This window comes from Tachysurus fulvidraco, chromosome 21 (genome assembly GCF_022655615.1).
Source record: "Tachysurus fulvidraco isolate hzauxx_2018 chromosome 21, HZAU_PFXX_2.0, whole genome shotgun sequence".
NCBI lineage: Eukaryota > Metazoa > Chordata > Actinopteri > Siluriformes > Bagridae > Tachysurus > Tachysurus fulvidraco.
The window spans coordinates 10,758,179-10,829,458 of NC_062538.1; the positions used below are offsets into that span (position 1 = coordinate 10,758,179).

Genomic DNA, 71,280 nt, shown 5'->3' on the forward strand with positions numbered 1-71,280 from the left:
CAAGTTGGTTGTTATACAAAGCCAGATCTCAAGTTTAACAGCAGTTCTTACAAGAAGCTCTTAGCTGAAAGCCTTATAATACAGTATACAGTGACTAGGGAGTGGTAGAAATGAAAAAAAAATTAAGATAATCGTAGTAAAGTAAATAATAGGATCGTTGAGAGTCCCTCAAATGCTTCCCACTGAAACTCAGCAGAAACCTTCAGCCGTCCTTCTGGTAACCAAAGCTTTCGTTTAATTACTTAACCCGATCACTGGACTTTACAAGGACTTTTCTTTTTACTGGATATCAGTATGAACCTGCTATGATCAGAAGCACTTATGATCTTTCTGCTATGATGTTTACAGCCACTCGATGCTGGTGAGCTGATCAGCACTTTCCAAAACATACAGTTCCTCTCTGCAAACACCTCCATCTCCCAGTCTGAGGTATTCTACAGTGTAGCAGCTATGATACAAACACTCTTCTTTACAAGTTCTAATGTTTAGTTTTGTTTCTCTATTACTAGTCAGTGAACACAAACCACAACCACAAAGACACAATCCTTGAATCACATGGTAATCGCAGACCTATGTACTGACCTTGACCTTGATGATTATTAGATGTGAACCTTTGTGAAATAGATCTTGAGTTTCAGCTATTTGTCATTTGCAGGGATTCCCTTATCATACCAGCATAGAGGACTGTTTCACTGGCATACAGGTAAGGGATTATTCATTGTGGCATCACAAAACTTTTGTTAATTGCAGTGATTAAATGTGTTCATTTTAAATTGTTCCTTTCAGGTTGAATCTGGGAGGGTTATAAAATTTATTTATCAATATATATTATATTATTTAATCATGTTGGTTGTAACACAAAGCCAGAGCTCAAGTTCAACAGCAGTTCTTACAAGAAGCTCTTAGCTGAAAGCCTTACAATACAGTATACAGTGACTAGGGTGTGGTTTAAATGAAAAATAATGAGACAATCATAGTAATGTAAATAATAGGATAAGACTTTGAAACCTCCATCTCTTAGTCCCAAGCTGTTCCCCAAACCCTTCTACATGCATCATGCTGACAAGAGAAAGGGACAGTCATGATTTTTGAGTCAGCAGTAAACACAAGTCAGTGTCATAGGAAGTCCCTTTCTGTTCGCACCCTCTGCTGTGTTCTCTACAGAAATGGTAACTGAATGTGCTTTCTCTCTCTATCTCTCTATCTCTCGCTCTCTCTCTCTCGCTCTCTCTCTTTCTCTCCTTCTTACACATTCCCTCATTTTTCAGCAAAACTATATATTTATTCAAGTTTTACACATGATTTGGTGTTTTTAAATGTTTTACATTGATGATCACAGATTTAGTTGATAGTGGAGCTGCTCCCACTACCCCCTCTGCCCCCGCTGACACCCCAACTGCCTGCCACCCCAACTTCCTGGCCTGCCCTATAGATATACCACTACTGAGTAATTTGTGTAATACTTTATTATCTGTGTAATACTCTGTAATCTGTGCAGATTGATTAGTTTGCTTGTAAGGCTAAGAAGGATTTCAAGATCCTAGAGATATCTTAACACTAATCATTTCTCTGTCATTGCAGGCTGCTTTATTCCATGTTTTTTAATTCATTCATGTCTTTAATTTTCTGTCCTTTTGAATAATGAACCAGAATTTTATTTTACTGTATTTTGCTTACTTTATTTTAAAATGTTCTGTTAGATACATTAACAGTACACGTCTGACCAATAACCACAAAGAAATAAAAGGTGACATTCTTTACTTTTGCTTCGTTCTTTACTGTTTTTGCAGGTCTAAGCTGTTTGATAAAACAACAGAAAAATTATTTTTATATTGACAGTTTAAATACCTTCAGAGGATGTTGTATTATAAAAGGCTGCTGCTCATTTCTTCCGTCATTTGCCCTCCACAAATCCATGCCATTTTCTTTTAACTTTCTTGTCCATTCTCTAAGATGCTAAAGTAAATAAATAAGTAGCTATGCATAATGTAATCATACAGCAATTCCTGCTCATTCCAATTAAAACAGAATACCGAGTGGGTGAAATAATAAACCCATTTGCTCAAGTCCAGATTTCTCAAATCACATCCATAACCAGACCAATAATTCCATCTAAAAATATATATATATACAGAACAGCACACATAAAGAGACACTGGGCCTTGGGTTTTTATAAATTTAACGCAGTTATAGAACAGTGGTTACAAGTTATGTTTTTACTGGACTGGTGCAGCTGTATGTGCCGACATGGAAGTAATTGTGGCTGATGGTCACTGATAGCAGGCTGTAATAGAGTGGGTTCTATCCATGAAGATATTGTGTGTTCTCCTGGTAACTCCTGCTGTTCTAAATGTCTTTTAGTGATGGAAAACAAACACAACACACAAAGAAAGAAAGAAAGAAAGAAAGAAAGAAAGAAAGAAAGAAAGAAAGAAAGAAAGAAAGAAAGAAAGAAACACATAAATAAATAAATAAATAAATAAATAAATAAATAAATAAATAAAACCAAAACAAATAAAGCAAATTGTAACTTAACTAAAGTAAATTTCAGAGTATTTTTTAATATTGTCTATTGAGAGATAGTGGTATTTAAATCATTTTTAAAATCATTTTTAATTTCAGATTTAAGGATTGATATTACATTTTAAAATCATTTAAATTTAAATACCACAAACTCTCAATAGATAATAGCAAAAAAAAACAACAATCAAATCTAGCCCTGTCCAATATGGCTGGCGGGTGACGTTTAAACGTGTTAGTTTCGGTCACGTGTATCAACCTCTGACTCAGGATTGGTCGGTTTTCTGACCAATCCTTTTGAAACAGTCTTGTCCAAAGCGTCACTATATTGATGACAGCGATTCGTCGTGTTTGTACATAGATATCTATGGTGTTTGTTGTAGAAGCTCATCCTGGCCTAGTCATGTGCTTAGGTAGCTATTACCATGATGCAAATTAGTCATAACTATCTGTATCCGTTATAACTGAAAATGGAAAATTACTGAAAATGGAAAATGAAAATTAACTCTGCAGCCCCCTTCTGTTATTTGAGTGATGAAGCGATGGCAGTTAGCCTGAAGTTAGCTAGCGGCTTAACCGAACAGATATGAGTCGACACGCAGAGGTTCAAAGTGAAATAGTTATAAAACGCAGCTCATGGTCCAAAAAGAGATCCAGAGATACAGGAATGCGGAGCGATTTAACTCCGGCTAAGAAGCGGCTCAGTGCAGAACATTGTAAACCAGCCGAAGATAGAAATAAAGAACTACAGATCAAGATAGAAGACAGAGTCCCAGAGCAGGTAAATTACGTTTATACTGTTACTTTTAACTACGCAGCAGAATATTTCATCCACAATGTTTCATACAGAATAGAAGCCAAAGCTGTAAATGTGAATGGCTTTTCTGATTTTACTACTGCTATGTATGGAGACGACTCTTTTTGTTCTGCACAATACAGTGTCGACTCCTTGATGATCTGAGCCGAGTTCTGTTCATTCATATCGTTACTCACAATATAAACTATTATAAGAGTTAGTAGATAGTTAAATAGTTTATATTGTGAGTTAACGATATGAATGAACAGAACAAGGCTAAGCTCTTCGAAAAGAGTCGACTCTTTTTGTACTGCACAATACAGTGTCGACTCTTATCGTTGAGCTGAGCCGAGTTGTTGTTGTAGCTGTTATAAGCTTCTGAAATGGACTGCTGTGACAGCAATTGTACACTTTATAAAATCCACTCTGTCCAGTGGGACACTTTATAAGTGTAAAAGCTGTATAATTTTAACCCCCAAATTGTTTTTTAGTTAATAAAAAACATGTATAGTTACAATTATTGGTAACTTTAATGCAGGTCTGCACACAAATGGAATGTATCATTATGCAGTTTTTTGTTCTCTAATCATTTTTTCAGTGCTGCAGTGACAGTGAAGATCTCTTTGATGGCTATGACAGCATTATCGCTGACACCTCCTTCCTCGCCAAGCTGGAAGATTTTGAACAGGATCAAGCACCACAAACCAGCAAAAGCTCACAGAACATCGATCATCTCACAGACGTCGTGGACAATTTCCATGATTCATCACTGAGAGATTTACCGAGCTCTCAACTTGCATTTCAGCAAGATGAGCAAAATAAATCTCCCCCAGCCCACACAGGAGGAACCGGGAACACGCCTGTTCCCAAAAAGAGATGCTTCGATCCAATCTCCACTGATCAGAACAAACCCACAGGCAAGGCCAGGAGAAGCATGGCTGACCAGCTGAAAAGGGCCATGCTGGAAAACGCTACTTCTTCCAACACCATTTCAAAGGCTGTTCTGCAGAAAGAGGCAGCAGTGAGCGAAGAAATTAGTGCAGCCGTGCAGACTATCAAATATGCGCCCCAAGAAGGAGATTTGGGTCCTTTCTTTGGGCTTCCATCCAAAGTTAAGGATTTAATCAAGAGATTGAAGAGGATTGAGGACTTGTATGGTGAATAATTCACAGCTACATATATAAATTTAAACTAATACCTCAGACAGAGCACATTCATTTTTCTGGCATTTCCTATCAGGTGTCATTTTAACAGCATTTAGTGAAGCAGAATCTATATTTTCTTTTATCATCATAATGACACAATGCACACAAACATGAATTGGTTGAGGGTCACTGTGGACTGGAATGGCACTTATATAGTTGTGCTCAAAATTTGGCATATCTTGGGAGAATTTGCCAGATGTGTTTTTTTTTTTTAAGAAAACATGAGAAGGCAAAAAAAATAGATTTTATTTCTTATAGGACTCAAATTAACATGTAAGGCATAACAGAATGGCACAATCCTCAAACAAATCATAACCAAAAAGAAAATAAGGAATAATCCCTGTTCAAATGTTTTCATACCTTTAGTCCTTAGTATTCTGTATTGCCCCCTTTAGCATCAGTAATAGCATGCAGTCATCATTAATTAATCAGTAATTGTGCATGAGGTCCTTAGTTCTCTCAAGTGGTACAGCTGCCCATTCTTTTTATTAAATTGTCTCCAGTTCCTGTAAATGCTTTGGTTGTCTTGCACAAACTGCACGTTTGAGATCTCCCAAAGTGGCTCAATAATATTGAGGTCAGGAGACTGTTATGGCCTCCAGAACCTTCACCTTTTTCTGCTGTAGCCATTAGAGCATCAAACTTGCCTTGTGCTTTAGATCATAGTCATGTTAGAACGTCCAAGAGTGTTCCATGCGCAGCTTTTGTGCTGTAGAATGAAAATTGTCTGCCAGTATTTGCTGATAATATGCTGCATTCATCTTGAAATCAATTTTTACTAACTTCCCTGTGTTACTGGAGCTCACACAGCCCCAAATCATGAGATCCACCACCATGATTTACTTTGGGGATGGTGTACTTTTCACCATATGCCTTGTTGACTCCTCACCAAACATGCCGTTTATGGTTTAAGTTCAATTTTGGTCTCTTGGTGCAGTCTGGTGTACTAAAGGCAGGTTTTTTTATGGCATGGGCGCAGTGATGGCTTTCTCCTGGCTACTCGACCATGCAGGCCATTTGTATTCAAGTACCTCCTTACTGAGCTCCTTGAAACACCACCACTTTTTTCCAGGGCAGCCTGCATTTCTCTTGGAGTTGTTTGTGGGATTTTCTTTGCGTTCCGAAAAAGTCTTCTGGCGGTAGGGGGTGAAATCTTTCTTGGTCTAACTAACCATGGCTTAGTATCAACAGATCCTCTTATATTCCACCTCTTTATCAGAGTTTGAACAGTACTGACTGGCATAGTGTTAAGAGATCTTTTTATATACTTTTCCTTCTTTATAAAGTTCCACTACCGTATTACGCAGGTCCATTGGCAGTTCTTTTGTCTTCCCCATGGTGCAGTATGCAACCAAGTCAGTGCATCACCTCATGAGCTGAGAAACTCTCTGGTTATTTATACACAGACACTAATTAAAATTACAATGAATCACAGGTTTGGAAACTTCCCTTTAATAGCCATTTAAACTCAAGTGTGTCAACCTGTGTGTTTATAATGTTGCCAAACATTTAAGATTATGTAAACTTTTGATCAGAGTTGTTTAGGTGATTTCAGTTATCATTAGGCTTTAAAAATGACTTAACATGACCACTATCCTTGTTTATATATCCACTATATGTTTATTCTTTCAGGGTGTTCAAACTTGTGAGAAAAACTGTATGTGAAAGTAGAAAGAGGATTATCTCTTGTGGGGATTAGTGACAGACACAAGTAGTGCAGTAATACATGACTTATTTTAATGTTATAACATAGTACGTAACACTGTTGTATACTTCCCTCAAAGGCTGAAATATAGACCATGAGAAAAGGCAAGCTTGTATTTAATGTCATTGAGAAACAACAACTAGTTTGCATGTCACAAATTTTCAGCACCAGAATGAAAATATTTTCACATGGATCACAGGAAATGACATAAAACGTCAGCGACGAGAAAACATTCACAAAGCCGAAACTATTAAATAGTATGATCCTTATCCTAATCTTATAGCATTCTTAGAAAAGAGAGAGAAACTTCAGCAGATATTCACTACACTCCAGAAGCTCACTGTGTTGTTTTGCATGGAGATATTGTTTTGACCAATCAGTAATCCACATTATTTCTAACCCCTCCCACGTGATTTTTTTTTAAATTTACTTTTTAATTACATTATGTAACTTGTACAAATTGAGTCTTTAATATAATTGTTTTTGCCTTTTTGTTCACTTCTACAATATTTTCACTACTATCTGTGCAAAATGTGTAATGAGTCCTGGTACTAATGAAGCCTAATGGAGTCTGTCTCTGTTCCAGAGTGGCAGAAGGTGTGCCTGAATTTGGACTCAGTGATCCACAGAAAGAATTTGATCTACTCTCTTCCGACGAGTGGAGGGAAGACATTGGTGGCTGAGATTCTTATTTTCAAAGAGATTCTCTGTAGGAAGAAAGACGCTCTGCTGATATTACCATATGTATCCTTGGTGCAAGAAAAGGTAAATAAAACAGTGTTTTATTGTTCAGCAGCATGAAAAATCTAATATAGTTTCTGTGGTTAGTGTGGTTGCCTTGTTCCCAGAGAGACTGACATTTTATCTCTCTTTTTGTTTAATACTGAGCAATTAAGTGTTAAGGGTCTTGCTCAGGGGCACAGCAGTGGTAGCTTGGTGTAACCTGGGATTTAAATGAGCACAACCTTCTGATTGGTTGTACAACACATTAACCACTAGGCTACAGTTTGCATGTTCTCCACATGCTTCAGGGGTTTCCTTTGGGTTCTCCAGTTTCCTCCTTCATTCTAAAGACAGACTGTAGTCTGAAAGGCATCTCAAAATTGTCCACAGTGTGAATTGCTGTGTCTACGTGAATGTACCATGTGATGGTTTGGCACCCTGTCCAGGGGCCCTGCATTGTATAGTAACCTGGAATAGACTTTGGGCTCTCTGCAACCCTGTGTGTGATTAGAAGTACAGTAAATGAATAGAAGCCTGTTTCCAGGGCTGAATTTTTTTTTACCTTCATCAGGCAATCCAGATGTGGAAATGAAAAAAAAATTAACTACTACATATTCTGTTCCTTTTTTCTGAACAGCTTTGCTGGATTGAATTTTACATAATGGAAAATATTTCGCTACGATCTTTAATTATATACAACACCACCATTTATTATGATTCTCCCTGCTAATTAATATAACTTCTTCTAATTTGGTCAGAAGGTTTTGATTCATTTTGTACACCAGTAAAACTCACAAGGATGATCAGCTACAAGGGAAATTACAGCTTTCTGTTAATGTGCTCGTTCTAATATGTTCTTGTTTTCTAGTAGCATTGAATTGAATGGAAGTGCGCTACATGAAGAGTGTAAAAATCATGTGGAATGAATGATGTACACTATAAATTTTCTGTAAAGAGATTAAGGTTTCATGTTCATGGAAGGAGTCTCCCCGGTGTCAGAGCTTTGTTACAGACAGAAGTAACGCTGTAACTTTTTCATGACAGAAACGTCTTTGTAACATATAAAAAAGATGTTTTTGAGTCTTATTAACTGCATGACAGAGCAACCACATTTGGCATAAAAACCCGCAACCACATTTGGCATAAAAAGGAAATGCACAGGAAGTTGAATATGAACTTCTAACTAACCAGTAATGCGTTTCAATACAAGTGTTTATGTGTGTTTTTTCAGATACAGGATACATGAAATGCCCCCAAGTAAGCAGGTTTTTTTTTCTTGTAGGTACGTGGATTGTCAAGTTTTGGTATTGAGCTGGACTTCTTGGTAGAGGAGTATGCTGGGAGTAAAGGGAAATTCCCTCCTGTGAAAAGACGAAGCAGGAATTCACTTTACATTGCTACAATAGAGAAAGGTCACAGCCTAGTGAACTCGCTCATTGAGACAAGCAGACTGGACAACATCGGCTTAGTGGTGGTGGATGAGGTTGGTTCTGGTGCGTCGCTTGTTTGTTTGTCTGTTTGTTTGTTTATTTGTTTATTTATTTGCAAAATTTAAGTTTTATTTTTGTTTCTTCTCCACTTTACTCAGCTCCACATGCTTGGAGACGGCAGCAGAGGAGCGATTCTCGAGATGACTCTGGCCAAATTACTCTACATCAGCAGTAAGTCGATCGCAAAACGTTGACTTCTCTGTCTCTTAACACATTACTTCACAAAGCTTAATGTGAACGTTTTAACAGAAAGCACACAAATCATTGGAATGAGTGCAACTCTGGGCAACGTAGCAGATCTCCTGAGTTTCCTGAAGGCTGAGAACTACACCAATGACTTCAGGCCTGTAAATATTCCTTTAATCACTTTAACACTTTACTGAACGACTCGATCAGGGATGCTGTATATGAAGTGATGTCTCGGTGCTGTTTTGCAGGTCCAGCTTAAGGAGTATGTGAAACTGAGGGACAGTATATATGAAATCGATCCTAAAGAGGAGCACTGCTTCTGCTTCTCACGTGTGCTGAATTTTAAGGTAGGTAGTGAGGGTTCTTGTTTCTGTAAAACATCCTGAAACATCCAGGTGTCTCCTCCTATTTGGTCATGTCCCCATTCCGACCTAATATCTAGCTTTTCCCTGAAGGAAAACACATGCCTCCTATAAGACACATGAAGCTGATGCATATTTATGCGCTGCTGTTCTTGTTGCTCCCAGGGCAGCTAAACCTCATAGCAAAGCACTAACTGCCCCCTTTTCCCCACATGGCTTCACAGATGGCCATGATTAGCTAGTGTCTCTGTTCTTGGCTGCCATTCCTACCACCAGCCTGGCTAATTATGATCTCTTTAACCCATGCCTCATTGTCAAGATTCAAACTGTGCTACACTGTACAATGCGTTTGGTGGATTCTGATTGGTCAGAAGGTTTATGCGTAACAGAAGCTTTGCTGATACCACAACGTCTAATCACACATTTATATTTATTCATTTAAAGTAATTAGGTCTCCATACAGGAGAATTTTAAATTCATAAAGCAACAATTTGATATTTCATGATGAGTAACCAGCTTTAGTTCAGTATCTGAGGTAAGCCTGCCGTTAATTTGTGTATGATTACATAAAGACGAACTTCACTGTTATAGACAAATATCTTTTCTAGCCTTTTCTATTCAGTTTAATAGTTTAATTCATTATCTGTATTGTACTTTTAACAATGGGCATAAAAGCAGCTTTATATATTATATAAAAAGCCGATTGTGATTATAAAATAATTTTGTTGAGGTTTGATGGAGACCTGATGGAGAACCTGTTCGTATCAACTGCAGTCTAAAGCCATCTTCATGGCTTCCACCTGATACCATTCACAGTCATTTCTAGGCTGTATCTAGAATCTGAGAGATGTTGTAACTAAGTGGTTAAGTAACACTGATCAGGTCTTGAGCTCAAATCCCAGGTCCACCAAGTGTCCACTGCTGGGCCCCTGAGCAAGGCCCTCCATCCTCAATTGCTCAGCTGTATAAAAATGTAAACATGTAAGTTGCTCTGGATAAGGGTGTCTGCCAAATGCTGTAAATGTATCTTGAGGATGTGTGTGAAGCCATCCTCACATCACTTCATGCATTTTTACACAGTAATTGGATAATAATATTTTTAATAATATAAAATTAATATTAATGCTAATTAAGAATACTTGATTTCTAATGAATTATAATTGAAAATGACTGAGTAATGATTTCACTTTTTAAATCAGAACATCAGGCCAAATCATCTGATTGTTTCACCGTTAAGAGTAATGTGTTTGTTCTATGTGTTACATACAGAGTAATTTGTAAGATGTGTTGCACTTACACATCTAAAGCTAATAAACAGATTGTTTTAAAAATGTTGTTATATAACAGAGAAAAATATATAATTAAAAAAATTGCACTTTATTGATGCTGCATTATTATATACCAGTCCAAAAGATGCTCTTTTTCGGTTAAGTGTGAAATAAACAAAAACCTGCTGACTTTATGTGTGTATTGTTGTTTTCTCTTTGTTTGTTTGTAAAAGTACTCCAGCGGGATGCAGAAGCTGGATCCGGACCACATTATTGCTCTGGTTACTGAAGTGATCCCTCAACAGTCCTGTTTAATATTCTGTGCCACCAAGAAGAACTGCGAAAACATAGCTGGTATGATCTGCAAGTATCTGAATAAGTAAGTACACCCTTTAATAATATATATAAGATACAAATATATTCACAAATACAGTATATTATTATATATAATATAAGAAATATAATAGACTTTTGCAGAAGTTGTATTTTTGTCATGTTTTTGTCTGCTATCTCCTCCACAGAGACTTCCTCAAGCACAGAGAGGAGGAGAAAGCGACTCTGCTCTCCGAGCTGAGGAACAGTGGGAATGGTGCGTTGTGTCCCGTGCTGCAGAAGACCGTGCCCTTCGGCCTGGCGTACCACCACAGCGGTCTGACCAGTGATGAAAGGAAGCTGCTGGAGGAGGCCTACTCATCCGGAGTGCTCTGTCTCCTCGCCTGCACCTCCACCCTGGCTGCGGGCATCAATCTCCCTGCTCGCAGGTCCGCCACAGTTAATCTATTAATTCAGCACCTTACAATGACACAAAGTCACCTGGAATAATCAGCACAGACACCTGCAGTGTGGTGCTTACTGAGCCTGTTGAAGAGGTTTTACATTATTTAGAATAATAGCTTTTGGTGTGTTTCTTTTATACTGCCTGTGCCTGACCCACATTACAGCACAATCAGACCAAAATTAATTCAAGATTATTTTTAATTAATATTAATATTGTGGAAATTAACCTATGGAATTAATGCTGCACCAAAATGAAAACTATTTTTTATCATAATTCTAACAGAATTTTTTTTATACGTATTTAGCTTGCACCACAAGACCCAATCATCTCAGTCTGGGCTTTATCTCTGTATTTTTATTAATATGATCTGTTTAGCCACTATTTTTGTTTTGATTTATCTTTAAATCCTGTGTATTCAGGGTGATCCTGCGCTCCCCATACGTGGGAGCAGACTTCTTAAAGAGGAGTCAGTACAAGCAGATGGTGGGAAGAGCAGGTCGTGCTGGGATTGATTCAATGGGTGAGAGCATCGTCATCCTGCAGGACAAAGACAAGGAGAGGGTGAGCGTTTTAGCCTCCTCTCATCTTCCAACGTTCAGCTCAGGTACTGATTAACACTCATTTGTTTTATTTTGTTGTTAGGTCAAAGAGCTAGTGTGTGCACCAGTGGAAAACTGTTACAGCAACCTGTTACATGATGGGAGTCACGGCCTTCTAAGTCTCATTCTCTCCCTCATTGGCCTTGAAGTGAGTGACCATTTTTGATCTCAGTGGTCAGAGAAGTCTGAGTTGTTAATAAAGTCTTTTAGTAAATAAAGTTTTTTGATCTAGATCACATGCACTGTGGAGCAGGTCCTGGAGTTCATGTCCAGGACTTTACTCAGCATCCAGGAAACTCGGCTTTGTCTGCAGAAGAGTCTTAGTAAGCTTACAGTGGAGTCTATAGAGATACTGAATCAAAAGGGGCTCATCACCATGGCTTCTCACGAGCAATCGGTGCTGCGTGTCACCAAACTTGGAAGAGCAACATATAAAGGTGAAATTATTTAATACCATGGATATTGTATGACCTGCTGGGATTGAACAATGAAACTGAAAACCTGGTTTTAGATTAAAACTTAATATAGACTAGAACCTTCTTTTGCAGCCAATACAGCACCATTTCATCTTGGGAATGAAGGATACAAGTCTTAACAGTGGCCAGAGTGTTTTTGAGCCATTCGTCTTGCAGAACAGTGGCCAGATTTCTGCATGAGGATGAAAATAGTGGCTCAATTATATTCAGAACTGGTGACTGTGCAGTTCATGGGAGATGCTCAAATTCACTTTCAAGATCATTAAACCACCTTCAGGGAACAGCGTTTGAACCACTGGGTGAACATGGACATCCAGATATGATATGTGTTGTGTAGACTGTAATAATTGATCTACTGCTCTGCTAATTCAACCTTCACATTTTGTTCTTACTTATGAAGTGTGAAATCAGTGAAGACTGGCCACCAGGAGGCCTAGACACATGTGAAAACCTCCAAAGCAAATTGGCTAGAGTTTCAGTTTCATTGTCTAACCTGTACATTAAGAGAGAAGCTTTGTTATATTTTTAAGAAATATTAAATATTGATGCTGCAAATAATCCATCTGTATCCACACAATAAAAAATGGCAATGATATATTTTCATGATATAATGTGAATTCTGGTCGGTCAGAGGGTGATTAGTAATTGTCCACTAAATTGTTGAATAAACACAAGCTAAATAAGGTAATTAAAATGTTTATAATAGCTTCATGACCCAGTATGCAACTCTAACTGTATGTTATTATGGTTATAGTTGTTTATAGGCAGCCAATCAGAATCAGGTATTCAGACAGACTGTGGTATAACTTGCTAGAATTAAATTGATCTTATATCATGAGCAGATGAAACATTAGTTAACGAAGGTATATTTAACATCTTAACAGATGCTAATACATAACAATAAAGCCCATCACTTTGCATAGTGTGTCTCACTTCCGCTCTGTGCTTTGTCCTCTATTCAGGCTCAGTAGATCTGAGATACTCGGACATCCTCTACAGAGACTTGTCTAAAGGTCTGGAGGGTCTGCTGCTGAACAGTTTTCTGCATTTGGTGTATCTGGTCACTCCATATGACATGGTTTCCCAGATCAAACCAGAATGGATGATCTACTTCAGCCAGGTCAGTTGCATACAAATCAGACTTCGCAATGACATATTAACAAGCGCTTCAACTGACACCAGTCCATCGTTGTGCAACCTGTTATCCTAACATGGAGAAGCAAACACAAATGTAATTGTTATTCACTGTCTCACTGTCTCGTGGTACATTTTTGGGTGTCCAGTCATGTATTCACAGCTGGCAGATCTTTGTAGACAGTTAATAAAGGGCTTATTAATAAAAACTCCAGAACAAACAGCACTTACATTGTAAAAAAAAAAATCTTGTAAAGTATAACAATGTCTTCAATATAGTCAATTGTATCCAGTATTTCTCGAAATTAGATATATTTCTTAGTTATCTAAGATTATTTAAACCCATTTCTAGATTATTTTCCTTGTAAGATTTTGTTCATATCAAGATTAAATTCCAGATTTTCCATTTAGGCTTAATATCTTTTTTGCTATTTTTTTCTTTTTTTTGCTATTAAACCTTATCATTCACATCACAAGGAGTTTATTTGTTTATTCACTGTAAATACCATCATTCTAATGTGCATGTCAGTGTATACTAGACATTGTAAATCATACCTCTTTAGAACCACCAGAGGAGCATCATCTTGAAATGCTCTGATAAGCAGTCATGTCTTATGCTAATGCAGACAATATATCTTCCTGACTGTGCTGTATCTTGTGGTGCTACAGAAAAACCTCAGAGTTGTAGTGTGAAAACATAAAAACAATAAAAGTGTAAGGAGGAGGCATACGGCTGTGGATCCATTTGCAGCTTAGTTTAATGATAATCAGAAGAGAGGTCAGGCAGGCAATGATCAGGACGGGCAGAGGTACAAATATCAGGGTATAAGCGAAAATCAGAGTTGAGAACAGGCAAAAGGTCGGGGCAGGTAGAAAGCAGAAAGAAGAGCCAGAAACAGGAAACAGAGTAATACCAGGAAATCAGAACACAGGAAAACGCTCAGAATGACAGTACGGAGACTAGTCGAGACCTCACACAGATGTCAAGTTCATGTGTGGTTTTAAAGGGAGCGGAGATGAGAAGGTGGCTGTGATAATGAGCTGGGCTGGTGGTGGATGGGAGGTGTAGTCCAGAAGCGCGCTAGTACTCCGGAGACGCGTCTCTATGGAGACGCTCAGGCGGCGGCTCGTAGTTCGTGACAAAAAGATATCACTACAATATCTGACATACCTTACAACTTCTATTACATTAGAAGTGAAGGTCACAACATGCAAAACTGCTAACTAACAAACTATCACAATGCGGTATCAAACTGAAAGGAAAATCCGTAGACCTGATAGCTTGTGCATCATACATATCATTAAAAGTGCATACAATGCACTTAAATGGTAAACATAAAGTAGATTTCTGTTAAGAAAGGCACTTACCAATTTTCAAGTCTTTAAAGTTAGCTAGTAACAAAATTTGACAATTGCACTTTCTTGCTAGCTAACTAGAGAAGTTAGCTAACTTTAGCCAGTTAAATTATAGCAAATTCAAACTCAAATATTACGTTAATTCTTTAAGCCCATTGCTTGCCAGCTAAATTAACACCATGGAAGTTGTTGTTGGCACAAATTTTTTTAAACACAGAAAGAATGACTTTATGGTCCACTTCATACATGAAATATCTCAAAACGTTTGAAGAACTTCCCATGTTGCTTCTAGCACTTCAGTATCCAACTAAGCATGTGAACTTCTTCCAAAGTCAAGCGTAGCATTCCAGTTGTGATGATTAATGAAAAATAACTCCTAGATTAGCTCTCTTCAAACTTTGTATGTCAAGTTTCCCAATGTTACTTTAATCTCACAGAGCTGTGCTTTTTGTTTTCCTTTTCTCAAGTATATACTATAACTATTTGGCAATTTTTTTTGTAATTTATTTATTTATTTGTTTTTTACAGTGAAGGCTACCCTTTATTTGCAAGTTGACGGAAAAAAGTATTATTTATTTATTTATTTATTTATTTATTTATGTATTTATTTATTTATTAATAGTTAACAAAGCTGTCTGCCGCTGAACAGAAGATGGCAGCCACTATTGGTGTGCCTGAGAGCTTCCTCGTTCGGAAAGCAGCTGGACAGAGTGTGAGGAAGGTGGGGTGTAGGTTTCTATTTCAGGATTTTTGCTATGAATGTGCTGTGCTCTGGGGAATTACATTAGTTCAGCTAGTTATGCGTGTGTGTGTGTGTGTGTGTGTGTGTGTGTGTGTGTGTGTGTGTGTGTGTGTGTGTGTGTGTGTGTGTGTGTGTGTGTGTGTGTGTGTGTGTGTGTGTATGCATGTGTGTGTGTTAGAGTATAGACCCTGCAGTGGTGAACAGACTGTACCTGGCTCTGGTGCTTTATTCTCTGCTGAATGAGACGAATGTGTGGAACGTCTCAGACAGATTTCAGCTGACGCGAGGCCTCATTCAGACCCTCGTCAGTTCCGCCTCAGCCTTCTGCTCCTGTGTGCTGCATTTCACTGAGGTCAGATCAGGGATTCAGTCCCATGATGTTGGAAGACTTGATCTGTAATTTCAGGACTATACCTGAATTTGTCTCTGTTCTTCCAGGAGCTGGAGGAGTTTTGGGCCTATAAAGCTCTTCTCACTGAGCTGACCCGCAGACTGACCTACTGTGTACAGGCTGAGCTCATTCCACTGATGGAGGTCACTGGAGTCATGGAGGTGTGTTTGCTTGTGAAATCTGTTCACTTTGCATGATTTCAGTATCTTCGATTTTATGGTTTATCTTGGTCAAGGTATGGACCCGAGTATCCACAGAACATATCCAAGGGTGTGAAAGTAGAATTCATCCAGCTTAATATTGTATGAAACCTCTACATTTACGGCATTCGGCAGACACCCTTATCCAGAGCTACGTCCTAAATTGATTTGAAGTCTCTGTCAATGAATACATTAACACTGGTAGTAAACAGACTTGGGATACCATCAACCTAAATCTCTGTTGGGAGCTTGCTGCTTTTGTTATCTTTATTTTTTTGTTTGTGTGCAAATACATAAACAAAAAGGGAAATTATGTGCTAGTTTAAGTGTAGCAGAAAATGTTAGGTCTTCACCAGTTGTTTGAAGATAGTCACTGACCAGGGGTCAAAGGGGGAGAGTTAATTGCCAAAATAAACAATTAAGGCAGAAGGCAATATGAAACATTTCGTGCCGGGGGTGTAAACTTTTGAACAGGATGATTAGTGTAAATTATTATTTTATCTTATGGTAAACATATTTTAAATATCTTATAATATCTTCTTATACATCTTATATAGCTTCTGGACAAAATAACATCATTAAACAAAATAATAATGTACACTGTTAATCCTGTTCAAAAGTTTACACCCCCGGCTGTTAACGTGTTGTGTTGCCTTCTGGACTAGTGAATGTTTGTAGGTTCTGTAATGGTTATGTTCAAGTCTCAGTGTGAAAAGATGGATTTTAGAATCATATGGTAACTCTGTTCAGTTTAACTGCTCAGGACAAATAAGGGACTTGTGGCTATGAGGTGAGACATACTCTACGTTCCTTTAGGCACTCGTCAACATGGACAACATTAAGGAACACACAAGTGAAATTGTACTCCTTATTTAATAATATAAATTAAAAGATTAATTAAAGTATAGACCCATAGCATCACTTTTGCTTGATACTGTCAGGACTCAGCCCGGACTTTGGCCACGTACATGTGTTTATGTTCTTCGTCACGTGTCTGCCCCGCCCTTGTCTGCTCCTCCCGTTTCCACACACCTGTTTCCATTGTGATTACCCTGTCTATTTAACTGCCTTGTGCAGCACGGAATCTACTGTTGTCTTGTCCTGTCTTTAGTCCGTGTCATGTTTAGTGTTCTTTTGTTATTAAACCCTGTTTATTTCGCCATCCTGCATTTGGGTCTGTTTTATCCCGCGTTCCTGACAGATACACTGTCCGAATAATGGTTTGTTTTTGTTTTTTTTATGCTTCACACTTATCTTCCTCATATTACACCGTAGCATGAGATAAAGAATAAACAAATTGTGTATCTCGTTTTATCTCTTTTCCCAGTTCCGTGCCAAGCAGCTGTATAATGCTGGGTATAAATCTCTGGCTCATCTGGCCAACGCTGACCCGAACGTGCTGGTGAAAACTGTGGAGAATCTTTTTAAGAGGCAAGCGAATCAGATTGTGGCCTCAGCAAAAGTTAGTATATTTGAATCATGTTATCATCATATGCTTGCTTTTACTGTTGCCACATAGCTCAAGATTTTGAAGAATCACTAAACACATGAATTCACCCAGTAAACGGAAGGTCAACAGTGTCGAAGAAAGCTCATCCTTCATTTCTTGCTACAGTACAGTATGATGATTTCAGTAACTAAATAAATTTATTTCTATGTAGATTTCAATGATTTCAGTTTACATACCGTCCCACAGGATTTTTTTGATGATTGTTTTGACCAAAAATGCTTGATTTATTTATTTTTTATTTTATTTTATTTGTTTGTTTGTTTGTTTTTGTGTTTCAAAATGTGTGATGCAACTTATGAAGTGGTTTTGTGTTTTTGTGGAAATCTCCTTGATTTGGTTTGCTGTTTTTTTTTTGTTTTCCTTTTCTCAAGTATATATATATATTTAAATTTTATGTTGCTTGATTCCATAAAATGGCAAATTACTGGCGGGAGTATAAAATACAGTCCCTAACAGTCACCTTATCACATTGCATTTGGCCATATTCAGGTCATAAGAAATAGAAGACAATAATGCATTGCAAACAATGTAACTGAATCAAATTCTGCACTTGGGGATTTTTTTCAGTGGTTACCACTTGTGTATATATTTCAGTACTTTGGAATTATTGTGTATCTTGAAGTTTTTGTTTTGTTTTACAAACTTTTGTGTTAGTTTTACATGTGCATTCGTAACAGCAGGGATAATTTATTCATCACAGAAGGAATTCTGTGACCAAGACACTAGGCAGTAAAGTAAAGAAGTTAAATATTATTAATTATATGTTATAAATTATTTATTTATTTGTTTATTTATTACTGTGAACAACCACCTTGGAGTCATGAGCTGAACTCAAAATTTAAGGTCATTTCTTTGTTTTTCTTTGTTTGAGGCTGGATGTTTCAAGATGAATCTATGAGCCATAACTTTTGCACTTATGAGAATAGCTGTGAGGATACAGAGGTCTGGACAAGAGTAGTTTTTTAAGGCTTTTCTCGTGGCAGTGAAATATAGTATACTATGCTCAAAAAAACCTTTGTTCCAAGACGCAGTCAGCCGTGATTATTCTTCATTCTTCGTTTCTTATCAGGAGTGGCTTCGCCGTCGTCTGAACGGCTTAGGAGGACACTTTAGCCATAACATTTAATGGCCTTTTAATGAGCCTTTAGTGCTCATGTGACACTGCGATTAGTGGTTTCTACTAATGATGTTTGTTTTTAGCCAAATCATTATGTACTGCATAAGTTTAGCTAATCATACTAATAATCATATTAATGTTAGTTAGTAGCTCATGTTAAATAGCATTTTTTATGTATGCTTTTTCTGAAAAGTGTGATGATTACATTATCAATGAGACTGTTATATTATCTGTATAACAGAATAATGGCGTTAAATTAAACGATTAGTTAAGTTAAATAACAGTTAATGGTGTTATTCTGACTTTCCTTTCTCTTACCCTGATGTTATTATTATCCTTAAACAAACGAATCATATTCATGAGATGAACTTGGCATCTACACACACATTTTCTAACAAGAGGACTAGGAAACACACAGCAAAGAGAGAGATATAAGTGTAAACGCAAATATTATGTTTAACTTTAAGGAGATTAAATATGGCCAAAATTCCCCTGAAAGTGAGATCATTGTTCTTTAGTTACACTGGGATTTTCAGATATAAACAGAACTGATGAATTATGGTTAGTTTTGGTTCCTGTGTAAGGTTCATTCCTCTTCCACAACATTGCCGCTCTCAGGAAATGATCTTAAAATGATCTCGATTTGGATGCAGTGAGTCTAACATTTGAAGGTTTCACAAGTATAATTTTTCAAATAAATGATTTTACTAAAACATTTGTTAAAATGTAATATATGAAGAGTGGCCGAGGGGTCTGTTTACATTTGTATGTATTTGATTAGATGGTTTAAATAACATAGTTAATAAATAAGGTTTAAGATCATAGAAGATTGAATTGGTAGCTGGGCAAAAGAAAAAAAAAGCTTTCTTTCATTCTTCCATCCATCCATCCAGCTGACTATAATATAATTTGATTTCAATCTATTGCCTTTCTTTCTGGAAAAGTCTAAATCTGGATTTCTGTAAAACTTCTATGTAACAATGTCCATTGTTAAAAGTTTTGTATAAATAAAGCTTGGTAAAATATTTGGTATAATATGTATTTAACCTCTTAATACCTGTGTTGATATTGTCGTAGATGCTGTTACAGGAGAAGGCAGAAGCTCTGCAGGAGGAGGTTGACGAGCTGCTGATGTTCCCTCCTGACCTCCCGTCTGCCTAAACGTTTACTATTTTATGTAATTCAATTTAACATTTATGCTATTTATATTTATCTTTGATGGCTAGCCCAACTGTCTAAAATGAGATGTTTAATATCTCTTTTTTTTTTGTATATGTTTTTTTTATCATGAAAGCCATCTGGTCAATAAATGAATGCAAACATATATAATATAACTAATTTATTTTTTTTTATTTCTGTTCATTTTAATTGCACAGTCCTTATAAGACACATTCATAGCATGTAAACGTTTGTGATTAAATTCCAAAAAATGGTGGCTTAGTGGTTAGCATGTTCGCCTCACACCTCCAGGGTTGGGGGTTCGATTCCCGCCTCCGCCTTATGTGTGTGGCGTTTGCATGTTCTCCCCGTGCCTCGGGGGTTTCCTCCGGGTACTCCGGTTTCCTCCCCCGGTCCAAAGACATGCATGGTAGGTTGATTGGCATCTCTGGAAAATTGTCCGTAGTGTGCGATTGCGTGAATGAGAGTGTGTGTGTGCCCTGCGATGGGTTGGCACTCCGTCCAGGGTGTATCCTGCCTTGATGCCCGATGATTCCTGAGGCTCCCCGTGACCGGAGAAGTTCGGATAAGTGGTTGAAAATGAATGAAATGAATGATTCAATAGTAAAATGAACAAGGGGTTGAGTAAGAGTCAAGAACATCAGGGTGTTTGATCTGATTCTAAAGCAAAGAAGTGCTGAGTCTGAGTTAAAAGGGAGACAAACAAGGTGTCGTTTCAAAGTCAAGTAGAAGGCAAACAGTTGTCTGAGTCAAAACCTAAACCAACAAGTTCTCAGTCTAAGACTGTTGTGTTGAATCCAAGTCAATGAGATCCAAGGAGAAGAGGAAGGCAAGTACAAGTCAAGACAAGTATGAAGATAGTCAAGACGGCAATTAAGTCCGTATCAAGATCAGTTGATTGTTTTTATAATCTTTTTAAAAAGACTTGAATTGCAGAACTATTTATATACAATATATAATATATACTATTTATAGTTTTAAATTTTTATCTTAGTATAAAAGCTACATATAAATAAGCAGATCAATTTAAACGTCAGAACTTTAAAGTTAAACTAGGTTTAAAAGCAGTGACAGCTTCATCAGGGTACATTATTGGTCTGCAGTTTATGGACAAAAAAAACTGAATGGAGCTTCAAAAAAAGGACACACCACATTCCACTGGAACACCGTTGATGGGCGTGGCTTCCGAGAAGCTTCTGTCCAATCACCTGTTACCTGAATATCATTAAGCCACACCCACGTGTTACAATCACGCCTTTGTTTGTTTATACTAGACTAGACGGTTCGGAGCCGGAAATCCTGTGCGAGCGAGTCAGTTAAAGCATTTTAAAAGTTTCATGAAGCCGGTTATGATTATCTATATACAAATATCTTATTGTGTGTTCAGTGTATGTAAATTAGCGTGATCATGAACAACCTGGTTATGTAGATAGATATTACTTTAGATAATGATGATGCGAAATTCAGGATCCTGGAACCGATTCGTAGCTTTTGCGCATTTCGTTACGTTTTCTGTGCTTTTAAAAACATTCCTTGTGTCAGCAGTGGTTTTAAATTCTGTAAATGTGGAAATAGATCTTTCTCGTCTGGCCAGAAAAGTGGATGAAAGGTTTCTGTCTGTGACTATAGATGCGAGTCTGGTGGCAGAGGAGAAATTCATGTTCCTTCTCGGGTGAGTGTTAAATAAAGCGCATGATACAAAGAATGAAGTGAACTCTCACATCTGTGCCATTTTTCTGACACATCTGTCTATCTAATGTACACCCCCCACCACACACACACACACACACACACACACACACACACACACACACGCTCTCACGCGCACACACACACACATTTTTAAATATTCTTATAATGTTTAGAAATGTCAGAAATGTTAAATGTTCTACTTTAAATAATAATTCTTACTTATACTGTACTGTAAAAGCATGCATGTTTGAAAAATAGTGAGATGATGGATCAGAATTTCAGCTTTTCATTTTCTGATATTTACATCCAGATGTGTTAAACAACTTGGAACATGACACCTTTTCTGTGTGAATAAAAGTGCAGGAACAGATAGTATTGAAGTATATAACAGTGTCCATTACATCGAGCCCACTGACCACACAATTGTTGTTCTTTACTATATAGTTCCAAGAAATGCACTTAGGGACTTTTTCATTTCACACTCCTCTTGAGGAAGTGAAATACTGCTCAGTTGGGTTAAGGTTAATTAATGTAGTTAATTAATGTATTTTTTCTTTTGTTTTAAAAAAGCAAATGTAAACTTGTAGGAAAAGCTACTATTGCTTGTATGACACGTAAATACAACAGGTATTGTTGATGTGAGGTTATGTAAAGTCACATTGCTTATTTTATGAATTGTTTGTAAAATATAAACAACATGCTAACATGATGTCTCTTCAGCTCTCCAAAACTGAGGACCCTTGCCAAAGCTTTGACTCCTGCATTTCTGCGCTTTGGCGGGACTGAACAAGATTTTATGAAATTTAAGCCACAGAGTGAATATTACATGACTAAAAGCTACAGTGGAGATTATTTTCCTCATTTAGGTACTGTCACATTTATTGTACTTTATGCTTTAAGAGCAGCTTGAAGGTCAAGTGATTGCTTTCACTTGACATTAACTGTGATCGTTCAGAAAACAGGAAGCTGATATTATGAAATGTAGACTGAGTAAAACTGAATTTTTTTTTACTACACTCTAAATTTTACACAAAATTCCAATTTTCCAAAATATCGTTGTACTGACTAAGATTCCGAACATGTGACTTAAGAAATGGATTAATTATTTTAAGGTTTATATTTTATATTTAGATTATATATATTTTACATTTTTATATTTTATGTTTGATTAGATATTTGCATATGCTAACATTAAAACTAGTCTTTTATTAGTCTTTTTTTTTAGGGATTACAAGGATTTTGATTGTTTTCTGGATGAAAATCACCTTCACGTGAATGTAATTTCTGTCTCTACCTTTCAGTAAGCTAGTATGTATCATAGCATATGTTTATTATATTGGCAACTTCTCAGTGAAGGCACTACCGATCAGCAGGTTGTACCTTTGAGCAAGTCCCTTAACCTTCAAGTTCTTAGTTATATAAATGCACCTTTCTCTTTTTTAAATGGCTCTGGATAAAAGCAACAAACAAATCTGTCAAATACTGTAAGATTTAGTTTTTTTATTTGTGGAAAAATCCTGTTTCTGTTTGGGATTATTCTTGTAGGACCTGCGTGTAGTAAATATGAGCTGCCACCATTGCTAGAAGAAGAGCTAAAGCGAGACTGGGCAGTACAGGCCTTACTCTTACGGCAGGAGGATGTGCAAGGAAAATACAAGCAAGTAGATTTTTCTGGTAAGCAGGTTATTGAGTGACAGGTTATTGAGCTATATTGAGTGAATAGCTGTCACTATTATTATTTAAACTTTAAAGTTACAATCAATTATAGTTTTCTACAATAGGGTCAGATTTGTACAGCTTGGTTTCTGTGTTTAGCTTAATGGGTTTGGAAGTTGAGACTGACATGACCAAAGTCAGGTTGATGACTATTTCCACGTCATCAGACACATTGTTGGATAAAGATAGATTTTCTGGAAATTTCCATTGTACTGTTTGAGACAGAGATGTTAATTTTAGACTCTCTTGTTTCTCTGTAACATTTTCTCAAATGATTAACTAGCACCAAAGTCGAGTTCATTCTAATCCTCAGTTTGTTTTTATAATGTACAATGATCAAGTAAAGCTGAAAAGAAACATTTTTTCTTTAAAGAAATGTCACGTGCTGATATAAAAGAAAAGCTGCTTTTTTGTTACACACAATGTATTTTGTAATTTAACACTGTTTAACACATTCGTTCAAGTCATGTTAAGAAGCTTTTATTGTCATTTCAACTATATACAGTGTATGTATATATATATATATATATATAGGTATATATAGGTATATATTGGTGGCAGTACATAGTGAAATGAAACAGCGTTTCTGCTGCACCATGGAGCTACATAACACAACACAGAGCTAGATAACACAACACAGAGCTACATAACACCACACAGAGCTACATAACACCACACAGAGCTACATAACACCACACAGAGCTACATAACACAACACAGAGCTACATAACACTACACAGAGCTACATAACACTACACAGAGCTACATAACACAACACAGAGCTACATAACACAACACAGAGCTACATAACACCACACAGAGCTACATAACACCACACAGAGCTACATAACACAACACAGAGCTACATAACACTACACAGAGCTACATAACACAACACAGAGCTACATAACACAACACAGAGCTACATAACACAACACAGAGCTAAGGATTTATAGTTGTCTTAGCCACATGAAGTGTGCAACCTAGTGCAAACAGTGCGAGACAAAAGACAGTGCAAACAGACAATACAGAACACTACAGGACAAATACACAAAATAGAACCACTTACTTAGTGTGATAATCTGGATTTGTGGGTAAATGTAAGGAACATTTTTGTATGTTTGTTTAATGATCTTTTTCATGTTTGTGTAGAACATGCCGTAGATCTGCTTTACTCTTTTGTGAACTGCTCGGGATTGGAGTTGATCTTTGGCTTAAATGCGCTGCTACGATCTCCTGAGAATATGTGGGACAGTCAGAATGCCGAGCTGCTGCTAAACTACTGTGAGCGACAGCAGTACAAGATGTCCTGGGAGCTGGGAAATGGTGCGACTCTGTGTTTGTTTTTGCTTCAACCTTTGTATCAGGGACATTGCTATCTTACCAGGAAATGTTGACAGATTAAAAAAATAAAAAATGAAATGTGATGTGGTAGTGTAAAGAAGCAGGGTGATTGTTTATGTTTCATTATGAACTATTACTCTGTTGTATTTATTAAATAATAATCTCATCATTTTTATCCACTTATAGTTACATTTTGGATGTATTTATTTTTTAGAATTAATGTGGATCATTTTGAGACAAGCCTCTTTCTTGTTATCACTTATAGCAGCTTGAAGTTGAAAAGAAAAATATGCAGCTTGAAGTTAGAAGGAAACCACAAAATACTGTACAAGTCCTCTGTCCTGATGACTTTCCAGTGTTTAAAACTTAGTGTTACCGTTAAAACGCATTGACAGAAAACTTCACCATATCAGTAATGAATTTCACCACATTTTTAAACCCATGACTGTCCCCCTGGCCCGAGCTGTTACAATAGAAATAATAACATGTTAAAATGATATAAACGCGTTAATATAAATTTATTGATTTGTGTAAGCATTGCTGTTATAGAAAATTAATCATCACCTCATGACCAACAAAATTAGCAAATTCAACAACACTGTCATGTAATTTACTATTATAAATGGTTCATCGTTTATTTCTAGTAAAGCATTAAATCTTGTGCTGTGGATTTCACTTCCAGAACCCAACAGTTATGAGAAGAAGGCAGGGATCAGGGTGAACGGTTCCCAGCTTGGAGAGGATTTCATTCATCTGCGTAAAATCCTGCGGAAATCAGAACTGTACAGTTCCTCGGGTCTGTACGGACCTGATATCAGTCAGCCACGAGACCACCGCAAAGACCTCCTCACTGGGTTAGACACCAACACCTCCCTCAGAGCTAGAGGAGAGCGTTAACTACTGTATATTTATTTTATAGATGCACTGAAAACATATGACTATAATAGATACAAAGGGATGAGAGGCATTTGTCACGTAATTGGTAATTTGAAAGTGATAAAAATGCTGTTAGCTCAAGTGTAACTGTCACAGCAGACACATTTAACAGTGCGGTCAAGCCTGTCAGTGTAGAAACTAGAGTGTGAATATATCTAAGGTCTTACTGAACCACAATGCACTTGGGCCCTAAAGCTTCCCTGTTTTACTTAAGATGTAGATACTAGAAAGGTTTACTTACACACTTTGTTATTAATTGCTGCATGTAACACTTTTTTTTCCTAGAAAAGAAAGAAAATGTGCATAAAAATGTTTACAAAAAGACGGATGAAATTGCCTACTGTTAAACCTCATATATACAAACACTCCAAGCTGGAGAATCAAGTACAGTAAACTTCATTTAAAATGTAAAGCCAGCTCTGTTGTTTAATAATGAAGAACACAGTCATTCTGAATAACTGCTGAATGTTTCAGTGTAGAGTGGACAGGAAATCTCGCGGGTGGCAGCTAAACTAAATTGCTAAGGAAAAATAAATAAATGAATTAATAACAATTAATGTTAGCAAAAGTGGACCTAGTGATTGAAAGCTAAACCTAACCTAGTGTGAGCGGCTGTCAATCAAGCATGCTGAACAGAATATTACGCTACATCCATACTTTCAGTGTGACCAGGAAGTTCAGCTGCTTGTTAAGCTTTTGAGGTTTAACAAACATTGAAGTTTCATAACATACAGTTCACTAAAGTACAGACAGGAGTGATCATAAATGCTGCAGTATGTTACACATCACATCTTTGATTTGAAATTCTGAACTTTGATGAGTCTTTTTTGTATATTTTTGTAGGTTTTTGGAAAGCGGAGCTGAAGCCATTGATGCCTGTACCTGGCACCAGTATGTCTCTCACACACACACACACACACATACACGTATGTGCTAAAATTAAATCTGAACTTTTGCAGTAACCCAAACAATTTTTTAAATTTGTTTGTTTCTTAAAAAAAGCCTTTTTTTTAGCTGACCAGCTAAAAATAAACTGACCAGCTAAAATGGCTGCTGACTGTGCAAATATTGAGCTTGGTTTTGCTCTGTACATTTATTCATGTGACTTTCCTGCATGATTTTAATTTGTCACATGTCTTTTTATATTTGTTGTTAGTTATTATGTCAATGGAAGAGATGCATCTTTGGATGATTTCCTTGATCCCAAAGTTCTTGATATGCTGGCGGATAAAACAGACGAGGTCCTCAAGGTAACACTACTGACTTTATTTTTCCTGTTAGTGATTACAGAACTGGCTGTGAATGAGTTTATTAAATTAAATAGATATAGACATATACAAACACATAAAATCTGTATTTAACTCGGACTGTAAATATGCTTTATCTAACACGAAGTTGAGAAGCTTGATGTTGGATTACTAACTTGTTTCTCCTCTTTCCTTAAAAATATATGTATATACTAGATGGTTTTACAAATATGTTGGTTTAATAAATTGCTTTTTTTTTTTAATTAATAATGGATCAATGTAGAGGGGCACGGTGGCTTAGTGGTTAGCACGTTTGCCTCACACCCTCAGGGTTGGGGGTTCGATTCCCACCTCCGCCTTGTGTGTGTGGAGTTTGCATGTTCTCCCCGTGCCTCGGGGGTTTCCTCCGGGTACTCCGGTTTCCTCCCCCAGTCCAAAGACATGCATGGTAGGTTGACTGGCATCTCTGGAAAATTGTCCCTAGTGTGTGATTGTGTGAGTGAATGAGAGTGTGTGTGCCCTGTGATGGGTTGGCACTCCATCTAGGGTGTATCCTGCCTTGATGCCTGATGATGCCTGAGATAGGCACAGGCTCCCCGTGACCCGAGAAGTTCGGATAAGCGGTAGAAAATGAATGAATGAATGAATGGATCAATGTTGATAATCTCCTCCGTGAACCCTTCCAACTGTATCATATTTGCTACAAGATTTTTTGAAACCTCTAAACAAACAACATTGTACTTTCCTGAAATACTTTCCTGAAAAACCTGTTGTATACAATTCTGAGGGATTTATACAATTCTGAGGGATTTATACATTTCTCACATGTCTATTGTGGGAAAAAATAAAGGCCATCTTTGCCTGAACAAGAAAAGAAATCTTTTGTCTATTTAAAAAATAAACCAAGAAACGGACCAAAAGAAATGTTTCAAATGTTTCAAATGCAATGAACAGTCTTTTGGTTTTGTGCTAAAATAAACATTTCTGTAGACAGTAAATTGCTATAAACACCCAATGTAGCAAATATGATACAATTTCTTTTTTAAATTTGTTTAAAAACCTAGTAAACAGGTCAATAAAAAAATAGAATGTTTTGCCAATAATACCAGGCTTTATAGGGTTGATTAACAAAAAAAATGTCCTGAAGGCAATATACACAATTGTCCACACTGTCTTGGAAGAGAGGGATAACAGATTAATTTGTAGGATATTGTAAGCAATCAGGGATAATGAACAGGTCAGAGACTTCTAATGCTGAGATGTTAGATGTGAGCACACGGCAGTATCGAGTGAAGTTGTTCGAAATAATCTCAAGGTTTAACTTGTAAGACATTCTGTAGAGAGTAAACTAGATTTCCGTCACACAATATCACTTGATACCAAATTTTGTAATGTTGTAAATGTGTCTGTCTGTAGATTGTCAATTCTCTGTCTCCTGGAAAGAAAGTATGGCTTGGAGAGACAAGCTCAGCATACGGCGGTGGCGCATTCGGTCTCTCTGATACTTTTGTTGCTGGTTTTATGTGAGTACATACATGTACGCTCTGTGGTCGATGTGTGGCTAAATAAATCTGTGTGAAAAATCTTTTAAAAGATCCATAGAGTGGAACATGTGGCTTTTTTTAATAATATGAATTAACTCTCCAGTATTACAAACTGAGTTGAAAAATGAAGTTTAGTAAAAAATGCTGTCTCAAACAAGCTCATCTAACCATATCATTCAAATGTTTATACCACCAGAATTGAGAATTTTATGTCAAGCACATTACATATTATTGTTATTATTTTATTACTGAGAGTTTATGCTAGCATTAGCTAGAAAATGGCAAATAATGAATTTTAAAAAATCGCCCTCGCTGTATCCATCACAAATTGAGACTGAGAAATTTAAATAAGAATTTCAAGGTCTGTATTGTGATTTATTTTCCAGAGCATATTTTTCTACTAAATTAAATCACAATGTCAATTTCACTAGTCAGATTTTTTTTAAAATAAATAAAATGAAGGGAATCCATTTCTTCTGCTTATTTATCAGTACCACCTAGCTTTACATGAACGGATTAAAAATTTAAAGGAAGTATTTATTGTTTAGCAAAATGAAATGAAAGGAACTTATAGTTATTACTGGATTTACCAGAAAAATCTAGTATTATACGATATATATAAAATTAATCTTTCCAACTACATTTTGGAATAGGGCCTTGGGGAATTGTTTATTCAGCCACAAGAGCATTAGTGAGGTCAGGCACAGCTGTGAGGCAAGAAGGTCAAGGACAAAGGAGGTATCTAGTTCATCTCAGAGGTGTTTATTGAGTTTAATGTCAATGTGTCGACATTGTCATAGTCATAGGGGCATAGTCATGCTGGAACAGTGGTTGGGTCTCTTAGTTTCAGTGAAGGAAAATATTAATGCTACAGAATATAAATCACACAATTTTATGGTTTTTGGTTTATGTAGATTTATGTAAATTTTAGAAATGTTATACCTGAATAAATCACCGTGTGTTTGTTCTCTAAAGGTGGTTGGACAAATTGGGACTCGCGGCTAAGCTGGGATTGGACGTGGTCATGCGACAGGTGTTAATTGGCTCTGGGACGTATCACCTTGTGGATAATAATCTTGATCCACTTCCTGTATGTTACGTGCTGCTGAGTCAAAACATTTCTTGCCATAATTTCTGGAATATAAATTAATAAGCAATTACACATGAAGCTAATTTATTATTTATACTGGTGGATTTATAGTTATTTTAACTGGTGTAATTTATTTTAATGCTAGTTTATCTGTAGTTCACTGATATTTACCACTGAAACCTCTATGATTAACTAATTTTGCAAAACGGTTGGATTTTCATTACTGTAATTACAATAACAAATGCTCAAGTTAGAATGAATGCTATGTTAAAAGTTAGAACAGATGCTATGCCTCATGAGTTTAAAATGTTTGTATACTCTCGAAATAAAATGCAAATTAAGAGAAGGAGAGCAAAACTATTTGTATAAAACATTTTCTCGATCGCTGTCAGATTGTCTTGATTGCTATGTACTGTAAATATTTTGACATGCTGTTGTTTGTAGTTAAATTAGCAAAAATAGGAAACATTTATTTTCCAATTTTGTTAAACATGCAAACATTTTGCATTAAACTGTACAGTCAGTTCACTGTGGATTTGCCTTTTGTACTGAAGAGCAAAAAATTTCCTATAAATACCTGGTAAAAGTTTTGGTACGACAAAATCTGCTGAAATCTGATTTTGAAATAAGACACAAAGTATGAAAGTGGTTTCAGGGCTTTAATAGAACTACTGTGTGTTTACGGCAGGATTATTGGCTGTCGGTTCTGTACAAGAGACTCATAGGACCTGAAGTGCTGACAGTACAGGTTCCTTCAGGTTCAGGGAGGCAAAAGCAGCTCTTACGGGTATACCTTCATTGCACCAACAAAGAAAGGTACTGTAACAGATTTTTAACCTCAAGATGAACATGCAAAGATTTTATTCCATCTATAACTCAGAAATTTGCCAATGATTACACACAATCTTATTTATTAATTTTGCAGCTGCACTATTATCAGAGCTCATACTGTAAAAGATTAATCATGACAAACTAACCAATCAAAAATTCAGCAGCACTGTTGTATAAAAAAACAATTAAGTTTAGGAAGCTACTTTTCTCCTCAGTTATACTTACAGAAAAGGTGCAGTCACTTTGTTCACCTTAAACCTGAGCAAGAAGCAAATGGTGATCAAGCTGCCGAAAATCGTCTCCAACAGCACTGTTGAAGTATTTGTGCTCCAGGCAGCTGAGCCAGGGGAGGACGGCCTCCGTTCCAGGTGATGACCACAAAGCTAGGGCATTTCTAAATAAATGTGTGTTCTTGTATGTTCCAACCTGAACTAAGTTTAATTCCAGCACACAGACGCTTGCATTGGTGGGTGCCTTAGCAACAAAGAAAAATAGTCTGTACAATATTTAAGCAAATATCCAAAAACAGATCTACTTCATATGAACATAGGTTGGCCATAGATATCTACTGCGCTATCTGAGCCATGAGACTTGATTGACAGCTCACCTAATTACAGAGATACAAAGTAAACTCTTTATAGGTCTCAATAAGCTTAGCTCACACTCACAAGGTTAGCTTTCATTTACTAGGTTAGCTTTTACCCTTACAATTAGATTTTGTATACTAGGATAGACTTTAGTTATAGAGGAGCTTATGCAGATTTCATCCATAGTAAGCTTTAGCTTTTAATTATTCTGCTAGCAAGGGCTTACGTATATTTGAGCATAATTCCTGTGCTATGGGGAAGATACAAGTGTTAGATTTTTAGATTTTAGATTATATGCTGTGGAGATTTCCATAAGAGCATTATTGAGGTCTGACATTAATGTTAGCTGAGGAGGTCTGGAGTTCAGACAGTGTTCCAGTTCATCTCCATTGTATTCAGGGGTTGAGGCCAAGTCCCTGTGTATCTGTTATGCATAAATGTCTTCCAGATCACCATAAAAACACTTTAGAAATGTGCATGGTATGAATTTGCATTCAGCATGGTTTTTTTTTTTTTTTTTTTAACAATTTCTTTAAACCAATTCAATCTGCAGATCTGTCAGGCTGAACGGTGATGTGCTGAAAATGGTGGATGAAAGGACTCTTCCATCTCTTCATGGAGTTGAACTTCCTCCTGGAGATCATCTCAAGCTTCCTGCACTATCGTTTGCCTTCTACGTGCTGAAACAAGCTGCTGCTCCACTGTGCTAAAAACTCAGTGATGATTTTATCCTGAATGTTGTTTATGGGAAAGTCTTGGACATTGCTCCATGAACATTAATATATTATTAAGATTTTAAGAGTTTACATGTTACTTTTGAATCATCAGACAATCACTGGCTACTTGAACACCTGCTCATAACACAGTGCATTAAATCATGCAGGTTTGGGTAAAGAGCTTCAATTAATGTTTAAATCAAACATCAGGAAGGAGATTTAACAGATATGTATGATATTCAACAACAGGTTACTGAGGTTTACTGAGTAAAGCTTGGAATGTTTCCAAGCCACATATTTAAAAAAATATATTTTTGATGCCAGTAAAAGTAAAGGTGTTTCTTTGCTATATTTGTGCAATAATAACGAGATTTTTAATTGTGGTGTTGTCAAAACCAGTCTATATGGAATGATATTTGCACTTTAATAAAGCACACAAAAATATTTTTATATTAGTAAATAAATTGTGGTAAAAAAAAAAAAACAACAACAGTTGAATGAAATCATTGAATTACTATTAAATGCAATAGTTTTATTGTTTTGTAACCATTTTCTTCTAATAGCAATAATGAATTGTTAGCACTCACTCACTCATTTTCTACCGCTTATCCGAACTTCTCGGGTCACAGGGAGCCTGTGCCTATCTCAGGTGTCATCGGGCATCAAGGCAGGATACACCCTGGACGGAGTATTGTTAGCATTCTTATTGTTATTATTATTTTAGGTTCTGAAAAAGTGTCAATTGAGGTGAGGGTCTAAAAAAAAACTAGCAAACTCTGCAGACGATCAAAGTGCCTTACACGGTGCTACCACCATCATGCTTCTCTGTGGCGATGGTGTACACTGGGTGATGAGCAGTGTTTGGCTTATGATTTGTGCTAGGCCAACAAGTTGAATTTTGCGTTTATCAGACCAGACAACACTTTTCCACATGTTTACCATACGAACGGCTTCTCCCATCTGTGTTGATGTTTCAGAGTTATCTTTGGACATGGTTGCTTCTCTGTGTAATCCCTTTCTTGCCTAATCACTTACCTGTTCTTTACATCTATCTATTTATCTATCTGTCTGTCTTCAGTTGTAGTAAATCTCTCTCTCCAAGATGTAAATTGAAGCAGTAAAAAAAATGTAGTTCTGAAAAGGGGAGATACTTTTATATTTCCTCTTTTAAAGATGTGAAAAACATTCAATGAAATAAAATGCATTTATTTTAGAGCAGATAAAAACACTGCTGACTTTTGTTAGCAGATGTTACACAGAGTAAACAACAGCAGGAATAACATGTGGCTGGAGCTTCTTCACTCTTCCTGCTGTTCTCCGTGTGTAATGATGTAACAGAGCGATTTGTAATCCAGGTTTCCTGCTGTGTCGATGTTAGAGGACTGGAACATCTGACATACCTTTCATTAAAACACAACGTAAAGTATATATGTGAGTGTGTGTAGAAACGACCTCAAATCAAAAGCGTGTTACAAATATGACAGATGATCTGTATAGATGGAGGTCTCACCTCCTCTGCACTGAATTTGTCTGCCTGCGTCATAAGCATGTGTTGTAATCTAGAAATGCAGAATAACACTGATTAATTTAGATCTAGATTTATCATTTTTATGCCACAGTCTCTGTTGAATGCTTGTTTTGGATTGGTCAGAAGGTGTTAATTTTTAAATAATTATTATTATAGCAGTCCTGTAATGTTAACTTACTCAGCTGTATGTATGTATCCCTTGGCCTCAGGATCAAACATCTTAAAAGCATTAAGTATGGTGTCTTCTGGGTCAGTACCTACATTCAGAGACATATTATTTCAAAATTATCCTTGCTTTTGTTGCCCGCCATATAAATTATAACAAACAAAACTATGAACAGAAATGCTTTTAAAGGACTTCTGGGTCACCAAACAGTGTAGACTGTAATATTTTTTAATTAAATTTGCTATGGCTCTGCCATTTAATTCTGATTATTTAAGCCTGTTTACCAAAATGTGAGCTACATTAGTGTAATACTTGTTATATGAGTCCATAGGAGTCTAATAATCAATAGATGCATTGATTATGTTGAGTCCAAGACAGGTCCCAGGAGCAGCCCATTCTTTTAACAAGTGCTTCAGTGTGATACTACATTCTATCATTGCTTTGGGGATTTGGGGAGAATTAATTAGCTAAAGTTTGAAAATTATACAAGAGATTTCTTTTTATGAAATGCAACAACACAAGTAGTAAGTAAAATACATTAAAAACAAACATTTCTTTTGTAGAATATGTACTTGTACTATATTATACTGTATATAAGAAGATCATAGTCAACAGAAATGTATGTGTGAAAATAAAAACGCTCCCAAAAATGCTTTGTTATTAATTACACATAAGAGGAAATCATTTTCAATCAAACTGAATCGTTTTTCAAAACTTTTTTCTAAAATTAAAACCTAGTATTAGATTGGTACAAATCTAATATGTAATTTGTACATGTTCTTGCTCTTACTGTACAATGTAGTATCTTTTGCCTAATTGCTTTCACATTAGCTGTTACTCACCATGCAGTTTTTCTCCAAACAGATTAAGGAACATTGTGAAATTGATTGGCCCACTGGCTTCCTTAAGCATGTCTTCTAGTTCATTGTCTTTGACATTCAGTTTACCTGTGGATTAAAAAGTACATCTCAATTAAACATACAAATCTTATAATGCTTATAATGTATTTAAACAAAGCAGATCATTAAGAAAATAAACCCACACTGACCAAGAGATGCATATGTGTCTTTCAGGTCCTCCTTGTCAATGAAACCATCTCTGTTTTGATCGATCAGTGTAAAAGCCTGAACCAAAGAGAAATGATCATCACTGTTAGACAAAGTGGTTAAATTCTCAAACTTCATTTTTTAATAAACCACTGATCCAATTCTGAGACTCTGAATCAAACAGATATTGGTCTGAACTCTGATTTGCCTTTTCAATGATGCTCAATCCACCATTCAGCAATAATTTTTGTGTTTGCATTAAAGAAATTCAGACCAGATCAGTTTTGACACATTTATGTAGAGTTTTTTTATTTATACAACTAACACAAAAACATACTTACTTGCGATTACTAAAGTGTAGAATCTTCTGTATTGGATCACCACAAAGTAGTGGATTGTACTGAAACTTTGAGGTCATACGAGTCGAATCATTTAAATGACTTTTAATGACTCTTATCGAATTATTTACTTGCACAAGTCTACTCTCTGATTGTCCATCCCTTTTAAGCCTGTTATTCATTATTTGTCACAATGTACAAGTTCCCAAAAATATTTTGGACTCATTAATTTTGCACTCTCGTGTGCTCTCCATGTGTCGGTGTAATAGAAGACATTTTATGACTTAAGAAACATAATCAGTTTGTTGTTGCCTGTGTGACTGCTCCATGGGTTTCATGTCATGTTCAGCCATCAGAAAACAGATTTTAATAAAAAACTATTTCTAATACTGTCAGAATTTAGTTTTTAGCTAACTCTGGTTGCAGTTACACCAAATTAGTCAATAGCATAGCAAATCCCAATGAACTACCATTACAGAAACCCTTACAAATGATAGATTAGTGCAAAACATGAATATATGGGCATGGAGCATCCCTGATTGTTTTCTGTGTTGGCTGATAAATTCATACCTCTTTAAATTCCTGGATCTGAGTCTGCTCGAACATAGAGAACACGTTGGAAGAAGCCCTTTGAGCACGTTTTGCACCTCCTTCCTTCTTCTTGGTTTTCCTGCTGGCCTGAAAAGTAGTGATAACACTAAAACTTTCAAAAAGAAATTTTCATTGATTCTTCATGGGCAGAAAAAAAACCCCAGATATATTTCAAATATACCAATAATTAACAACAATTTACCATTTTCCTCCCACACCAATCCTTCTCTCTAAAAGATTGTGCAGAATCATTGTGGAAAATCTGAGCTTAAATATAGCAGCTGTCGGTAAGAGGGAGAGGCTCAGAATATTTCATTTGGGACAGAAAGTGTCCAGCAGGACCAGCACTCAGGCCACAGGTCCATACATGGACACATTGTTAGACAACACCCAAATGCTTTAACGGATAAATGATAAAATATATAGAATCTTTTAAAAGTTTTTAGCTCTTAAAATTTTAAATACAACAGGTGACATAGCTGCATCACTTGCTGAAAAAAAATCGCATTTTCATCATATAAACATGCAGAGTAATATACTCTTATTTCCTATTATGTGAATAATATGTGATCACATATGGAGGTCATATGAAAGGGCACTTCAGCATGTTTAAATACATCACATCATGTTAAAAATAGATGAAAAAACATGAAAATAAATCCTGATGCGCATCCAGGTGTATCATGATCTGTGTCCTGTGCAAATCATGTGGGGAAATAAAGGAATCATTTTCAAAATGTGAAAGTAATGTGGGGAAAATTATATGTGAATTTAAGATTTTCCTGTATCAGAAAACTTAAAGTTATAGCTTCACCCTGGGCTGCTACAGAGAGCTAACACTGGAAACTCCTTCCATAAATGTGACTGTAAATAAACATCTCCTTACAGGAAACATCACCATATGAATAAGTATATGTTTTATGTTACAAAATATTCTGGGTTTAAGCCTCAGCACTGCCAAGCTGCCACCTGTACATGAGTCTGTCTGTCTGTGTTTGCCCTGTTTCTGTCTACTGTCTTGCCCCTGCTGTTAATTGGTTGCTCCGCCCACTCATTTGTTACCATGGACACTAATTCAACTCAGTCTTTCCTCCAGGTGTGTTGTCTTTGTCACTGATTGTCTCCGCTTTGTGATTGGTTCTTGTTTGCTATATCTACTCTGTCTGTCCACTGCCCTTGTGTTAGTCTTTGTGGTATGTTGCATGTTTATGTCCCTGGGCCCTGTTTTGCTTCGTGTTCTTTCTGCCTTGTGTTGCCTGCCTGTTTCTTGATTTTTGATTACATACGTTCAAACTGCATTTGGGTCCTCACTCGCCTTTGTCTAACCGTGACGCCACCATTTGGTCCTTGTACAAGTCCCTTAACACTCCCTGCTCCAGGGTCATTGTATTATGGCTGACCCTGCACTCTGACCCCAGCCTCCAAAGTTGGGATGTGCGAAGTAGGAATTTCACTGTGCTGTAATGTATATGTAACAAACAAATGCTTCTATTATAGGCCTCAGATTATGTGATTGTCCTTGTAACTGAGCTGGTGGAAGCAGTGATGTCACATACATATGTGCTGATAATATACAAATAATCAACACATTTCAACAAGATATAAAACATCACTCAGCTCTCACACAAACACACAATCACTAGAGAAAACTAGTTTAACTTAGTAAACAGTGAGTGTAGGTGTTCTAGAAAATAAATAGGAAACAAGAATGGAAACTGGAATAAATAAATGACTGTATGTACTATAATAACAGCTTTGTATATAAAGTAACCATCAAACATTCATTCATACTCATACCATCTGTTTTGTATATATCAAGAAAGCATAGTGCAAACATTAACGCTGTCTAAAATTAATCATCAAAATGTGAATCTTCCCACAGAGGTTTGCTTTTTTTAGGCTACTAATTATAATGTACCATCTGAACAAGGCAAGTGGAAAGCCAATGTTAACCCAGAAGACCAAACAAAGTCATGATCTAACTAGAGGTGGACATGTTCATGATCTTGGATCATGATCTAAAATTTACAGGCTTATTCGTCAAGCATGGTGGAGATAGAACCATGGCTTGGGCTTGAATGGCTGCTTCTGGGCTCACTAATCTTGATTGATGATGTAACTCATGAGGTTTGAAGCAGAATTAATTCAGAGGTCTACAGAAACCTTCTGTCTGCCAATTGTACAAGGAAATGCAAGACAATAACTCAAAACACAACAAATGAAATCCTCATAGAACAAAGTGGACAGAACTCAACAGATCTTTTCATTCATTCATTCATTTTCTATCGCTTATCCGAACTTCACGGGGAGCCTGTGCCTATCTCAGGCATCATCAGAGTGCCAGAGTGCCAACCCATCGCAGGGCACACACACAATCACACACTATGGACAATTTTCCAGAGATGCCAATCAACCTACCATGCATGTCTTTGGACTGGGGAGGAAACCGGAGTACACAGAGGAACCCCCCAAGGCACAGGGAGAACATGCAAACTCCACACACACAAGGCGGAGGCGGGAATCGAACCCCCAACCCTGGAGGTGTGAGGCGAACATGCTAACCATTAAGCCACTGTGCCCCCTCACCAGATCTTCTTTTTTTATTTTTTTATTTTGTCATTATATTACTTGGACAAGCACATTGAGTGTAAAAATCTATTTGCAAGAGTGTCCTGGCAAAGAACTGGGCCTGAATTGTCCAATACTTTCAGATTGGACTGTTCTGAAAATATTTAAAATTAAGCAGTGACAAACTATTCATAATAGAGAACTTTAGACATTTGTCTAACTTTCCACAAGGTGGCGGTGTTTACAAATTTCTTATGATGATTTATATACAATCTAAGTATATTAGTAATATTACATGTATGTATGTATGTATGTATGTATGTATGTGTGTATATCTATCTATCTATCTATCTATCTATCTATCTATCTATCTATCTATCTATCTATCTATCTATTTATCTGTCTGTCTGTCTGTCTGTCTGTCTGTCTGTCTGTCTGTCTCATAAACCAATCATGCATACTATAACCACCTGCCTAACACAGTGTAGGTCTCTCTTGTGCCGAAAACCATGGTCTTCTCAAGACCTCTGAAGGTGTGCTGTGGTCTCTGGCAGCAAGACAGCAGATCCTTTAAGTTCAGCAAGTTGTGACGTGACGTCTCCATGGATCTGACTTGTTTGCCCAGCAAAGATGCTGGCCTGGAAAATTTAAAGGCCAACACACACTCCCGGCTATCTGCACAATATAAAAGAAAACGATTTACCAGGCCAAGCCACCCTCTTCCATTGGTTCATGGTCGAGTTCTGATGCTTGCATGCCCACTGTAGGCACTTTATGGGTGGACAGGGATCAACATAAAACTTATGGACACGGGACCCCATATGCAGCAACCTGTGTATTTTGACACATTTCTATCAGTAGCTCTTCTGATGGATCAGACCAGACAACGTACCTTTGCTCCTCATGCCCAACAATGTGCCTTGGGTGCTCATGCCCCTATCCGCAGTTCACCAGTTGTCTTTCTTTGGACCTTCTTTGGTCCTACTCTTTTGGAGATTTTCTGACCTAGTTGTCCATCCTTCACCATTTGATTCATTTAAAAATTGCTTAGATCCATATACTTGCCTTATTTTTCTGCTTCCACTTCTACAACTGACTGTTTACTAGCTGCCCAATATATCCCAACCCTTCATAGGTGCCACTGTAACAAGATAATCAACATTAATTAATTCAACATTCGGTGGTTTTGACGTCTTGATGTTTGATCTGTGCATTTACAAGCCTAACACAGCAAACATTACATCTTGAATGAGTGGGATTTATGTTATGTTCTATGTCTTCTTACTTTTAGATACTTTGGCATATACATTATGTATGACATCTAAAAATATAATCTGAATAATCTGCTTTTAGAGGCTGTGATTTCTGCGTAGAGTTACAATGCTGTGATAGGAGTTTTCACTCAGCTGAGTTTGAAGGGCGTGTTGTGTGTCATCCAGACAAGGACTAACTTGTTTGATATAAGAACGTGCCAGTTTCACATCTTCTCAGTCTCATGGGAACGAACTTGTGGCCTGCTGGTTAAGCTATACAAACACACACTCTAAGCAGGCAGCTCAAGGCAACACAGCTCCGCTCCATCTCTCAGCTTCATTAACGGGCGCCGTGTGGCTGCAAACTTTCATACATTTATCCTCAATACTACAGTGTCAAAGCTATAGGGAAATCAATGCATTTATTGTATTTATTTATCAATATAAGTGTAAATTGCATTATTGATGTCACGATGCAGGAGTACGGTAAGGTAATTAGGCCTATGCTTGATCCTCTTGACATTTCTACACGCAGAACGTATTTCAGGACTTGACATTTCTTTATTACAAGGTGGCCTTGCTGTTCAAGTCCCTGTGAATGAGTTATTATAGAAATGATAAAGATTTGAACATGTGCAGTCATATAAAACTGTGATTTTTTTTGCTGCATTATTGTCAGAGCTGTGATAGAGAAAATGAATTATATATATATATATATATATATATATATATATATATATATATATATATATATATATATATATATATATATATATATAAGCTCCAAAAGAAGCTCAGAAAACTCGGTTAATCTCTATAAGGAAATTGTCATCATTACAGTCCAGTCACAAACAGCTCTGTAGCATTTAGAAATGTGTTTTTTTTTTTTGATGTATTTTTTTTTATTTATTTTTGGTTTAAAAAAAATACATGTATATTAAAATTCTATTAGTCATGATTTTTTTTGTGTGTGTGATAGAAATTGACTGAGATTTATATGCACCATGTTGGGGCTGTTATTAATAGCTCAGTGTGGGTGTGGTGTCCCAACCAGTTCAGCAGCCCCGCCCCCTTCATGTGAGGAAACCCAACCTGTGTGCGCGTGCACGCCGCTATCTTCAGTAGGCCAGCTAATTCGGCTAAGTCATTTTACCTCAGGAAAGTCAAGCCAAGTTCATCGAGCTGAAAATGTAGAATACAACTTATCTAACTGTAATTTCAGGGTATATCTAAATATATGCAGGTACTGTGGGGCTGAGAGGATACGAATTTAGAAACCAAGTGACTCATTAGTGCACTGTTTATTGAGAGAGGAAGGAAGGAAGGAAGGAAGATTAGTGACCTGAAAATGAACTGTTGATTTAAGAGCTGTGACAAATGACAGATGGAGAAGACACATAAACTGCTGCTGGGGATTTTTACAGGTAAGAAAACATTCAACTTTCTCAAACTAGTAATGAATTAATTTAGATTATGCCCTTATATGTGATTATGCCCTGAAATATACAAATCACGCTGTTTTGTGACCTTTATTACGTTTAAATATGTCTTAAAAATAATAATCTATTCAAATAAACTGGAATAAACCTTGGCATTTGTTTTAAGCAAATGTTTAACACGGCAAAAGGGAGTGAAATGAAATCAAGCGAGTCTCAGCACCATATATTTTAACGATATATCACAGTATCGTTTCAATCAAGTCTGGATTCTGATTGGTCAAGAAGGTGTCGATTCATTTTCTCACAGCAGCTCTGACAATAAGTCATGGGGATTTAACTACAATAGAGAGAGGCAGAGTGACCTTTCAGTGTTTTGTTCTTAATACAATGTTTAACAGATTCCTTCGGCATGAACAAGGTCGGTCAAACCCCAGGATAACTTATAAAGGCACAAAGAAGGTTTCTGTAGCCTGCATAAACACGTTCCCTGCCATTAGGAAGTCTGTGCTGTTTTCCTGCATATGAATGAGAGCAGTAAGGAGTGGTGCAGTGTACAATGTGTGTACCAAAATGCTAGCTGATAAGCCAAGCCAGACTTTTCTCAAAATGGTAAAACTCGTATTTAATACTCATTTTGCATTTGCACAATTTTGTTGCAGTACTCCAGAGAGTTACCATGGTTGTGCACGAAACAAGTTTAAGGTGATCCGGCACGTTGAGATGCTGTTGTGTTCACCATGAATGTATATAATTGGTGAATGAGTTAATGTGGCCTTTCTCTCAACTTAAAATGGTCTGGTCATTCGCCTCATTTCTCTCAACAAGATTTTTCTCCCTGCGGAACAGCCTGACTAAAGACAGATCTGTCTAAAGTTTACAGACTATTGGGTGAAACTCCAATGACATGAACGGTTTCTGAATTTGTCCTATATGGTAAAAACCACCATGCAACAGTTAGTCACAGAGATTAAACCTTTCCCCATTCTGATGCTTGATGTAAATAGACCTGGATCTGTGTGATTTAATGCATTGTGCTGCTGCCACAATGATTGGATGAATAACTGCATGAATGAGCAGGTGTACATGCGTTCCTATTAAAGTGGCCGGTCAGTGTATATTATGTTATACAGTTCTTTATTAATATACATATTATCAAAAAAGGTTTTCTATGCTCAGAATAATTTTTTTGCGATATATCCACACATTATTAGATTAATTATTAGATTATTAATTTTTAAGCAATGTTCTGGTGGTTGGTACAAAGAATTTGGTCTCCCTTGGTTAGTTTAAAGTAAAACATGCTTTGGGTGTAAGGCGTTAACATAGATAAAAACAAATAATAAAATGTTTATAGCTACTACATTGTAAGTGATAACAAGAAATCAGTTGTTTTGAATATGCAGCTCTAAACTGATTAAAACAAGGTATGACAGGCCCTTCTATGATAGTTAAAAATAAACAGTGGAAAAGTGCTGTGGTATGTGAGAAATAAAACACCACAGGACATTTATATATATATAACATAATATATAACAATTACTGTTATAGGAAGATTCTCAGCTCCAGGGTGGTAACTGTTCTACTCCTTATTTAATCATTATGTGGTACTTGATTTAAAAGGTGGTAAAGCTATTCCACACTCATAGAAAATATAATTAACCTCGATTTACAAATGACGTATACAGAAAAAAACAGATTTCTTTTATTTTAATGGATTTGTCTGTACATGTGCATGGTGATACCTGTCCGCAGGCCTCAAATCTGTATCATTTATTTTGGATTTGTAGATATTGAGCCGAAGATCTATATGGATTGTTGCTCAGATTGGGTGGCACCTGTGATTTGAGTGTTTGTTTTTTTTTTTGTTTTTTTTTTTGCACGTAGTTGCCCTATGCAAATATTCACAGGCTGAATGGAACACCACGAAGGACACAGCGAATAAGACTGTGTCCTGCGGTCCCCATGACAACAGCAGCAACTGCACAGGTAAATATCCTGCTCTCGTTCCTCCCTGTTCATTTGCAATCCTCTGGATCAGGAACTTTTATTCAGTGGTATACCTGGGGATTTTCAAGGATTCCCTTTATTACTCATCATTTGACAGCAAAACACTAAATATGTGAATATTATATAATAATGCCTCCAAAAAATTCTTTGGCTTCATATGTTTGTCCCTGTTATTAGGGCTACATCATACCAGTTTTTCCTAGTGTCATAGTGAAATGAAGAACCTAAGCAATCAGAGACATTACAGAACATTACCCAGCTCTGTTTGTGTTGTTTGTTGCTGTATGTTGCTAGCAAAGAGTTGTTTTCATGCAGAGTTTTATATTACGCTTGTAATAAAAGCATTTAATGACCACGCTCACTGATACTGCTCTGCATGCTCAGGTCGGCCGCTCGCCATGATATTTTCACAGAGCACAGATCATTAATCGATTATAAACTTCCAGACGTATTTTGTGTAGTGTATTAGTGTAAACTTTTAGACCTTTAACGGATGGCAGTGCTGGTACCGATTCATGTGTTTGTGTGTGTCTGTTGTGTGTGTTTTCATTTTCTAATTATGTGCATTTAAACTTAATATGTTTCACAGTGTTATAAGGCATTTTATTCTGTAACTCTGTGTGGTCTGAATGCTTGCCCTGTTATGGCCCTGTCACAGTCTACAAGCAAAAAAAAAGAATTTTAAAATAACCCAAATACCCACTTGTAGTGAGGGAGATCATAAATGAATTAGCAAGTCTTTAATATCAATGTAAAATATATTAAAATTCGATTTCTACTAAACAAACAGTGACTGAGTTTATGAAATGTAGCAATATAGTGAGTTGCGTTTATTGTTTGCTCAAAAACATTTAACACACAGTGAGCTTAAGGCAGTAATAGGATTAAAGGTTTGTACTAAATATTTGTTATTTATGTAAAGGATTTTGATGATTGCAATGCATACCGTTGTAAATCACTGACAAACATTATCTAGGAAAAAGGGAGCTAGCAAAATAGTGCTCTGGCACCATAATGTAAGAATTATAATAAAAATATTATATTGTTGCTATTATACACATTAATGTGTAATGTTAAACATGCAATGAGTGATTTTTTTTTAAAACCAGATATTAAAGAGAATTAAGACTGATCAGCATGAAGCTGCACATATATTTTTATGAACAAGTTGCCAGAGATGTCATACCTGAAGTAAGAATGAAAAAATGAGTCACCTGTCAGGGATAGCTGCCGAACAAAACTTAAAAGCACGTGTATAATAGCTAGTCAGCCTACAATGAGTTAGCCTATCATATTGCGATCATATAATCTGTGGTAATCAGATACTACACCATTCAACCTGCAGTTCTTCTATAGTAAAAGCTTCAGGTTTCACGTTTATTTTCCACATTAACCTCCAAACCACAAACCAGGCTCATATTTAACATCAGAGGTAAATGGGAGAATGAACATATCCGTTTTACTTCCAAAGCAGTGCCAGAAATTCTTTTATTATACTGTGACGCATTTAAATCCACTTTGGCGTCATCACGCGATTGTTTCTTCTCTACAGATTTGAAGGATATCCACCAATGGAGTGGCCATTTCTCCAAATGTCCAGACGACTACCTACAATATTGTATCCATGGGATGTGCCGTTTTGTGCAGGAGCAGAACACGCCCACCTGCAGGTGAGACTGACTCTTAGAATGAGTTTTACACCTGAAACTGAAGTACACAAGCGGAGCAGTTTCTATCGCTGTTTTGTCTCTCTCGCATTCTTTAAAGCACTGATCTTTTTCTTGCTTATCATACAGATGTGAGAGTGGATACATTGGTGCCAGATGTGAATATCATGATCTCGGCTGGTTGGTGGGTGAACAGAGGGAAATAGTCATCATTAGCATTATATCTGGATTGGTCATTCTCCTTCTCATCATTGTCTTTGTATGCATCTGTGCACAGTGAGTCCATATACACAGCAGACTTTTATCTCCATTATAATTTCTCCATCTAATTCCAGGTTGCGTCTTGTTTACATCATGCCTCGTGTTATCAGACATCATGTTCAGTTAAAACTATTGAAACTTGGATCCAAGATATGTAACATTGATTAATTTCTGACATCATAACAAATTTTATGTAAATATTTGCATTTTTATGTACATAATTGTAAAGCTGTTCGTATTGCTTAATTTTTAACACTTTTTTTTCTACATTCACATTTAGGAGAAAGCAGAGAAATAAAAACAGAATAGTGTTGTGTAATATTCAATGCATATTTATGTATTATTAACTTTCAAGTAAAAGGTGTGGAGCTGAATATAATCCAATAAATGTGGCCAGTATTCATTATGGCTTCCTGTACTCAGAAAGTCCCAGTCAGGCCACATATTTGGGCTAATTCCAGCTCCAGACACCAATAACAAAGGCTGTAGAATGCTGTGTATCCGGCTCTGAGCTTTTGGGAACCAGAACGTGTGATAAATACGGCCATACTTTAATTATCTTTTGAATATATCCAATTACACCAACTCTTAGCAATGAAACCTCGCAAGAAATAAACCTAAAATTTAGCACAATGACTGATCAATGTGTTGTTTCAAAGAACGTCGAAATTAGCATTTAATAATCTGTGCAGTTGATGAATCAGTAAGGTCTTACATTATTTACATATCATTTGCGTATGACATGCGCTGGCCATTCTGACTAACTCCAGAATAAAATGCATCCGTTTGCCATTTTTCACTTTTTTTTTTTTACGTGAAACGGTTATATGCAATGCTTGTTCACTTCATTTGCGTGAAGCACTCTTTAATTAACTAGTATTAAAATAAGTTTACATAATATACACGATCCATTTCCATGAAACATGCTACTAACTTACTGTATGGATTTTATTTACATAAAAAAGGGACCCTAGATTGGCACCATACACTAAATCCTATACCCTAAAATTAAGTAAAAATATATCAATGGTATATACATGTTTTTATACTTGCATATAATTTACTAACATTAGTGTAACAACAGGTAACGGATTCAGTAGAATTTATAATACTGGCTTCACGAGACAAAATTCAGCTTGGCTTTGATAGAGAAAAATTATGTCTGTAAAGACTCATTTCTATATAAATAACAGTGTGTGTTTGCTACAAATAGGGTTAATATTGTAAACCTGCTGTTGGGGCAAGTGTGCTCTGTATATTTTATTGGCAGTGCAGTGCAAACACTGCATACATACAGTACTAGAATTCTGATGTACTCAATATGACTCAACATTCATGCACGATGCAATACATTACATTTCTGCACAGTTACACCCCTTACCACATGCTAATTTACTACTATCTTAAATCTTAAATGCATATTATTGAGGTATAGCATGTCTTAATGTATCTGCGTATCAGATTTTATATATACATAAACATAATTCCAGTGCATTCTTCTCTCAGCAGAAAGTTTTATCGGAAAAAGAGGAGAAAACAGAAGAAAAGGGATGAAGTGGAGCGGCTGAACACACTAAACACGAATGAAGCTTCACCTGCAACCGGAGACGTGTCTGACACAAACACAGTATGAGGTGAGAATTTATTCCTCAAGTGCGTATTGCACTTTCATTGTTGTTCACCGTCTTCAGGTCACATGATCCCGAACTATGTATAGTAAGGTTGATTGTGGGTTTTTATTATTATTATTGTAATTCTGTGCCTGAATAGATGACAAATTACACAAAATGCTATTACTACCTGTTGGGCTGGAATGTTCATGTGAGTAGCTTTAATTTTAAATTGAAAAGGCCTCATGTACACGGAGGCATTTGTGTAAATGTTGCTTGTGCGGTCAGAGAAAATGTTCTGAAATGCTGTGCATGTGGACAGATATTTAAAACTACTGTGTTTTGAAATCGGGTAGGAATATTTTTTGTGTAAGCATACATGTTTCCCAAAACACCTGTATCTGTGAATGGGGTCAGACAGTAGTCCCAAATCCCTTCCAAATATCAGCACACAACAAACAGTAAAAATATGTGAAATGACAACTGGTTTCTCATTGAAAGGCTGCTTTACTTATTCAAAATGTAGCTCAGTGAGCACTATTCATTGTGACTGGAGCTACGTAAAATGTCAATGGCCTGTTTCTACTATTGAGTTGGAAATGTGATCTGTCTATATTGTTTACACCTCTTTGTGATGCTGACTAGACATATTTCTAGTTTTTCTGAGACTAACAAAATATATAAATGTTCTAGTCCCTAAAAGCCTGCAAAATAAAGTGCACCAACAGCAATGTCTGACCATATTATGTAATCTGCAGCTCTGCTGTAAGATTTAAATTGTATATGATTCTGATTTTGAAATTGATACTGGGGCTTTAAAAATCCTGTCCTGTTCACAAGGCATGAATCACCAGCCTTGTAAGCACAGTTGAAACCCATCTATTAAAATGAAATGGGAGGCAGTAGTGAGCGTGTTTCCATACCATAGATGGACAGTGAATGTGATTCTCACTGAGCCACTTTAACAGCAGGAAGGCACCGTTTCTGGCTCTAAAAGGAAACCATGTACATAAAGCCTACAACTCTACAGTACTTTAACTGTAGTGGGCATTATTTTTATTGTGCACAAGATAATATTCTACTAAAATTTTACAGGAACCATTGGGTCTGTTCTCTCTCTTTTGGATTGTGTTGGTGTTATTTATTTAGATTTGCTTTACTTACCATGGGGGCATGGTGGCTTAGTGGTTAGCACGTTCGCCTCACACCTCCAGGGTTGGGGGTTCGATTCCCGCCTCCGCCTTGTGTGTGTGGAGTTTGCATGTTCTCCCCGTGCCTCGGGGGTTTCCTTCGGGTACTCCGGTTTCCTCCCCCGGTCCAAAGACATGCATGGTAGGTTGATTGGCATCTCTGGAAAATTGTCTGTAGTGTGTGAGTGAATGAGAGTGTGTGTGTGCCCTGCGATGGGTTGGCACTCCGTCCAGGGTGTATCCTGCCTCGATGCCCGATGATGCCTGAGATAGGCACAGGCTCCCCGTGACCCGAGAACTTCGGATAAGCGGTAGAAAAGGAATGAATGAATGCTTTACTTACCATTTTTCACAGTAGGAATACTAATAGCAGGTATACAGTACCTGATCTGACTTAAATGGCCGATTTGATAAATACAAACCATTCAGGGTTTCTTAACACTGGTTTAAGCTTTGTCAGTTTCTTTTGAAATTCTAAGAGTGGGAGCTTTTTTTAGTGTCTCCATGCTTTTCATCATTTAGCAGTAGGCAAACACCAGGTACAGTAGCAGGAGGTGAAACTGCACATTCCTGTGGCCAGCTCCAGGAAAATGAAAGTATGCTTAGATGAAGCTGATAGCCTTTGAAAATCTTTTAAGAGTTACACAATTCCCAGTGCCCATCATCATGGTGAAAGGACGAGCAGGTTTTGGTCATCTGTGTTCATGTGAAAATTTAAACTCCATTATCACTGTTGTTGGAGGCTGTCAGATACATTTATTTCTCAGGACAGTCAGGAATCCTATTAAAATGTAATGGATTCAGGAATGACAGATGGATTGTCTGTCCTGATGGATCTTTAACTAGTTAAAGCTAACTCATGTCAGAGTGTGAAGTTGTGCAAAAACAGAGTTAGTGTGATGCAACCTGATATATAAACAGAAGTGGATTGTTCTCTTAACAGAACAAGTCTGAAGTGTGTTATTCTGCTTATACCATGGTGATTTGCTACTTACGTTAAATGTTTTAAATAGGTGATGTTTCCTTTAAAACATCTTTTGTTTCTTTGTTAGATTTAATGTTTTGGAACATCCATGAGAAATTTGCTGTGTTATTGCTTGTGTTATTGCTGCGACAAACCGTTTATGCCTCACCAGCCTCTTTCTTAAAAAAAATCCGTTATCAACAAATTGTGAAGAGCCTGTCCTGAAGAGTCTGATGATCTGGGAAGATAATGGCTACATGACACAAACACCTGAGTCTCCTTCCATTAATGTTAAATAAACATTTATAAACAGAAACCTTCACCACCTCAGCAATTGATTTTTATTCAATGCATCTCCAACGCAAAGTCTCTCTGAACAAGCAGTTAGTATAAAAATCGTAACATTACATCTATTCTTAAAGACACCATCTATAATAGGGTGTGACTGAATGATTTCACACAAAGGCCACACAAATCCCTTACCCTAAATTTAATAAAGATTGTTATTAAGCAACCCAAATCACTCAAAACACAGAGGCATGCAAAACTGAAATAGGTATCTGTCTCCTTCACACAGAATGCTACCTCACATATCAGGAAAAGCATGAGCTCTGAATGAGGCAAAACAAGTAGAACATGGCAGAGCTGGCATCCATGGGGGAAATGTCCACCACCAAGTCTAGTCCTTGTTTGTGTCCCTAAAATACCATTGACCAAAAGTTTGATTTCATATCAAAGGTATGTCTGTACAAATCCTACATTTACACTCTAATTTTTGAGGTATTTCACCAGCAAGAATGTCCTACCAGTGACCAAACTCTAGCCAGAAACTGGACCTTGAGCTTCTGATAATGAATGTGTAAATGCAAACTCTGTATGACGAACAGAGCTGAGGAGGGAGTTGTTGAAGATTTGTAGATATAAACAACAGATGAACTGATTAGATTTTGGAGTTAATCCAGGGTCATATTTCTGGTGTCTCTTTTTTTTTTCTTTTCCTCATTTTAGTTTAATTTGCTCAAAAAATAAGGGAACAGTTAATCATCTTCAGGGACATCAATCTGTGGAGTTAGGAAGTAGAAGTGATTGTGAATCATTTTCAATTGCTTTGGTGCAAACAGGTGAACCTGAGAGACAACAGCAGGCAACATGTTTTGTGGGGTGACCATAAATAATTGCTCTCTCTTTATTTCCTCCTGAACATATTGCTTCTAGTTTTGTTTTCTTAAGGCCTTTTCAGCATAAGGCATTATAATTGGCATTTGCAAGAGAACACCAGAAATGGCAGGTCCTCCAGTGGCTCCCTGTTCTCTTCACAAATGAGAGCAGGTTCACACTGAGCTCTTATGACGCCGTGGGGAATCATCCAGCATGAGCAGTTAGGTGGTGGGTCAGTGATGGTCAGGGGAGGAATATCCATGAAGGAACCACAGACTGCTTTCAGACTTTACTCTGGTGCAGTGGTCAGTGGGTCCTGGTACCTGCGGATTCCCAGCCTTGTAGTTTATAAAGTGATTTATTATAATACGTTGATTTCTTCTCAGTAACATATGAAGTAATTGTGCCTTAAATATTTACGTTTGCTTCCGATTCTCTAATAACCTCTGAATCCAATACAAAGCAGCTTTGAATACATATTAAAACTTGTCATACCCTACCTTTTAAATCAAAAGAGTATTTTTGTTTCCACTATTTAAAAAAAAAAAAAAAAAAAAAAACCAGCAAAAAATTGCACCTGACTATTCTACTTCTGCAATGTACGACTAGCATAAAAACCGATGTCTTTTTCTCAAAGTGAGCAATTTGCTCAAGGTGTGTGCTTTTGTATATGATTATTTTCCTGTAACAGCACGTCTCAACATCTTTAAAGTATGATGTCACGATGTTTATGATTTAAGATGAAGTTCCTCATCAACTACTCTTTTCTCTCTGGTTCCAGCTTTGCACCTATTATTAATATTAATATTGTTATTATTGTTATTTTTGTGTGGAGCATGGCAAGTCTGTCTGAATGAGCTTCTAGTTATTACAGAAAAAATAATGTAATAGACAAACACGTTAATATACTGTAGACCTGTAGTATTTTCAGAACTGCTCAACCTGATAATTCGGAAGCACTGACATAAATTATTGTGCCATGGTACTGCTATAAAAGAAGGTGTGGTCTACTTTTTTGTAACATCCTGACCCATTGTTTACTATTCCTTGTTTAATAATCAAAAATGCACAGTCATGTTGTAACATGCAATGAGCATTTCCGTCACTGTAATAATGTAATCCTCTGTGTGCCCTTTTGTAGAGCTGTAAAACCAGTCTACATGGAGTTCTCCTGCTGGACAGGAAGACATCCTGCATGATTAACGAACCTGAAGTCCTTGAAATGGACCCAAGGGATGCGGCATGTGTTCCAACTTTCCAGTCTTTATTATAATTCAGCTAGACTAGACTATGTGCTAGGCATGCTTTTTTTCCTCCAGGCTGCAACACCAGCAGCAGTGTGTTTTGGATGTTATGGGCATAGGATCAAGAATTTCTGGCCAGATTTACAGATCACAGTCAACTGTAAAAGGGATCTGTTCTTCTCTAATGCCCCCAAATGACAATTTATTAGATGGTTATATTAGATAAGCGGACACTTTTGTATGAAAATGTTTAATGCTGTGCATAAAAAAGTGTCTATTCAAGTCAGAAAAAACCTTTGAACAAAAAGCGTATGTAACATTTCTCATTGTGATTATAATGAAACAGATACAAGAATATTAAGCCGATTTCAAAAGACTTTTACTCCTAAGTCAAGTAAAACATGTAACTGTCTTCTATTGGCTAATTGGCTATTTACCTGCAAATTGTTCCATAAACAGAGTGAACAATAAAGGCTTAATCATCTTGCATTTATTTTATCATCACAATAAGAGATGAAATAAATGGCTGATGTTCATATTTTGTTTTGAGATTTTTGTTATCTCAAAACTGTGCAATGAGACTACAGACATCATTCAGGCAGTTACCTCGAGAAAATAGTTACTGCAAAGTTTGATGTCAAAGAATTTAAACATTTCTATCAAATACACAGATCTATTTATTGTTTGAAGGATGTAAAAAAAAAATTATATATAAAATATCTGTAGTGTTGTGTGTTATTTTACTTGCTATGTAGATAGAAAGTTCCAGTAAAGTTTATCTATCTATCAAAAAAAAAACAAAAAAAAAAAAAACTGAAGCATTTCTTGTCATGTGTTGGCTTGTTTGCTTTAACATTACTTGTATTCTTTTTACACCACTGAGTATCAGCAGTGGAAGTGATACGCTTTTGTTACAGAGAGAAAAGAAAAGAGCTTGAAGTTTGCAGATACCACACCCTAGCTTTGGTATGCAGTTTCCTTTTCACTAAAGTGTATTAACCAGTATTCTACCTGTTTTGCCTGACGTCTTGGTTGAAATATACTTTTTATTTTTTACTTTTTTGCATGTTTGTGAAAAGTGCTGCAATTTCTGTTCACACGGAACAACACACAGCTTGTAGTTTACTGTCTGTGTTTAAATCCACATGTTGTGGATGCTCTGTGTATGGCTGTTGTAGGCATATAATCAACAATGGGGTGATGTGATGAAGTAGTTACTGTTGAGAGCAGAAGTCATTAAATTTATTGTTTTATTTTTTTACACTATACATTTACTAGACACAACACTTTTTTCATTCATTGCTACATTTACTGTTGTGGCTTCCATTTCTCACTAAACACTGGTTCCCTCACCAAACTGGTTCCTTTTGTTCCTTTTGACGTTATTAAGGTAGAAAAGGCAGCTTGCCATCTTGCCCAGAAACTACAGGGTTCCATCCTGAGGAGTTTCCTGTGTCAGAAAACCTACAGCTTTACCTTGGACTGTTATACCTTGCAAACCTTGGAGACTTTTGCATAAATAGATGTCTCCTTAAAGATAATATCACCACATTAATGATTACAGGTGTTTTAATATTTTTGTGTAAAGCTTGTACTTTAGAATTAATACCATATACATATACTTCCTTTAATAAGACACTAATACCTTCATACTTATTGAATGGCTAGTTTTATTTGTTGATTTATAGATTTGTTTTAGATTGCTGTCTTTCAGGTCATTAATATAGAGTGACAACAAAAAAAGAACTAGAAATGTATAAGCAATGTGACGTGAGTTTGCTATATCACTCGTAACAATTGGTGTAAGTAACTTTTTTGAACTTGAAGCACACACCATTTGCTGGAAAAATCCCTTCTTATTTATGTTTTAAAAAAAAGCACACGTCTCTTAAGTCCAGTATTTTCTTGAGTCAGTGTGCTAGTATAAATTCATATTGGTGTATTAGGCAAACTTTGAGCCAGCAAGCAGAAACTGGAAGATTCCTCCAGATCCTTAATTTCTGATGTACCGTATGGAAGCACTTCAGCTTCCCATTATCATGCTGACAGCCAGTGATTGATGGACTAAAACATTATACTGTGCTGAAGCTGCCAAATACAGCATGTGTACAATACACCAGCACTAATACCAAAGACGTATCTGACCTCACCCTTCTGTCTTAGTCTTACTAGCTGAAGTTCAGGCAGTCTTTTCTGGTTGATTCAATTCGGGTTATACAAAATCACACGGTAATTGTGAACATCATAATGATTGATAGAGAACGCAGTATTTAAAACAAACATCTTGCACTACAGAGTGCTGTGTAACTCAGACACTTTAACTAACTCAATTAACCAACAGCAGGAATATTGTTATTCATCATTATTGTTATTATTATAATTAGGTTTCAGTCGTTCTGACTGTATTATAATAAAAATTTTAATCAATTAAACCTAGGACACAACCAGGCAATGCTTATTTTTCTATATTATAAACACTCTGTCATATTGTGTCATATTGAATATTGAATTTTTTTACTACCTAAACCAGTATGAAAGCTTTTGTAGCATCAATGCCCTAAAGTGGGCATGCGTAGCCGAGCTTGTATTGAATTTCTGTGCCTCGGGTCATGTTGCTAAGTGAGACGATGCAGTGAGATGACACTCCCAACGGTTTAGTGCTTTGCTTTTTGTCCTTTGTGTCTATGGCACTATTAACCCAGATCGTAGCTGATAAAACACTTTGAAGTGCAGTGGGTTAGTGATCAACACTTATTGCTCTGAAGTCTTTGAAGTGAGCAATTTCTCACACTGAGTCTGGCTGTAAATAGCTCCCACTGGCCTGATCCCTCTGTCAGCGTGAACCCAGCAAACACGGGAGTGCTTTATAAGTGCTGTGTGTCTGTGTACCTCCATACAAATGATTCCAACAGGACTAGAGTTCTAACATTCACGATGGCTTCAGGTGTTTAGTAAAAAGTCCAACAGTTGGTCAGAAGATATTGATATAACTTCTAGAACAACAACTCTGACAGTCTCCAGTGTCAGCATTAGTTAACTGAGGTAAATCTGTAACTTTCTGACATGGTAAAGTTTTCAGGACAGAGGCCTTAATGTTTGCCAGTTTCTTGGTAATATGTTTAATACATAATACCTGGTAATGCATTAAAAATAATTACAAATGGATTAAAAAGTATGAGTAATAAAATGTAAGAAGGTATTGTTGGAAAATTGCTGTGGTATGAAAGAAATAAAATTTGGAAGATGCAATGTCAATATTCAACTTCAGGGTCTTTACGCTAAAGCTGTGTTCAGTTTACCTCAGATTTAGGAAGATGTGTTATTTTTGACCTTTGTGCATTCAGGGAAGAAAACCAAGATGCTATTACAGCATTATGAAACCTCCATGCTCTTCCATGTACATACAGTTGTGCTTTAAATTTCTGCATCGAAATGACCCAAAACAACATCAGATTTTCACACAAATCCTAAAATTAGACAAAGTGAACCGAATCAAACCAAGGAGGCAGAAATATACCTGGGAATTTATTTAATCAGGAAGACTGTAATTTATTACATATCTGTGAGTGAAAATTATGGGTAACTCTAGGATTAGCAGTTATTTTGAAGGTCAAATTAGAGTCCAATCAGTTTTCAGTGAGGTGTCAGTGAAGGCAGGATCTATCAAAGCCTGTTCTTCACAACACTGGTTTCTGTCATGTCAGTAACAAGGATATTTCTGAGGACCTCAAAAAAAAAAAAAAAGAGTTGTTGCTCATTAGGTGAGAAAATGTTAGAAAACCATCTCGAAAGAGTTGGGTCATATTTATTCACAACCTTTAAGTACTACTATATATTATTAAGTTGTCATTGTAAATTGTCATTAAATGTAAAAAATTTACATAATTTGCGAATTATCTTAGTTTTGAATTTGAGTTTGATTCAAGTTTGAACCTATTAAATACAGATTACCATGCAAACTGTATTTAACCTATTAAATACAGATGACCATACAAACTGTATTTAACCTATTAAATACAGATGACCATACAAACTAATAATGCTATTAATTATAATAACTTGGATGTCAGGTTGTCATAAGTTGTGAAGGAATCAGTTAATTATTGGGACACACTGCCCTCTAGAGGCAAAAGTAGCGTTACATTTTAGTTATTGGGTTTGGTGGAGAAGGAACCTCAAGAAAAGATTTTTTTTTTTTATTGCCTGTATGATCTTTGGCCTGAAGAGCTTGTTCATGATGACTGCTGGATCGATTGGCCCTGTTAGAATAAGGCATCACTGTGAACCAACTCCGTGTTCTACTGACTTCATCCTGTGTTGAAACAAAGACTTGCAGAATCAAGCACATTGAAGCTGCCCTAGTGGCTCATCACAATCTGAAAATGTTAGAATTTTGTAATACAGTTTTTATAATAATAATAACATTTAATATAATATTGTAAAAATAACAGCTGCCATTTAATTTTTACTAACTGGTAAAGCCTTCATGACAGAGGGGTTTACACTTGGTGGTTTTTCAGTAAAAAAGACAAGCTCTATTATTTTCAGCATATTAATTTGAACCAAGAAAAAGAGGCTGGTAAAAGAACAAGTGTTTATAGCTGACCAGTTGGTACTTGTGGTTAAAATGTATGCAGGGTAAATGGGCAAATGGGTAAATGGACTCTGTCAAGGTTCAAATTATAATGCCAAAACCATTGCATCGGAGCATCTCAGAAATGTCTAGGCTTGTGGAATGTACAGACAGTCATCTCTAGAGGAATAAACCCAAGGCTTATCATTGCAGGGTGACAAGCACTGTTCAGTCTGGTCACAGAAATTGTTAATTATGGTTAGAGAAGCAATGTGTCAGAACACAAAATTGATCTTATCCTGCAATGTTGGGGCTGTGTACCAATAGACCAGACTGAGTGTCCATGCTAACCCCGTCCACTATCGAAGTCAAATACAATGGGCTTGATTGAGAAGAACTGTGCCATGGTGCAATGAATGGACTGTGGGAAGAGGACAAGCAGGTGGAAGGAGTTTTATTCCCTGGGTAATGTTCTACTGGGAAACCTTGGATTCATGTGGATGTCAATTTGACAATTGCCACCTACCTAAACATCATCGTGGAGCAGGAACAACCCTTCATTACAAATGTATATGCTGATGTAAGTTCTTTTGTAAGATCATTTGTACAGTGCTCCAGTCCCTGCCCTACTGTATGGATTAATTGGGAACGGTCGTGTATTATTAGTTTCAGTGTGTTGGAGGACCTACAGGACTAGTTACATGACTTAAAGTATCTGCTGCTATTCTGTCCTGGTGCCAGACACCACAGAGCACCTGGTCTTCATAGAGTCCATGCTTTAGCAGGTCAGTGCTGTTTTGGCAGCACATGGAGGACCAACAGCATATTAAACAGCTTATCATGAAGGTTTTTATATCCTCAGTGTACAACAGCAAAGCACTGAGCAACAGAACAAACAAACATTAAGACTAGGCAGCTTCTAAAATACTCATGCAATATGAAATATGAAAAAAATGCAATATTAATATAAAAGCATTACTTCAGAATATGGTGACGTATAAGAGCACCACACAAAGGGTTGAATTCTCACATATTGTGCAGCACTCTATAAGCCAGTGGGGTAAAGGTCCTTTTCTTTTTCTAAGAAAATACTGATTATCCAAACTGCACATGTCTGAGAGTGTGAAAGGCATTCGGGCATTTACTCTACATGCTTTACTGCAGCTTTTTACCCAACATGATGGAATACAAGCTTTCCCTAGACTATATATATTTATATATGCTTTATATATTAACACTGTGCTGTGTTTGCTCCATTTTTTCATTTTTACTTGATTTGTCACCAAAGGTTCTATTTTAAAGCCTCATTCAGAGCATCATCCATTTCCTAGATCCATAATTTAATTTAATTTCAATTCAAGTTTATTTGTATAGCGCTTTTTACAACTGACATTGTCTCAAAGCAGCTTTACAGAACATAAACATAGAACAAAAGGTTAAAATAAAGAATATTAATAGAGTACAAAAACTACCTTAGATGGTAAAACATAGTTCGGGTTTAGATTTAGTTTTTTTATGTCATTCCAAATACATTTCAGGTTTTTAGTCCAAAATGATAATCTGACATTTTCATGATCACCAAGAACAGGACATTTTATTCAAACTTGACAAAATCCAGGGATCATTAAGGATTAAACAAATAACATTAAAAATGCTGCAGAAATATCTGACTACATATGAATATAAATATATATATTTTTATTGAGAAATAAATGCATGGAAATCAAAAATGTTTTTTTACTGACTCGGTAATTCGGAAATTATAAACAAATATCTATAATTTTTTTTTTAATGAAGGTGGGAAAAAACTTTTGCACACTACCAATGTTGTAATGTTGCAATAAGATTACTAGAACTCACGTTCAAGGTTTCTTTAATTCTTTTTATTTAATGATTGAAATACAACTAAATCCAAACCAGAGGATCAAAAACATCACATGACAAAAATTATAAAAAATGTCAAATTTAAATATGATAAATATTCAAATTTATGTATCAGTTCACTATAGGAAACTGCGCTCTTCCTACTTAGGTTTTCATGTGTCTCAGTTCCTGAAACAAATCTGTGTGTGTGTGTGTGTGTGTGTGTGTGTGTGTGTGTGTGTGTGTGTGTGTGTGTGTGTGTGTGTGTGTGTGTGTGTGTGTAGGATCAGACTTGATCAAACATGGAACATAATCTTAGCTTTAAAGTGCTTAGCAGCTGAGTGTAACACGTGTAGTGCATCGTGCAGCCTCTCTGGCCTTGATGTCGAGTATCTGTTGTGCCACACGCTTTTCAACCAGGTTTAAACGGATTTCAGGGAATTTCATATTGACCCCCGAGAGTGGGTTTGTGCACGTTACAGCTGGAGCCGTAATAGCTTTTGCATTACTCTGTTAGTGTTAGCAGCTACGGTTGCACGATCTGGATTGGGTTTGATTGCGCCTGAGAGACATCACCCTCAAACTCAAAATACTTGCTTAATGAATATTAATGATCTGTAAAAGAACTTCAGCAACCTCATCTTCGAGGATACAGTGACAGGGACACAGATTTTTGCACATTTCCCCGCTTTAATTCATGAATCTCGTTTATTATGTTTTATATTTCTAAACCGCTGTCCACAAAAGTGAGTACATCCCTAAGTGAAAATGTCCAAATTGGGCCCAAAGTGACAATATTTTGTTGGGTCACCGTTATTTTCCAGCTCTGCCTTAACCCTCTTGGGCATGGAGTTCACCAGAGTGTCACAGGTTGGCACTGGAGTCCTCTTCCACTTCTCCATGACAACATCACAGAGCTGGTGGAGACCTTGTGCTCCTCCACCTTCAGTTTCAGGATGCCCCACAGATGCTCAATAGGGAGACATGCTTGTCCAATCCATCACCTTTAACCTCAGCTTCTTTAGCAAGGCAGTGGTCATCTTGGAGGTGAGTTTGGGGTCCTTATCATGTTGTAATACTGCCCTGCGGCCCAGTCTATGAAGGGAGGGGATAATGCTCTGCTTCAGTATGTCACAGTACATGCTGGCATTTATGGTTCCCTCAATTCAATTCAATTCAATTCAAGTTTATTTGTATAGCACTTTTTACAATGGACAATGTCTCATTTTTACAGCTTTACAGAACATAAACATAGAACAGAAGGTAAACATAAGGAGTAATATAAAGAATTAATATAATAAAAATTCAAGATATATATAGTTCACAGTGTGTATGTATGTATGTATGTATGTATGTATGTATGTATGTATGTATGTATGTATGTATGTATGTATCCCCAATGAGCTAGTCTGAAGTGACTCAGGCAGCAGTGGCAAGGAAAAACTCCCTTAAATTGGTAAAGAAAGAAACCTTGAGAGGAATCCGACTCAAAGGGGACCCCATCCTCATATGGGTGACACTAGAGGGAGAAGTTTTGAGAGGTGAGGTGAGGAGAAGAGAGGTAGGAATCAGTTCGGAGAGGAGAGGTGAGGCGAGGCGTCTTCACTGCCAAAATTATAGTCCTTTCAGCCAGCGGAAACAAAAAGGCCACAGGATAGTGTGTGATTTGTGTCAGTGGTACAGAGGATGAACTGGTGTCCAGCTGAATGTATCTTTAAGTGTCTTGATGCTTTCACTGAAGATTTACCCATCAAATTGGTGAAATGGCTGGTGGCATTTTCTGATTGAATTCCTGAACGAATGCCTGTTTTTCACATCTGCGTCGTGCTCAAATTGTTACAAAAAATGTAAAATCCTGTAGTGCAGCATGATTCTGTTCATGACCTTTAAGATTTACCTTTGGTTGTTCCCTCTAAGGAACCACTATTTTTAGAGCTAGAGGAACTGCCTCTCCCCTTTCCATCGACTTCAGAAATTTGAAACAGTATATTTTAAATTAGTGACCTTTATCTGTTCACCTGACATCTCCCTGCTTGAGCCTTGCCTCTTTATGAGCAATTTAGAGCTCAAGTATCTTATCTCCTGATGCAAATTCCCATAGACGAGAACCTATGTTGTGCAATCAGGACTGTTATTCTTTGGCCTAACACAGATTCTTCTCTGTTACGTGACTTAATGCATGGATTTTCCTGCCAGGCCACTGCGTAGAGAACTGTGGGAACTTCTGTACTACAAACAATAGGAGTTCAAACCACAGGGTAGTAAGCATCATCATCAACGTAATATTTTTAAGCATGTGATTCAACCGCTTGACCAACTGATTCTTTTGTGTACTGTGGTGATTTACTTGTATTGCTACTGTAATTGTACAGTTTGTGAAGAGGGCTTGACATAAATGTAGTACCCTGGCCAGCTTTCTAAACTAAATAATCTGGAGGTCAGCATGAGATTTCATGCTGCTATATCTTTTAGTGGCACAGTGTGAAAAAAATTGGTCTGCCCAGAGCTCATGGGAATAAAAGCATCTCCTGCAATATACAGTATACTGGAAGTATAGCAGGATGTATCAGTTTAACACACAAAGCTCTCTAGTCCTTCTAGTATTGTATAACTAACTAGTCTAACTTTCTCTTTAGATTAGATTAGATGTATTATTATCAGTAATGAAGATTGCCTTGTCTGTAGCATTGAAGGAATTAGTTGAACTGCCTGGGTTCAAAGATCTAGAATATCAGTAATGAAATATTTTCTGTTCACATTATAAATCTCATTTGTTTGCTCACTGACAACACCAGCGCTCTGTTTTCCTGGTATGCTTTTCTCACCTGTCTTTGATTTGTCACCTGATTGTGAGGCAAAAATAAAATACTCATGAATTCTGAAAGGTTTTTAAAAGTTGAAATCTGTGTCCAAAGTAATGAAGACATGACATTTTTTCATCACAAGGGCTGGTATTCCTTCCACCTTGTGCTGGCAGTTAAAAAAAATTGCAGTGTGTGAAAGCAGCAGACATTTCAGTGATGGTCCTCCATCCATTTCTGCTTCTGCCTTATTGCAAAAACGGTGGTCTTTCAGCTGTGATGGCAGCTGTCTCATCATTACATTTCCATTTCTGTGTGCCTTACATTGCACTTGTGTAATGTGCTTGTGCTTTTTCTTCAGGAACTTGTTGTAGAAAAAGGCTTTGGAACAGCTGAACCATAGAGATTTTTTTCCCATAGAGAAAGGTTGTTCAGTTTTCTGTTCAAACCCGTTGTATTTAAAAAGCAGGTAATCATTATTAGAAAGATATTTGGTTAATAATCAATTAAATTCCATTTTACTTTTATTTTTTTTTTAAAATTCCATATTGCATTTTTTTTTTACAATGAACATTGTCACAAACCATCTTTACAGAAATCCAGATATAAAATTTTAAAAAAGTATTTTATTTTTATTTTTAATAAAATACTTAATGAGCAAGCCATGGATGAAATAAGTAAGATAGCTCGAGAGGAACCAAATTCTCCATCCATTCCATCATTCCATCCTCTTCTGATAAGAATAATGCAAAGCATGAGTCGTTCATGGCTGAGTCACTTCATTATGGCTGTATACTATAGAGTCATACAGTATTATGTGTGTTGGAAGTAGCTTGAATAATAGTGTCATTGTCATCATTTTTAATCAGATTAGACCAGGTTCCAGACCTCTCTTTCCCCATAAATCCTCCAGATTTAATACCTGCACCTTTAATACCTTTATTAAAGCTATAAACAAAATACTTGACCAAACCAATAGTCTGGACCTAAAAAATAAGACTGTGTCTGAGTCCTGAACACTAATTGGAAGCCTGCTCTATAACTGTAGGGCTCTGTAAGTAAAAGCTCTGCACCCTGCAGTTTCAACATCATTATTCTGGAAAAACCCTGTACCTTTTGATCAAACCAGGCATCACAGATAAAAAAAATATAAAAAATATTCAAAGGTACTGTGGTACAAGTCCATTTAGTGTTTTATAGATCATTAGTTGTATTTTATAATCTTTATAATATTTTTTCCAGGAGACAGAGCAGTGTGAAAAAGATAGAGGTGAATTGTTTAGATATTTTGGCTTCAGTAAGGACTAAGAATGGATGCTGCAAGCAGACCTAACTAGAGCTTGCCTATGCATCTTCTGGACCAGCCAGACAGCAAGGCATTACAATAATCCAACCTAGAGGTGAACAGTGAGATGATATAATTCTTTAGACCGAGACAGTGTTCTCTCTCTCTCTCTCTCTCTCTCTCTCTCTCTCTCTCTATATATATATATATATATATATATATATATATATATATATATATATATATATATATATATATATATATATATAATAGTCTAGAATAGTCACAAATGAGGTTTTCAAAGGAATTTATTATTTAAAATTATGTATTTAGGTTGTAAGAGGATTTCAGTCAGTAATTCATGTGGTGGCGAGTTAGCTGTGATCACAAACATTTGTGTTCGTGTGAAGTTTTGAGTTCTGATTTATACAAGCTTATTCATTAATATGTAAATATCTTCACAGCAGATTGTGAGAAACATATACATATGGAAAACAACTGTTCTAAGGATATCCAAGCCTGTACCTTTCAAGCATCTCGGGTTTATGAAAGAATGAAAGCTACAATAAATCCTGCTACTAATTAGGCATAATAATAGCATAATAGTATATAATTGTGTTTCATGATGGACTCAAATTCTGAGTTTAGGATATTTTTTTTTAGAACCAAACCCTTGATGATGCTTTTCTAAAGCTTTGTCTCACACATCTTTCTCTTGATGATTCTGTTTGTTTAGTTAAGTTCTCTAACAGACACTGGATCCATCCACAAACAGGTGTATATACTGTTTATCAAGATCACATAGCATATTACTTGCACTTGCAACAAATTAAGTGACTATTGATGTAAGTTGGTTGTACCAGAACTAATTTAGGAGTCGTAGAATAACTGGGTGAAATGCTTATGCAACCATTTATGCAATTTTTCTTATGGCCCTTAACTATTATGGCCTATTTTGTTTAAATTCATGACCTACAATTCATTTAATTTCAGTCCTAGGTTGTAATACAGCATTATGGAAACATTAAAGGAGATGAATACATCAAAGGGGACATTGTAAATATGTCATAAACTGTCATAGAAATGTAATTAGTCTCACTGAAAGTTAGTTCATTTATTTACAATATTTACTCTGAAGACCAAATAAATGAATGGATATAAATGTTAGACATCATGTAATTACGATGTTGTGCACCAAAAAAACTAGATGGATTGTTTTTTTTAAAACTGAACAAAAGGTTTTCTTTAAATGCTTGTTGTCTCTCAGCAAATGTTTGCTGTCTGCCTTGAAAATCTTCTGTAAAAAAGTAATAGCACTACTCTTTTTGAAACTGAAAAGTTTCTTTCTTTTTCAGGTCATTCCAAAGTGTTCTGTTGGCTATGCCCATTGTTCTGCAATGCCTCTGATTGATTTTTCTTCTTTTCTCAGCTTTAGGCTTTCTTCTATAGACAGCTCTCTGATCTTCACATTGGCCCATTCTTTTTAACAACACACAGACACACCAGGACAACAAGAACCACCAGTCTGTCATGTTCCAGTATTTTTTCTCACCTAATTATTTAGTGGTCTGATACAAAATGTGATATGTTCTAAGACATTTAACACATCTACATATAAATACCAGAAATTGATGGCTGAAATTAAAAACTCTCTTCTCATCTTCTGCTCTCAAACCCAAATGTCTTCACTCTACAGCAGAAACAATCGGATCGGCCTTGATGTTCCATTAGTTTTTGGAGGGGACTGTATTTCACTAAACTGTACAGTATGTAAACTGACCAGCAGCACCAATGAGCTCTGCTTCTTCCTTTGAAGCTTTATTTTTCTTTGTAATGTCTTCATACATATTTATTAAGAGGTTGGGTTGGACAGAGTGCTATCAATCAGGCACACTAATTTGAATATTATGCCATGTCCATTCATCTAGTGTTATCAGTATCTGCAGCTGCAGTTTAAGCTTTTTATTTTATAACTGGATGGTTAATAGAAAACTCAGGTGTGTATTATATAAACATGTTTAATATTACACACCAAAATCCTTGGGGATTTAAATCCTTTGGCTGATCTTACAGCACGTACCCCTTGCTGATTCTAGCACCACCGTAACAAAACCTTATTTTAACAGATTTTTTTTCAGGACTGGCAGAAAACAAATGTTTAAAAAAAAGTGCTAAAATAACAAAACCAAACAGATTTTGTAGTGAGTCAGAGACTGATTGCCTACTCAATCCTGATTGACAGGTTTATTGTCTCTGTTGTTTTAGAGGATGGACATGCTGATTCTCTTTAAATCTCTATAGCGCTCATATCTCTCCTGCAGTGATAAGACCAAAAAGTAAAAAATGAAATTTGAATTTGAATTGCTTTGGCACAGTTGGAAACACATCCACAACGCTAAACACACTAAATAGTACTTACAAAACAAAGGGGATGAGGTAGCTCAGTGTTTAAGGTGTTGGGCTACTGATCGGAAGGTCATGCTGGGCCCCTGAGAGAGGCCCTTAACCCCCAGTTGCTCAGTTGTAAGTCACTCTGGATAAGGGTGTGTGCTAAATGCCATAAATGTAAATGTATTTGATGGATGTGAGGAGAAATGTGGTAATGTTGTTTTTGCACTCATTCTGATTCATCTAGGTGTAAATTGCAAATAGGGAAGTGATGGAGGCTTAAATTGGTGTTATGTGGAAGCCCCCTAATATAACCTGTGAGGTAAAAAAAAAATAAAAAGTAGTAAAGCATAGTAAAGGAAATGTAACTAGGTAATTCACTTTTGTGTAGGGTCTGTATTGAGTTTTAACATTCAAAACAAGCATTCAAGGATATGGTTGGAATTGCATCAGACTATCAGAAAGATTTAATTTAATTTTGGACTGTTTTGCCTCTCCTTGGCTTTTGTCCATGTTTAGAGTGATTAGAGATGTCATACAGCAACCTGCTGTAGAATTTTTACCATATATTAATATATGCTATAGTGCACAATACAATACTTGATCATAGAACTTTAATGTTGGAGAGAACACCTACCAAAGCTAGTCTTTGTGTGTGTGTGTGTGTGTGTGTGTGTGTGTGTGTGTGTGTGTGTGTGTGTGTGTGTGTGTGTGTGTGTGTGTGTGTGTGTGTGTATGTATGTATGTATGTGTATATATATATATATATATATATATATATATATATATATATATATATATATATATATATATATATATATATATATATATATCAGTAGCATAACCTGGACTTCATAATGTCACAAACATCCCAAAGGCCGAAAGTATCAAGAGAAATCCATTAATGAAATAAAGTGAAGACGGTGAACTACAACACCCATAATTCGTCGCGCTACAATACGTCATCTCCGATCGACAAACAAAGGTAACCCTTCCACCGAGGTCTGTAGAAGAAGAAGCTGCTGTCAGAGGCGATCTGGGTAAGTTTTTACTTTTCGGTCTCAACAAGCTGGATTGGTTTTTAGCGCGTTTCAAAGCCATTGTGGCATCACCGCATGGCTAAACAGCAGGTTTTATTGTGGGTCAGAGAACTCACACACAGTCTGAACCAGTCAGCTGTGAGCACGCAGCTTTGGCAGACGCAAAGTTGGTGCTTTTTTTTTTTTTTTTTTGCGGTAGTAATAATTTCTTGCCCTTTAAACTCAAAACAAGTAAACACACCTGCTATTTTTCGATCTTGAACGCTACTGGCTGCTTGAAGCAAACGTCATGCTTTTATGTGCGCGTGCGCGATGGGCAAGGTTTGGGTTAAAGCAATAAAACTTGGGTTGAAATTCAAAACTTATTCTGCAGCCTGGACATTGTTCAAGTCCCTGTGTGAAACAGACGGTACTTTTCCAGTATCTAGTTCATGTATTTGTGTTAATTGGCCTCAGTGTTTCTGTAGAAGTTAAACATGTTCTATAAAATGTTTTGGTTTTTGTTTAATCTCCAAACTTGCTAATGAACCATGACCTGAATAAAGCAGGTGAATTATCAGTGAGTGCATACAAACAAATGTGATATAATGAGCACCTTTATTTATGTCATTAATCCTAATTTTACTCTTTTCTCCCTTTTTTAAAGGGGTGAGATTTTTATTCTACTGCTAGGATGAAGTTTTAGGCTTTATCATGTTATTATTTTAATACTGACTTACTTAAACATGATCTAAGGACAAATGAGATTTTTATTGCAAAATGCACTTTCAATTTATTGTTTTCACATTTTCAATAAACAGAACATTAGATCTTAGATCTTTATTTTTTTGCTTAGTATTTTAAAACAGAACTACAATGCTCCAGGACAAAACAGGGAGCAGATGAAAGTCTTGGCTCATTGTCATACTATTAATAGACACTTCTCTGATAACTAGGTGAAGGTTAATGTGGTTGTAATGATAAATAAAGATCACTCGTGTAGCTGTGGTGTGTATATTTATATTAATTGCTGTTAATTAATATTAATTGCCGAATATAATGTAATAGATTAAACACTAAATGTAATAAAAATTTTATATTTGGTTCCATACAATTAAATAGGAAAAAATATCCACACTTTAGATGATGTTAGAATTAAATGGGTTATTTATATATTGTAAACTGAATCCTAGTCTTCTAGTTCATGTGGATTGTAATGTTTAGACAGACAGACAGACAGAGACATGGACAAGTAAAATAAGATCAAGTAAATTATAATATTGTGACATAAAATTGCATATAATCAAAAAAGTACATTTGAGGGATGATGTTTACTAAAAAAAAATTCTCATGAGTTTGAATATTTTTACATTTAAATAAACTATTAGTACAGTGTAACAGCAGACAGGAAAACTTGTAGATGCACTGAAATGAACTGAAAAATTAACATTTAAATATTATTCAAAATACAATTTTTTTTTCAGGTTGATTTTGTGAACTAACCTGTTTTTATCTGTGGGTTTATTATCAGTTGTTCAGAGAGAGAGAGAGGGAGAGAGAAAGAGAGAGAGATGGCGCTAGCTGGAGTGCGTGTGATTGAGTTAGCTGGACTTGCACCTGCACCCTTCTGTGGCATGATCCTGTCTGATTTCGGGGCCCGAGTGATTCGCATAGATCGGACAAAGGTCTCCATGGCGATGGACTCACAAGCGAGAGGCAAACAGTCTGTGGCCTTGAACCTGAAGAGTCCACAAGGTGTGGTGGTGCTGAAAAAACTGTGCCTTCAGTCAGATGTTGTTCTTGAACCCTTCCGAAAAGGTCAGTCGAAATAAAATGGGCACAATGTTCTCAAAAGTAGACAATTAGCTGAGACACTTTTGTGTTAAAAACACTAATGTGTTAAAAATAAACCTGAAAAGTTAACGTGCTTGTTTTCTCACAAGAAGTTGAAGTAATTGTATGTGAGATGTACACTTAAATCAAACATTATTGAAAAAACCTTCAGCAGTTAAACAAAAGCTCAGAAATATACAAACTGTCTGTCAAAAATTCCTGATGGTTTCTGCTAGAACACTATTGAATTCATCATTTCCTTGAGCCGAAGCTCAGTAGCCGAAGCTCAGTAGCCGAAGCTCAGACAGCTGCAAATTACAGCTTTATATTAAAGAGTTATATTATGAATGTGTTTAATTTCTAACAGTTTCCTAGAAATGCTTTTGCAATAGATTACAAGTTACTTAAATACTTAAATAAATCGTATGTTAAGTAATCATGTTTAAGAGGGTTAAACCATTTTTATTGGTTAAAATCAATAAAAAACGATTAATAAAGTCAGTGTATATTTATATATATTTTTTATTTTGGTGCTGGGATTTAAGTTTGTGCTGTGCTTTATATCTCTGTACTGGGTTAAAGGTGTAATGGAAAAGTTGGGTTTGGGTCCTGAAGAGCTGCTGAAGGAAAATCCTCGCCTTATTTATGCTCGACTCACTGGATATGGCCAGAGTGGTTCATATGCCAAAGCTGCAGGACACGACATTAACTACCTGGCCATGTCAGGTACATAACTCACCTCCACATGCTGCTACACCGATGACACTGATTTTCTCTTTATACCCCAGAGCTGTTGAAGTATGAATTCTGATTGGTCAGAATGTTCTCATTAATTCTCTTTAACAGCAGATCTGACAATAATAAATCTGTAAATCGCAAGTTTATAATGAATGAGTTTTTAGATTCAATCTAATGGTAGTGTCTTGTATATAGGTCTAATCTAGATACAATTTCTAGAAATTGTATCAGTTCATTTAGAATCTGATTGTTCATTTTTTAGAGCTTTGGTATTGTTTATTTTTATATTACAGCATCCCTTATTTCTCCAAGGCTAATCATTTACTCATGAAAGAAGGATCTGTTGTGTTGTGGGAGCTGATTATACTCTGTGTGTGTGCGTCTGTGTGTGCGTCTGTGTGTGCGCGTGTCTGTGTGTGTCTGTCTTTCTGTGTCTGTCTGTCTGTCTTTCTGTGTCTGTCTGTCTGTCTTGCCAGTCATGCCAACAAAATAGTCCCTGAGCATGAAACTGTGCTCTTCATTTGCAGTGACTTTAAAAAGTGACAGTGTATAAATCATATTCATGTAACAAAATAGAAGAAAAGAACTATCCATCTTCCTGCTTAGTCTCGTTGTGCTTTTTGCCACTCACTGTTTCTCACATCTGTAATTTGGTAGGAGCTTAGAGCAGAAACACATTTATGGCATTTCTAATAAATCTGCAATAAACAACAACATGAAATCTGGCTACTTTCCATTTCCATGCTCCATATGTTCACAGCATTATCTGAAACTTTTTGAATTAAAAGATGTAATAGTCAATATTTATTTCTTACTTTTACCAAAATCGTATAAAAAGTTAAGATAAGCTGTGTAAAAGCCATTTGAATATGCTTCCCGGAAGCAGGGATTCACAAACCCATGTGGTAATAACAGATGTCATAAATCTACCTAACTCTTCTGAGAATTTTTTTATTTTTTTGTTTACCTAAGCGTAAGGCAAGATAATGTTCTGTAACAGCTTTCTTATTGTTTCTATAGCAACAACTCCTTCACATGGATTTGTATAGAACGCACTACATTTTAAACATAGCTTCTGTATAATCATTATAATCTATATCTATCATTATATGTTTTCTCTAAGGAGATGTTTTTCACATTTGTGGAAGGAGTCTCCAGTGTCACAGCTTTGAAAGTGTTGCAACACAGGAAAGCATTTAGGGCAGCTGTTTATTTCTGCTTATCTGACTGAGAATCGGTGGCAGTATCTTGAATATTTCCTCTTGTATCTGTCTGGAACAGGACTACTGTCCATGTTGGGCCGGAGCTCAGAGAAGCCCTATGCCCCGCTGAACTTGGTGGCTGACTTTGCAGGAGGAGGCCTGATGTGTGCTTTGGGGATCGTTCTGGCTTTGCTGGAGAGGAGCAAATCAGGCCAGGGCCAAATCGTCGATGCTAGCATGGTGCGTCCTCTGACACACACTGACACATTTGCACCAGACAACATTCAGTAAGCGTAATGAATAAGCAAAAGCTGTCTGTGGGAAAAGCAGAAGCTGCTTAAAGTCTCTGAGATCTCTGTGGCTTGTGCTGATACAGAACAAATGACTGACTGGAGAATTGCATGAAAGGGCAGATGTACAGATGGCCACACACATGTGATTGTGATGTATAGTGTGTGTGTGTGTGTGTGTGTGTGTGTGTGTGTGTGTGTGTGTGTGTGTGTATAAACACTTCATTCATTTTATCAGGAACAATTTGTATAGTTATCTAGTTTTTTGCATCGTAATGGAAAGGAAAAACATACATACAGATACAGGGAAAGCACTTCATTTAATGTTCACATCAAATATGTGACTGATTGTTGAATGGTTTTCCGGGACATTTCTGTCTTTGTATAGTTTATCGATAACAGCATCTCTGACAATAGTGCAGCTGCAGATCACAGCTTTATATTAATCTTGCTGTCCTAAAGTAACTGCTTACTATGTTTGACCTGACACTTCATCTAAACCTATTAATAATCATGTTTAAAGTTGTCAGGAAAGTGCAAGATAACAGGCATTAAATGTAAAATGGATATAAATGTAAAAAGGCATGAAGCATCCGGTCAGAATCCAGAATTCAACAGCACTCTGACAGAAACGTTTTTTTCTCAAGTTTCAGCAATATCTGAAAGAGTTAATTAAGACTTTGTGTATCTTTGTATAACACCAAGCCAGTGTGCTGATAGAAACTCTGCCACTGCCAACAATCCTCAAATACCGATGAAATCTAATGTAAACACTATGGAGAGTATTGAAGAAAATCTATTTCAGATTATTTGACCTTGCTGTGATCCTGTATATTGTTTCATATTAATCCAACAACATTTCACCATTCGTTCTTAAATTTGAGATTCGATGAGAATCTCACAGACAAGCCTGAAAGTGTGATAAAGTCTGTCTTGGTGTAAGAGCAGCAAACACTTCCCAGCATGTTGGTAAGGGAAAACTTTAAACTTTAATTGTATATATTAATTAATTTATTTTTGTCCTTATTTTTTTCCCCTTCTTTTTAGTTTTATTTATTTACTTACTTACTTACTTACTTTTTTTTTTATTTATAATTTTTAAAAGCGCTATACAAATAAATTTCATTTGAATTAGAAAATAATTGGCTGTAATGAATGATTTAGCATTTAGTAATTACAGCTATAATTAACACTGTTAATTAAAATAATAATAATAAAAAAAATATAAAAAATATTATGCTTAGAAAATGTCAACTTTTTCGGCATCACTTCTGTGATGGAAAGTTGAAGTGGCAAACAAAGTTAGGACAAGGAATCACAAATGATGCATTAATGTTGCTTTTAAATATTAATGGGGTTAAATGTCTGAAAGAAGGGTTGCCATGTGTGGCTTTAACGTAGGAGCAACCAGAGGATAGAGAGATTTTGCACTGGAAATTGAAGCATGAAATATTCATGCCTGCTGACGGATGAGTTTTAATCCATGCTATTTCTAAACATACAGACACACGCACACACACATGTCACACAGCTGCTTTTCTCTCGTGTGTGCTGTCGTCTACACTACAGCATATCAATATTTCTTGTTAGAAGTCATGGTCATAAACATACAAGAAGAATGATCATGTAGCTGTGCAGTATGTAGATACAGACATAATAACCGCAAGAAAATCATATTAATATACAGTCATTGAAAAAAATTAGGACACCCCATTAAATATTCAGTTCTTTATTAAGAAATGTCAACTTGTCAATTTCTGATCTTGTTTTAATTTGTACCTGTAGATGAAAGTGATGCAATTGGGGACACTGACTCTACATTTAAACTACACACCTTTTAAACATGTCATTGAACAAAACACATTGTGATTGGCTGCTTTACATGTCAGTCACAAGCCCTATTACTCGGTCCTTGGCCAATAAATGCTGCTTTGGAATCCAGACCGTCTGCTGTCAGTCCGCAGCTCTGGCTACATGAGAGAGCCTAATTCTTTTTGAGACACTGTCAGCACATCTGGAAGGGTTCTATTCCTCTTCAGCAATATGATCAGTTGTAGTGCACCTCAGTGAGTCTTTTTATCGGTACATTTACTCAAACTCAGAAGTGTAACATAGGATCTGGTTGTTTTACCAGATTAGATTATTGTGAATACCATTTTTCGTGTGCAAGTGAACGATTTGTATAAACTGCACCCGAATGTGTGCGAGTGTGTGTCAGCTGCTAGTTTTCTACTCCATTTCCCTCATCTGTGTTTCTTCTGCTGAAACATGCTTTAAATTACAGAAGGTTAATAAATGCTGATAAATTCCTGAACTCTGGTGTGGAACCTGTTTCCTTAAGTTAATTAAGATTTTCATTTTGTTCACTGTGGACTGAATTCTACTCGCTGCTGAGCACTGCCTAATGCATATGTTTAATATTAAAATTTGGATTAATATAGTGTGTGTGAGATGAAGTGAAGCTACTTTACCATGCTAAGCATAGTCTTCACTATCCTTTGGCTGAAAGTCTGATGCAGATTGCACACAAAATTGGAAACACTTCATGGAGTTTTGGATTTCCAGGAGAAGTGAGCGTTAAAAAACTCGACAATCGGCCTGGTACCAAAGCTGCCGTGACGCTTTGCTCCCCTCATGGAAGAAGAAAGTTAAAACTGTGACCATGAGTGCTTTTGTGGATTGTGGATTTGCTGTTTTGAGACAATTTACATTGTTAAAGCACTATACAAATAAATAGATAAGATCAACGCTGGATTTTCCAAATCATGTGAAGTTCGTGGTATAGACTCATTAATTGGATTTTTACCTTACATAT

The 71,280-nt window shown here is 36.5% G+C and overlaps 5 protein-coding genes across 11 annotated transcripts in view; 4 read left to right on the forward strand and 1 right to left on the reverse strand.

Annotated features, from left to right (window-relative positions):
• The first annotated feature begins 2,831 nt into the window (after positions 1–2,831).
• On the forward strand, positions 2,832–19,908 carry helq (helicase, POLQ like). Of its 3 annotated transcripts, XR_007139034.1 has the most exons (19): positions 2,832–3,301; positions 3,915–4,473; positions 6,813–6,991; positions 8,232–8,432; positions 8,538–8,610; positions 8,689–8,786; positions 8,877–8,975; positions 10,492–10,637; positions 10,780–11,019; positions 11,456–11,597; positions 11,679–11,783; positions 11,868–12,072; positions 13,074–13,231; positions 15,224–15,322; positions 15,522–15,695; positions 15,782–15,895; positions 17,262–17,365; positions 17,454–17,553; positions 19,639–19,908. XR_007139034.1 is itself a non-coding variant. In XM_027140108.2 (18 exons), exons 1-18 carry the CDS (start codon positions 3,107–3,109, stop codon positions 19,720–19,722), a joined length of 3,006 nt encoding a protein of 1,001 aa, XP_026995909.1. In that variant the 5' UTR covers positions 2,832–3,106; the 3' UTR covers positions 19,723–19,908. The 3 variants fall into 3 exon arrangements, 2 of the variants coding, with proteins under 2 accessions (XP_026995909.1, XP_026995911.1); XM_027140108.2 differs by lacking the exon at positions 17,454–17,553 and having other exon boundaries at positions 17,262–17,396; XM_027140110.2 differs by lacking the exons at positions 2,832–3,301; positions 3,915–4,473; positions 6,813–6,991; positions 17,454–17,553 and having other exon boundaries at positions 8,301–8,442; positions 17,262–17,396.
• Positions 19,909–20,992: 1,084 nt separating this feature from the next.
• On the forward strand, positions 20,993–31,978 carry hpse (heparanase). Its single transcript, XM_027140056.2, has 12 exons — positions 20,993–21,412; positions 22,153–22,298; positions 22,978–23,106; positions 24,301–24,474; positions 25,175–25,346; positions 26,272–26,319; positions 26,585–26,678; positions 28,092–28,198; positions 29,195–29,309; positions 29,998–30,125; positions 30,356–30,508; positions 31,281–31,978. Exons 1-12 carry the CDS (start codon positions 21,189–21,191, stop codon positions 31,435–31,437), a joined length of 1,647 nt encoding a protein of 548 aa, XP_026995857.1. The 5' UTR covers positions 20,993–21,188; the 3' UTR covers positions 31,438–31,978.
• A 655-nt stretch (positions 31,979–32,633) lies between these two features.
• LOC113638669 (myosin light chain 5-like) lies at positions 32,634–36,268 on the reverse strand. Its single transcript, XM_027140058.2, has 8 exons — positions 35,999–36,268; positions 35,315–35,393; positions 35,092–35,199; positions 34,186–34,261; positions 33,980–34,084; positions 33,150–33,228; positions 32,954–33,002; positions 32,634–32,843 (listed from the first exon to the last, which is right to left on the reverse strand). The coding sequence occupies exons 2-8, from the start codon at positions 35,315–35,317 to the stop codon at positions 32,742–32,744; spliced, it is 522 nt and encodes a 173-aa protein (XP_026995859.1). The 5' UTR covers positions 35,318–35,393; positions 35,999–36,268; the 3' UTR covers positions 32,634–32,741.
• Positions 36,269–39,974: 3,706 nt separating this feature from the next.
• btc (betacellulin, epidermal growth factor family member) lies at positions 39,975–51,271 on the forward strand. Of its 3 annotated transcripts, none has more exons than XM_027140099.2 (6): positions 39,975–40,357; positions 42,257–42,358; positions 43,932–44,049; positions 44,176–44,322; positions 45,817–45,941; positions 50,371–51,271. In XM_027140099.2, the coding sequence occupies exons 1-5, from the start codon at positions 40,318–40,320 to the stop codon at positions 45,938–45,940; spliced, it is 531 nt and encodes a 176-aa protein (XP_026995900.1). In that variant the 5' UTR covers positions 39,975–40,317; the 3' UTR covers position 45,941; positions 50,371–51,271. The 3 variants fall into 3 exon arrangements, with proteins under 3 accessions (XP_026995900.1, XP_026995898.1, XP_047661940.1); XM_027140097.2 differs by having other exon boundaries at positions 39,976–40,357; positions 45,814–45,941; XM_047805984.1 differs by lacking the exon at positions 50,371–51,271 and adding an exon at positions 48,649–48,782 and having other exon boundaries at positions 39,976–40,357; positions 45,814–45,941.
• Positions 51,272–64,289: 13,018 nt separating this feature from the next.
• amacr (alpha-methylacyl-CoA racemase) overlaps positions 64,290–71,280 on the forward strand; it is a 13,734-nt gene continuing 6,743 nt past the window's right edge. Inside the window, exons 1-4 of one of the 3 annotated variants that reach the window (XM_027140038.2) lie at positions 64,290–64,423; positions 65,934–66,220; positions 66,818–66,961; positions 68,255–68,415. In XM_027140038.2, coding sequence (XP_026995839.2) covers positions 65,974–66,220; positions 66,818–66,961; positions 68,255–68,415 — 552 coding nt within the window. In that variant the 5' untranslated portion in view covers positions 64,290–64,423; positions 65,934–65,973. Of the gene's footprint in view, positions 64,424–64,690; positions 64,833–65,933; positions 66,221–66,817; positions 66,962–68,254; positions 68,416–71,280 lie in introns of those variants that run through there. The other 2 variants (XM_027140040.2, XM_027140041.2) reach the window with 2 other exon arrangements.

Coding starts and splice junctions, on each gene's coding strand:
- helq (XM_027140108.2), top strand. CDS start 3,107: ATGAGTCGACACGCAGAGGTTCAAAGTGAAATAGTTATAAAACGCAGC. Junction 4,474..6,812: donor GAGGATTGAGGACTTGTATG/GTGAATAATTCA, acceptor TCTCTGTTCCAG/AGTGGCAGAAGGTGTGCCTG. Junction 15,896..17,261: donor AGGTCACTGGAGTCATGGAG/GTGTGTTTGCTT, acceptor CTCTTTTCCCAG/TTCCGTGCCAAGCAGCTGTA.
- hpse (XM_027140056.2), top strand. CDS start 21,189: ATGATGATGCGAAATTCAGGATCCTGGAACCGATTCGTAGCTTTTGCG. Junction 23,107..24,300: donor CAAGCAAGTAGATTTTTCTG/GTAAGCAGGTTA, acceptor ATGTTTGTGTAG/AACATGCCGTAGATCTGCTT. Junction 30,126..30,355: donor CATTGCACCAACAAAGAAAG/GTACTGTAACAG, acceptor TTTTCTCCTCAG/TTATACTTACAGAAAAGGTG.
- LOC113638669 (XM_027140058.2), bottom strand. Junction 34,262..35,091: donor AGATCCAGGAATTTAAAGAG/GTATGAATTTAT, acceptor TCTTTGGTTCAG/GCTTTTACACTGATCGATCA. Junction 33,229..33,979: donor GTTTGGAGAAAAACTGCATG/GTGAGTAACAGC, acceptor CTCTGAATGTAG/GTACTGACCCAGAAGACACC.
- btc (XM_027140097.2), top strand. CDS start 40,318: ATGGAGAAGACACATAAACTGCTGCTGGGGATTTTTACAG. Junction 44,050..44,175: donor CAGAACACGCCCACCTGCAG/GTGAGACTGACT, acceptor CTTATCATACAG/ATGTGAGAGTGGATACATTG. Junction 44,323..45,813: donor TTTGTATGCATCTGTGCACA/GTGAGTCCATAT, acceptor TTCTTCTCTCAG/CAGAAAGTTTTATCGGAAAA.